The sequence below is a fragment of the Phyllobates terribilis genome, unplaced genomic scaffold (assembly GCF_046119375.1).
Source record: "Phyllobates terribilis strain yellow unplaced genomic scaffold, ASM4611937v1 Scaffold_7__3_contigs__length_470593459, whole genome shotgun sequence".
Lineage (NCBI taxonomy): Eukaryota > Metazoa > Chordata > Amphibia > Anura > Dendrobatidae > Phyllobates > Phyllobates terribilis.
The window spans coordinates 268,120,323-268,190,850 of record NW_027362767.1 but is presented as its reverse complement, the minus strand read 5'-3'; the positions used below and the strand labels follow the sequence as shown (position 1 = coordinate 268,190,850).

General features: G+C 49.7%; 2 protein-coding genes across 4 annotated transcripts; one reads left to right on the top strand and one right to left on the bottom strand.

Annotated features, from left to right (window-relative positions):
* The first annotated feature begins 14,024 nt into the window (after window positions 1-14,024).
* NUP214 (nucleoporin 214) lies at window positions 14,025-49,653 on the top strand. 3 transcript variants are annotated; one of them, XM_073640707.1, is made up of 37 exons: window positions 14,025-14,170; window positions 15,622-15,817; window positions 16,826-16,977; window positions 17,168-17,366; window positions 17,453-17,523; window positions 18,293-18,353; window positions 18,524-18,627; window positions 18,765-18,871; window positions 18,965-19,031; window positions 20,100-20,226; window positions 26,027-26,188; window positions 26,832-27,741; window positions 33,696-33,859; window positions 33,939-34,036; window positions 34,148-34,213; window positions 34,297-34,446; window positions 38,622-38,780; window positions 38,864-38,967; window positions 39,333-39,500; window positions 39,603-39,688; window positions 40,028-40,111; window positions 40,704-40,976; window positions 41,052-41,210; window positions 41,865-41,964; window positions 42,065-42,140; window positions 42,609-42,702; window positions 43,057-43,132; window positions 43,335-43,399; window positions 43,887-44,084; window positions 44,162-45,691; window positions 45,766-45,836; window positions 46,335-46,488; window positions 46,585-46,734; window positions 48,015-48,186; window positions 48,985-49,148; window positions 49,234-49,258; window positions 49,438-49,653. In XM_073640707.1, exons 1-37 carry the CDS (start codon window positions 14,129-14,131, stop codon window positions 49,472-49,474), a joined length of 6,621 nt encoding a protein of 2,206 aa, XP_073496808.1. In that variant the 5' UTR covers window positions 14,025-14,128; the 3' UTR covers window positions 49,475-49,653. The 3 variants fall into 3 exon arrangements, with proteins under 3 accessions (XP_073496808.1, XP_073496806.1, XP_073496809.1); XM_073640705.1 differs by having other exon boundaries at window positions 46,332-46,488; XM_073640708.1 differs by lacking the exon at window positions 46,585-46,734 and having other exon boundaries at window positions 46,332-46,488.
* Window positions 49,654-55,255: 5,602 nt separating this feature from the next.
* Window positions 55,256-68,472, bottom strand: FAM78A (family with sequence similarity 78 member A). The gene is made up of 3 exons (XM_073640704.1): window positions 66,578-68,472; window positions 64,414-64,896; window positions 55,256-60,025 (listed from the first exon to the last, which is right to left on the bottom strand). Exons 2-3 carry the CDS (start codon window positions 64,839-64,841, stop codon window positions 59,497-59,499), a joined length of 957 nt encoding a protein of 318 aa, XP_073496805.1. The 5' UTR covers window positions 64,842-64,896; window positions 66,578-68,472; the 3' UTR covers window positions 55,256-59,496.
* Window positions 68,473-70,528: the final 2,056 nt, after the last annotated feature.

Below are 70,528 nucleotides of genomic sequence, written 5' to 3'. Positions count from 1 at the left end.
TGTCTCTAGAGTGGAGGCTCCTGTGAGGACCGCTCCCCTCAGTACTGAGCTGTCTATAGAGTGGAGGCACATGTGAGGACCGCTCCCCTCAGTACTGAGCTGTCTATAGAGTGGAGGCACCTGTGAGGACCGCTCCCCTCAGTACTGAGCTGTCTATAGAGTGGAGGCACCTGTGAGGACCGCTCCCCTCAGTACTGAGCTGTCTATAGAGTGGAGGCACCTGTGAGGACCGCTCCCCTCAGTACTGAGCTGTCTATAGAGTGGAGGCACCTGTGAGGACCGCTCCCCTCAGTACTGAGCTGTCTATAGAGTGGAGGCACCTGTGAGGACCGCTCCCCTCAGTACTGAGCTGTCTATAGAGTGGAGGCTCCTGTGAGGACCGCTCCCCTCAGTACTGAGCTGTCTATAGAGTGGAGGCTCCAGTGAGGACCGCTCCCCTCAGTACTGAGCTGTCTATAGAGTGGAGGCTCCTGTGAGGACCGCTCCCCTCAGTACTGAGCTGTCTATAGAGTGGAGGCTCCTGTGAGGACCGCTCCCCTCAGTACTGAGCTGTCTATAGAGTGGAGGCTCCTGTGAGGACCTCGCTCCAGCAGCTCCACTCACCTCAGTACTGAGCTGTCTATAGAGTGGAGGTTCCTGTGAGGACTGCTCACCTCAGTACTGAGCTGTCTATAGAGTGGAGGCTCCTGTGAGGACCGCTCACCTCAGTACTGAGCTGTCTATAGAGTGGAGGCTCCTGTGAGGACCGCTCACCTCAGTACTGAGCTGTCTATAGAGTGGAGGCTCATGTGAGGACCTCGCTCCAGCAGCTCCGCTCACCTCAGTACTGAGCTGTCTATAGAGTGGAGGCTCCTGTGAGGACCACTCACCTCAGTACTGAGCTGTCTATAGAGTGGAGGCTCCTGTGAGGACCTCGCTCCAGCAGCTCCGCTCACCTCAGTACTGAGCTGTCTCTAGAGCGGAGGCTCCTGTGAGGACCACTCACCTCAGTACTGAGCTGTCTCTAGAGCGGAGGCTCCTGTGAGGACCGCTCCCCTCAGTACTGAGCTGTCTCTAGAGTGGAGGCTCCTGTGAGGACCTCGCTCCAGCAGCTCCGCTCCCCTCAGTACTGAGCTGTCTATAGAGTGGAGGCTCCTGTGAGGACCTCACACCTCAGTACTGAGCTGTCTACAGAGTGGAGGCTCCTGTGAGGACCGCTCCCCTCAGTACTGAGCTGTCTATAGAGTGGAGGCTTCTGTGAGGACCGCTCCCCTCAGTACTGAGCTGTCTATAGAGTGGAGGCTCCTGTGAGGACCGCTCCCCTCAGTACTGAGCTGTCTATAGAGTGGAGGCTCCTGTGAGGACCGCTCCCCTCAGTACTGAGCTGTCTATAGAGTGGAGGCTCCTGTGAGGACCGCTCCCCTCAGTACTGAGCTGTCTATAGAGTGGAGGCTCCTGTGAGGACCACTCCCCTCAGTACTGAGCTGTCTATAGAGTGGAGGCTCCTGTGAGGACCGCTCCCCTCAGTACTGAGCTGTCTCTAGAGTGGAGGCTCCTGTGAGGACCTCACACCTCAGTACTGAGCTGTCTACAGAGTGGAGGCTCCTGTGAGGACCGCTCCCCTCAGTACTGAGCTGTCTATAGAGTGGAGGCTTCTGTGAGGACCGCTCCCCTCAGTACTGAGCTGTCTATAGAGTGGAGGCTCCTGTGAGGACCGCTCCCCTCAGTACTGAGCTGTCTATAGAGTGGAGGCTCCTGTGAGGACCGCTCCCCTCAGTACTGAGCTGTCTATAGAGTGGAGGCTCCTGTGAGGACCGCTCCCCTCAGTACTGAGCTGTCTATAGAGTGGAGGCTCCTGTGAGGACCGCTCCCCTCAGTACTGAGCTGTCTATAGAGTGGAGGCTCCTGTGAGGACCGCTCCCCTCAGTACTGAGCTGTCTATAGAGTGGAGGCTCCTGTGAGGACCGCTCCCCTCAGTACTGAGCTGTCTATAGAGTGGAGGCTCCTGTGAGGACCGCTCCCCTCAGTACTGAGCTGTCTCTAGAGTGGAGGCTCCTGTGAGGACCACTCACCTCAGTACTGAGCTGTCTCTAGAGCGGAGGCTCCTGTGAGGACCGCTCCCCTCAGTACTGAGCTGTCTCTAGAGTGGAGGCTCCTGTGAGGACCTCGCTCCAGCAGCTCCGCTCCCCTCAGTACTGAGCTGTCTATAGAGTGGAGGCTCCTGTGAGGACCTCACACCTCAGTACTGAGCTGTCTACAGAGTGGAGGCTCCTGTGAGGACCACTCCCCTCAGTACTGAGCTGTCTATAGAGTGGAGGCTTCTGTGAGGACCGCTCACCTCAGTACTGAGCTGTCTATAGAGTGGAGGCTCCTGTGAGGACCGCTCCCCTCAGTACTGAGCTGTCTATAGAGTGGAGGCTCCTGTGAGGACCGCTCCCCTCAGTACTGAGCTGTCTATAGAGTGGAGGCTCCTGTGAGGACCGCTCCCCTCAGTACTGAGCTGTCTATAGAGTGGAGGCTCCTGTGAGGACCGCTCCCCTCAGTACTGAGCTGTCTCTAGAGTGGAGGCTCCTGTGAGGACCTCGCTCCAGCAGCTCCGCTCCCCTCAGTACTGAGCTGTCTATAGAGTGGAGGCTCCTGTGAGGACCTCACACCTCAGTACTGAGCTGTCTACAGAGTGGAGGCTCCTGTGAGGACCGCTCCCCTCAGTACTGAGCTGTCTATAGAGTGGAGGCTTCTGTGAGGACCGCTCCCCTCAGTACTGAGCTGTCTATAGAGTGGAGGCTCCTGTGAGGTCCGCTCCCCTCAGTACTGAGCTGTCTATAGAGTGGAGGCTCCTGTGAGGACCGCTCCCCTCAGTACTGAGCTGTCTATAGAGTGGAGGCTCCTGTGAGGACCGCTCCCCTCAGTACTGAGCTGTCTATAGAGTGGAGGCTCCTGTGAGGACCGCTCTCCTCAGTACTGAGCTGTCTATAGAGTGTAGGCTCCTGTGAGGACCGCTCCCCTCAGTACTGAGCTGTCTATAGAGTGGAGGCTCCTGTGAGGACCGCTCCCCTCAGTACTGAGCTGTCTATAGAGTGGAGGCTCCTGTGAGGACCGCTCACCTCAGTACTGAGCTGTCTGTAGAGCGGAGGCTCCTGTGAGGACCGCTCCCCTCAGTACTGAGCTGTCTCTAGAGTGGAGGCTCCTGTGAGGACCTCACACCTCAGTACTGAGCTGTCTACAGAGTGGAGGCTCCTGTGAGGACCGCTCCCCTCAGTACTGAGCTGTCTATAGAGTGGAGGCTTCTGTGAGGACCGCTCCCCTCAGTACTGAGCTGTCTATAGAGTGGAGGCTCCTGTGAGGACCGCTCCCCTCAGTACTGAGCTGTCTATAGAGTGGAGGCTCCTGTGAGGACCGCTCCCCTCAGTACTGAGCTGTCTATAGAGTGGAGGCTCCTGTGAGGACCGCTCCCCTCAGTACTGAGCTGTCTATAGAGTGGAGGCTCCTGTGAGGACCGCTCCCCTCAGTACTGAGCTGTCTATAGAGTGGAGGCTCCTGTGAGGACCGCTCCCCTCAGTACTGAGCTGTCTATAGAGTGGAGGCTCCTGTGAGGACCGCTCCCCTCAGTACTGAGCTGTCTATAGAGTGGAGGCTCCTGTGAGGACCGCTCCCCTCAGTACTGAGCTGTCTATAGAGTGGAGGCTCCTGTGAGGACCGCTCCCCTCAGTACTGAGCTGTCTATAGAGTGGAGGCTCCTGTGAGGACCGCTCCCCTCAGTACTGAGCTGTCTATAGAGTGGAGGCTCCTGTGAGGACCGCTCCCCTCAGTACTGAGCTGTCTATAGAGTGGAGGCTCCTGTGAGGACCGCTCCCCTCAGTACTGAGCTGTCTATAGAGTGGAGGCTCCTGTGAGGACCGCTCCCCTCAGTACTGAGCTGTCTATAGAGTGGAGGCTCCTGTGAGGACCGCACCCCTCAGTACTGAGCTGTCTATAGAGTGGAGGCTCCTGTGAGGACCGCTCCCCTCAGTACTGAGCTGTCTATAGAGTGGAGGCTCCTGTGAGGACCGCTCCCCTCAGTACTGAGCTGTCTCTAGAGTGGAGGCTCCTGTGAGGACCTCGCTCCAGCAGCTCCGCTCCCCTCAGTACTGTCTGTCTATAGAGTGGAGGCTCCTGTGAAGACCTCACACCTCAGTACTGAGCTGTCTACAGAGTGGAGGCTCCTGTGAGGACCGCTCCCCTCAGTACTGAGCTGTCTACAGAGTGGAGGCTTCTGTGAGGACCGCTCCCCTCAGTACTGAGCTGTCTATAGAGTGGAGGCTCCTGTGAGGACCGCTCCCCTCAGTACTGAGCTGTCTATAGAGTGGAGGCTCCTGTGAGGACCGCTCCCCTCAGTACTGAGCTGTCTATAGAGTGGAGGCTCCTGTGAGGACCGCTCCCCTCAGTACTGAGCTGTCTATAGAGTGGAGGCTCCTGTGAGGACCGCTCCCCTCAGTACTGAGCTGTCTATAGAGTGGAGGCTCCTGTGAGGACCGCTCCCCTCAGTACTGAGCTGTCTATAGAGTGGAGGCTCCTGTGAGGACCGCTCCCCTCAGTACTGAGCTGTCTATAGAGTGGAGGCTCCTGTGAGGACCGCTCCCCTCAGTACTGAGCTGTCTATAGAGTGGAGGCTCCTGTGAGGACCGCTCCCCTCAGTACTGAGCTGTCTATAGAGTGGAGGCTCCTGTGAGGACCGCTCCCCTCAGTACTGAGCTGTCTATAGAGTGGAGGCTCCTGTGAGGACCGCTCCCCTCAGTACTGAGCTGTCTATAGAGTGGAGGCTCCTGTGAGGACCGCTCCCCTCAGTACTGAGCTGTCTATAGAGTGGAGGCTCCTGTGAGGACCGCTCCCCTCAGTACTGAGCTGTCTATAGAGTGGAGGCTCCTGTGAGGACCGCTCCCCTCAGTACTGAGCTGTCTATAGAGTGGAGGCTCCTGTGAGGACCGCTCCCCTCAGTACTGAGCTGTCTCTAGAGTGGAGGCTCCTGTGAGGACCGCTCCCCTCAGTACTGAGCTGTCTATAGAGTGGAGGCACCTGTGAGGACCGCTCCCCTCAGTACTGAGCTGTCTATAGAGTGGAGGCACCTGTGAGGACCGCTCCCCTCAGTACTGAGCTGTCTATAGAGTGGAGGCACCTGTGAGGACCGCTCCCCTCAGTACTGAGCTGTCTATAGAGTGGAGGCACCTGTGAGGACCGCTCCCCTCAGTACTGAGCTGTCTATAGAGTGGAGGCACCTGTGAGGACCGCTCCCCTCAGTACTGAGCTGTCTATAGAGTGGAGGCACCTGTGAGGACCGCTCCCCTCAGTACTGAGCTGTCTATAGAGTGGAGGCTCCTGTGAGGACCGCTCCCCTCAGTACTGAGCTGTCTATAGAGTGGAGGCTCCAGTGAGGACCGCTCCCCTCAGTACTGAGCTGTCTATAGAGTGGAGGCTCCTGTGAGGACCGCTCCCCTCAGTACTGAGCTGTCTATAGAGTGGAGGCTCCTGTGAGGACCGCTCCCCTCAGTACTGAGCTGTCTATAGAGTGGAGGCTCCTGTGAGGACCTCGCTCCAGCAGCTCCGCTCACCTCAGTACTGAGCTGTCTATAGAGTGGAGGTTCCTGTGAGGACTGCTCACCTCAGTACTGAGCTGTCTATAGAGTGGAGGCTCCTGTGAGGACCGCTCACCTCAGTACTGAGCTGTCTATAGAGTGGAGGCTCCTGTGAGGACCGCTCACCTCAGTACTGAGCTGTCTATAGAGTGGAGGCTCATGTGAGGACCTCGCTCCAGCAGCTCCGCTCACCTCAGTACTGAGCTGTCTATAGAGTGGAGGCTCCTGTGAGGACCACTCACCTCAGTACTGAGCTGTCTATAGAGTGGAGGCTCCTGTGAGGACCTCGCTCCAGCAGCTCCGCTCACCTCAGTACTGAGCTGTCTCTAGAGCGGAGGCTCCTGTGAGGACCACTCACCTCAGTACTGAGCTGTCTCTAGAGCGGAGGCTCCTGTGAGGACCGCTCCCCTCAGTACTGAGCTGTCTCTAGAGTGGAGGCTCCTGTGAGGACCTCGCTCCAGCAGCTCCGCTCCCCTCAGTACTGAGCTGTCTATAGAGTGGAGGCTCCTGTGAGGACCTCACACCTCAGTACTGAGCTGTCTACAGAGTGGAGGCTCCTGTGAGGACCGCTACCCTCAGTACTGAGCTGTCTATAGAGTGGAGGCTTCTGTGAGGACCGCTCCCCTCAGTACTGAGCTGTCTATAGAGTGGAGGCTCCTGTGAGGACCGCTCCCCTCAGTACTGAGCTGTCTATAGAGTGGAGGCTCCTGTGAGGACCGCTCCCCTCAGTACTGAGCTGTCTATAGAGTGGAGGCTCCTGTGAGGACCGCTCCCCTCAGTACTGAGCTGTCTATAGAGTGGAGGCTCCTGTGAGGACCACTCCCCTCAGTACTGAGCTGTCTATAGAGTGGAGGCTCCTGTGAGGACCGCTCCCCTCAGTACTGAGCTGTCTCTAGAGTGGAGGCTCCTGTGAGGACCTCACACCTCAGTACTGAGCTGTCTACAGAGTGGAGGCTCCTGTGAGGACCGCTCCCCTCAGTACTGAGCTGTCTATAGAGTGGAGGCTTCTGTGAGGACCGCTCCCCTCAGTACTGAGCTGTCTATAGAGTGGAGGCTCCTGTGAGGACCGCTCCCCTCAGTACTGAGCTGTCTATAGAGTGGAGGCTCCTGTGAGGACCGCTCCCCTCAGTACTGAGCTGTCTATAGAGTGGAGGCTCCTGTGAGGACCGCTCCCCTCAGTACTGAGCTGTCTATAGAGTGGAGGCTCCTGTGAGGACCGCTCCCCTCAGTACTGAGCTGTCTATAGAGTGGAGGCTCCTGTGAGGACCGCTCCCCTCAGTACTGAGCTGTCTATAGAGTGGAGGCTCCTGTGAGGACCGCTCCCCTCAGTACTGAGCTGTCTATAGAGTGGAGGCTCCTGTGAGGACCGCTCCCCTCAGTACTGAGCTGTCTCTAGAGTGGAGGCTCCTGTGAGGACCTCGCTCCAGCAGCTCCGCTCCCCTCAGTACTGTCTGTCTATAGAGTGGAGGCTCCTGTGAAGACCTCACACCTCAGTACTGAGCTGTCTACAGAGTGGAGGCTCCTGTGAGGACCGCTCCCCTCAGTACTGAGCTGTCTACAGAGTGGAGGCTTCTGTGAGGACCGCTCCCCTCAGTACTGAGCTGTCTATAGAGTGGAGGCTCCTGTGAGGACCGCTCCCCTCAGTACTGAGCTGTCTATAGAGTGGAGGCTCCTGTGAGGACCGCTCCCCTCAGTACTGAGCTGTCTATAGAGTGGAGGCTCCTGTGAGGACCGCTCCCCTCAGTACTGAGCTGTCTATAGAGTGGAGGCTCCTGTGAGGACCGCTCCCCTCAGTACTGAGCTGTCTATAGAGTGGAGGCTCCTGTGAGGACCGCTCCCCTCAGTACTGAGCTGTCTATAGAGTGGAGGCTCCTGTGAGGACCGCTCCCCTCAGTACTGAGCTGTCTATAGAGTGGAGGCTCCTGTGAGGACCGCTCCCCTCAGTACTGAGCTGTCTATAGAGTGGAGGCTCCTGTGAGGACCGCTCCCCTCAGTACTGAGCTGTCTATAGAGTGGAGGCTCCTGTGAGGACCGCTCCCCTCAGTACTGAGCTGTCTATAGAGTGGAGGCTCCTGTGAGGACCGCTCCCCTCAGTACTGAGCTGTCTATAGAGTGGAGGCTCCTGTGAGGACCGCTCCCCTCAGTACTGAGCTGTCTATAGAGTGGAGGCTCCTGTGAGGACCGCTCCCCTCAGTACTGAGCTGTCTATAGAGTGGAGGCTCCTGTGAGGACCGCTCCCCTCAGTACTGAGCTGTCTCTAGAGTGGAGGCTCCTGTGAGGACAGCTCCCCTCAGTACTGAGCTGTCTATAGAGTGGAGGCACCTGTGAGGACCGCTCCCCTCAGTACTGAGCTGTCTATAGAGTGGAGGCACCTGTGAGGACCGCTCCCCTCAGTACTGAGCTGTCTATAGAGTGGAGGCACCTGTGAGGACCGCTCCCCTCAGTACTGAGCTGTCTATAGAGTGGAGGCACCTGTGAGGACCGCTCCCCTCAGTACTGAGCTGTCTATAGAGTGGAGGCACCTGTGAGGACCGCTCCCCTCAGTACTGAGCTGTCTATAGAGTGGAGGCACCTGTGAGGACCGCTCCCCTCAGTACTGAGCTGTCTATAGAGTGGAGGCTCCTGTGAGGACCGCTCCCCTCAGTACTGAGCTGTCTATAGAGTGGAGGCTCCAGTGAGGACCGCTCCCCTCAGTACTGAGCTGTCTATAGAGTGGAGGCTCCTGTGAGGACCGCTCCCCTCAGTACTGAGCTGTCTATAGAGTGGAGGCTCCTGTGAGGACCGCTCCCCTCAGTACTGAGCTGTCTATAGAGTGGAGGCTCCTGTGAGGACCTCGCTCCAGCAGCTCCGCTCACCTCAGTACTGAGCTGTCTATAGAGTGGAGGTTCCTGTGAGGACTGCTCACCTCAGTACTGAGCTGTCTATAGAGTGGAGGCTCCTGTGAGGACCGCTCACCTCAGTACTGAGCTGTCTATAGAGTGGAGGCTCCTGTGAGGACCGCTCACCTCAGTACTGAGCTGTCTATAGAGTGGAGGCTCATGTGAGGACCTCGCTCCAGCAGCTCCGCTCACCTCAGTACTGAGCTGTCTATAGAGTGGAGGCTCCTGTGAGGACCACTCACCTCAGTACTGAGCTGTCTATAGAGTGGAGGCTCCTGTGAGGACCTCGCTCCAGCAGCTCCGCTCACCTCAGTACTGAGCTGTCTCTAGAGCGGAGGCTCCTGTGAGGACCACTCACCTCAGTACTGAGCTGTCTCTAGAGCGGAGGCTCCTGTGAGGACCGCTCCCCTCAGTACTGAGCTGTCTCTAGAGTGGAGGCTCCTGTGAGGACCTCGCTCCAGCAGCTCCGCTCCCCTCAGTACTGAGCTGTCTATAGAGTGGAGGCTCCTGTGAGGACCTCACACCTCAGTACTGAGCTGTCTACAGAGTGGAGGCTCCTGTGAGGACCGCTACCCTCAGTACTGAGCTGTCTATAGAGTGGAGGCTTCTGTGAGGACCGCTCCCCTCAGTACTGAGCTGTCTATAGAGTGGAGGCTCCTGTGAGGACCGCTCCCCTCAGTACTGAGCTGTCTATAGAGTGGAGGCTCCTGTGAGGACCGCTCCCCTCAGTACTGAGCTGTCTATAGAGTGGAGGCTCCTGTGAGGACCGCTCCCCTCAGTACTGAGCTGTCTATAGAGTGGAGGCTCCTGTGAGGACCACTCCCCTCAGTACTGAGCTGTCTATAGAGTGGAGGCTCCTGTGAGGACCGCTCCCCTCAGTACTGAGCTGTCTCTAGAGTGGAGGCTCCTGTGAGGACCTCACACCTCAGTACTGAGCTGTCTACAGAGTGGAGGCTCCTGTGAGGACCGCTCCCCTCAGTACTGAGCTGTCTATAGAGTGGAGGCTTCTGTGAGGACCGCTCCCCTCAGTACTGAGCTGTCTATAGAGTGGAGGCTCCTGTGAGGACCGCTCCCCTCAGTACTGAGCTGTCTATAGAGTGGAGGCTCCTGTGAGGACCGCTCCCCTCAGTACTGAGCTGTCTATAGAGTGGAGGCTCCTGTGAGGACCGCTCCCCTCAGTACTGAGCTGTCTATAGAGTGGAGGCTCCTGTGAGGACCGCTCCCCTCAGTACTGAGCTGTCTATAGAGTGGAGGCTCCTGTGAGGACCGCTCCCCTCAGTACTGAGCTGTCTATAGAGTGGAGGCTCCTGTGAGGACCGCTCCCCTCAGTACTGAGCTGTCTATAGAGTGGAGGCTCCTGTGAGGACCGCTCCCCTCAGTACTGAGCTGTCTATAGAGTGGAGGCTCCTGTGAGGACCGCTCCCCTCAGTACTGAGCTGTCTATAGAGTGGAGGCTCCTGTGAGGACCGCTCCCCTCAGTACTGAGCTGTCTATAGAGTGGAGGCTCCTGTGAGGACCGCTCCCCTCAGTACTGAGCTGTCTATAGAGTGGAGGCTCCTGTGAGGACCGCTCCCCTCAGTACTGAGCTGTCTATAGAGTGGAGGCTCCTGTGAGGACCGCTCCCCTCAGTACTGAGCTGTCTATAGAGTGGAGGCTCCTGTGAGGACCACTCACCTCAGTACTGAGCTGTCTCTAGAGCGGAGGCTCCTGTGAGGACCGCTCCCCTCAGTACTGAGCTGTCTCTAGAGTGGAGGCTCCTGTGAGGACCTCGCTCCAGCAGCTCCGCTCCCCTCAGTACTGAGCTGTCTATAGAGTGGAGGCTCCTGTGAGGACCTCACACCTCAGTACTGAGCTGTCTACAGAGTGGAGGCTCCTGTGAGGACCACTCCCCTCAGTACTGAGCTGTCTATAGAGTGGAGGCTTCTGTGAGGACCGCTCACCTCAGTACTGAGCTGTCTATAGAGTGGAGGCTCCTGTGAGGACCGCTCCCCTCAGTACTGAGCTGTCTATAGAGTGGAGGCTCCTGTGAGGACCGCTCCCCTCAGTACTGAGCTGTCTATAGAGTGGAGGCTCCTGTGAGGACCGCTCCCCTCAGTACTGAGCTGTCTATAGAGTGGAGGCTCCTGTGAGGACCGCTCCCCTCAGTACTGAGCTGTCTATAGAGTGGAGGCTCCTGTGAGGACCGCTCCCCTCAGTACTGAGCTGTCTATAGAGTAGAGGCTCCTGTGAAGACCGCTCCCCTCAGTACTGAGCTGTCTATAGAGTGGAGGCTCCTGTGAGGACCGCTCCCCTCAGTACTGAGCTGTCTATAGAGTGGAGGCTCCTGTGAGGACCGCTCCCCTCAGTACTGAGCTGTCTCTAGAGTGGAGGCTCCTGTGAGGACCTCGCTCCAGCAGCTCCGCTCCCCTCAGTACTGAGCTGTCTATAGAGTGGAGGCTCCTGTGAGGACCTCACACCTCAGTACTGAGCTGTCTACAGAGTGGAGGCTCCTGTGAGGACCGCTCCCCTCAGTACTGAGCTGTCTATAGAGTGGAGGCTTCTGTGAGGACCGCTCCCCTCAGTACTGATCTGTCTATAGAGTGGAGGCTCCTGTGAGGACCGCTCCCCTCAGTACTGAGCTGTCTATAGAGTGGAGGCTTCTGTGAGGACCGCTCCCCTCAGTACTGAGCTGTCTATAGAGTGGAGGCTCCTGTGAGGACCGCTCCCCTCAGTACTGAGCTGTCTATAGAGTGGAGGCTCCTGTGAGGACCGCTCCCCTCAGTACTGAGCTGTCTATAGAGTGGAGGCTCCTGTGAGGACCGCTCCCCTCAGTACTGAGCTGTCTATAGAGTGGAGGCTCCTGTGAGGACCGCTCCCCTCAGTACTGAGCTGTCTATAGAGTGGAGGCTCCTGTGAGGACCGCTCCCCTCAGTACTGAGCTGTCTATAGAGTGGAGGCTCCTGTGAGGACCGCTCCCCTCAGTACTGAGCTGTCTATAGAGTGGAGGCTCCTGTGAGGACCGCTCCCCTCAGTACTGAGCTGTCTATAGAGTGGAGGCTCCTGTGAGGACCGCTCCCCTCAGTACTGAGCTGTCTATAGAGTGGAGGCTCCTGTGAGGACCGCTCCCCTCAGTACTGAGCTGTCTATAGAGTGGAGGCTCCTGTGAGGACCGCTCCCCTCAGTACTGAGCTGTCTATAGAGTGGAGGCTCCTGTGAGGACCGCTCCCCTCAGTACTGAGCTGTCTATAGAGTGGAGGCTTCTGTGAGGACCGCTCCCCTCAGTACTGAGCTGTCTATAGAGTGGAGGCTCCTGTGAGGACCGCTCCCCTCAGTACTGAGCTGTCTATAGAGTGGAGGCTCCTGTGAGGACCGCTCCCCTCAGTACTGAGCTGTCTATAGAGTGGAGGCTCCTGTGAGGACCGCTCCCCTCAGTACTGAGCTGTCTATAGAGTGGAGGCTCCTGTGAGGACAGCTCCCCTCAGTACTGAGCTGTCTATAGAGTGGAGGCTCCTGTGAGGACAGCTCCCCTCAGTACTGAGCTGTCTATAGAGTGGAGGCTCCTGTGAGGACCTCGCTCCAGCAGCTCCGCTCCCAACAGTACTGAGCTGTCTATAGAGTAGAGGCTCCTGTGAAGACCTCGCTCCAGCAGCTCCGCTCCCCTCAGTACTGAGCTGTCTATAGAGTGGAGGCTCCTGTGAGGACCTCACACCTCAGTACTGAGCTGTCTATAGAGTGGAGGCTCCTGTGAGGACCTCGCTCCAGCAGCTCCGCTCCCCTCAGTACTGAGCTGTCTATAGAGTGGAGGCTCCTGTGAGGACCTCGCTCCAGCAGCTCCGCTCCCCTCAGTACTGAGCTGTCTATAGAGTGGAGGCTCCTGTGAGGACCTCACACCTCAGTACTGAGCTGTCTATAGAGTGGAGGCTCCTGTGAGGACCTCGCACCTCAGTACTGAGCTGTCTATAGAGTGGAGGCTCCTGTGAGGACCTCGCACCTCAGTACTGAGCTGTCTATAGAGTGGAGGCTCCTGTGAGGACCTCGCTCCAGCAGCTCCGCTCACCTCGGTACTGAGCTGTCTATAGAGTGGAGGCTCCTGTGAGGACCTCGCTCCAGCAGCTCCGCTCACCTCGGTACTGAGCTGTCTATAGAGTGGAGGCTCCTGTGAGGACCTCGCTCCAGCAGCTCTGCTCCCCTCAGTACTGAGCTGTCTATAGAGTGGAGGCTCCTGTGAGGACCACTCACCTCAGTACTGAGCTGTCTATAGAGTGGAGGCTCCTGTGATGACCTCGCTCCAGCAGCTCCGCTCCCCTCAGTACTGAGCTGTCTATAGAGTGGAGGCTCCTGTGAGGTCCTCACACCTCAGTACTGAGCTGTCTATAGAGTGGAGGCTCCTGTGAGGACCTCGCTCCAGCAGCTCCGCTCCCCTCAGTACTGAGCTGTCTATAGAGTGGAGGCTCCTGTGAGGACCTCGCTCCAGCAGCTCCGCTCCCCTCAGTACTGAGCTGTCTATAGAGTGGAGGCTCCTGTGAGGACCTCACACCTCAGTACTGAGCTGTCTATAGAGTGGAGGCTCCTGTGAGGACCTCACACCTCAGTACTGAGCTGTCTATAGAGTGGAGGCTCCTGTGAGGACCTCACACCTCAGTACTGAGCTGTCTATAGAGTGGAGGCTCCTGTGAGGACCTCACACCTCAGTACTGAGCTGTCTATAGAGTGGAGGCTTCTGTGAGGACCTCACACCTCAGTACTGAGCTGTCTATAGAGTGGAGGCTCCTGTGAGGACCTCACACCTCAGTACTGAGCTGTCTTTAGAGTGGAGGCTCCTGTGAGGACCTCACACCTCAGTACTGAGCTGTCTATAGAGTGGAGGCTCCTGTGAGGACCTCACACCTCAGTACTGAGCTGTCTATAGAGTGGAGGCTCCTGTGAGGACCGCTCCCCTCAGTACTGAGCTGTCTACAGAGTGGAGGCTCCTGTGAGGACCGCTCCCCTCAGTACTGAGCTGTCTATAGAGTGGAGGCTCCTGTGAGGACCGCTCCCCTCAGTACTGAGCTGTCTTTAGAGTGGAGGCTCCTGTGAGGACCTCACACCTCAGTACTGAGCTGTCTATAGAGTGGAGGCTCCTGTGAGGACCGCTCCCCTCAGTACTGAGCTGTCTACAGAGTGGAGGCTCCTGTGAGGACCGCTCCCCTCAGTACTGAGCTGTCTACAGAGTGGAGGCTCCTGTGAGGACCGCTCCCCTCAGTACTGAGCTGTCTATAGAGTGGAGGCTCCTGTGAGGACCGCTCCCCTCAGTACTGAGCTGTCTTTAGAGTGGAGGCTCCTGTGAGGGCCGCTCCCCTCAGTACTGAGCTGTCTTTAGAGTGGAGGCTCCTGTGAGGGCCTCACACCTCAGTACTAAGCTGTCTCTAGAGTGGAGGCTCCTGTGAAGACCTCACACCTCAGTACTGAGCTGTCTAGAATGGAGGTTAAAATTAGGTCCTCAAAAAATCTACTCCAGTGTAGACGGAACTTGCTCACTGAGGCTGCAGCCGCCATCTTTCTGGCGCCCACAGTGACAGTGAAAAGAAAATCCGGGGACTTGTCGCAGCGGAGATGACGTATGCAGAGGCGGTCCTGTATGTTGCGCGCGTTCTCTTCCCCTTATGATTACCGGAAATTTCCGGTCCCGGAGATTCTCATCCAATGGAGGATGATACGGATGTTCCCACGGAGAGGGATACTAAGGTAACTGGTGCTCCAGACCGGCTGTAACTGACAGCTACGTGATTGCGTCTGTCACCCACGTGGAGGCTGTATTTACCGGCCGTTATACCGGTGCTGCTGATAACCATTGTCCGGGGGTTTTATCCAGACACCATTGTGTCCTCCCCGGTCACACGTATCCGGCCGCCCTCGCATCACCCCAGGACACCCCCGTACCCCTGTGTCCCGGCACTGCTGGCTTTCTGTGAATGGAATCGCCTGTTTACATCTGGAAAATGAAGTCATAGGTGTCACTGCTGATGGTTCGTTACCGTGTATCGGTGTAGGTCACTGAACCCTCCTGACCTGATGTGTCGTTATCATGCATCGGTGCAGATCACTGATCTCACTTGATGTGTCGTTACCGTGTATCGGTGCAGGTCACAGATCCCTCCTGACCTGATGTATCGGTGCAGGTCACAGATCCCTCCTGACCTGATGTGTCGTTACCGTGTATCGGTGCAGGTCACAGATCTCTCCTGACCTGATGTGTCGTTACCGTGTATCGGTGCAGGTCACAGATCCCTCCTGACCTGATGTGTCGTTACCGTGTATCGGTGCAGTCACAGATCCCTCCTGACCTGATGTGTCGTTACCGTGTATCGGTGCAGGTCACAGATCCCTCCTGACCTGATGTGTCGTTACCGTGTATCGGTGCAGGTCACAGATCCCTCCTGACCTGATGTGTCGTTACCGTGTATCCGTGCAGGTCACAGATCCCTCCTGACCTGATGTGTCGTTACCGTGTATCGGTGCAGGTCACTGATCCCTCCTGAGTCTGACCTGATGTTTCGTTATCATGCATCGGTGCAGATCACTGATCTCACTTGATGTGTCGTTACCGTGTATCGGTGCAGGTCACAGATCCCTCCTGACCTGATGTGTCGTTACCGTGTATCGGTGCAGGTCACAGATCCCTCCTGACCTGATGTGTCGTTACCGTGTATCGGTGCAGGTCACAGATCCCTCCTGACCTGATGTGTCGTTACCGTGTGTCCGTGCAGGTCACAGATCCCTCCTGACCTGATGTGTCGTTACCGTGTGTCCGTGCAGGTCACAGATCCCTCCTGACCTGATGTGTCGTTACCGTGTGTCCGTGCAGGTCACAGATCCCTCCTGACCTGATGTGTCGTTACCGTGTGTCCGTGCAGGTCACAGATCCCTCCTGACCTGATGTGTCGTTACCGTGTGTCCGTGCAGGTCACAGATCCCTCCTGACCTGATGTGTCGTTACTGTGTGTCCGTGCAGGTCACAGATCCCTCCTGACCTGATGTGTCGTTACCGTGTGTCCGTGCAGGTCACAGATCCCTCCTGACCTGATGTGTCGTTACCGTGTGTCCGTGCAGGTCACAGATCTCGTCTGACCCTAGGGGTTGTTACAATGTATCAATCTTAAGACTCGATAAAATATTTTTTTGTGCTTATTTTCCAGGATTTCCTGTTCCGTCAGCTGAAGAAGAATCGCCTCTTCCCGTCTCCGCAGGAGCTCCCCAAGGATCGTTCTAGTCTCCTTGCTGTGTCCAACAAATATGGCTTCCTCTTCGCGGGCGGTCCGGCCGGGCTGAAGATTTTCCGCATTGACGATATTCTCGTTCCTTTGAAACCAAAAGAGAATCAGAATCATATTGGTGGGTTCATTTGTGTGCTGCTGGATGACCGGCTTCTTAAAGGGATAGTTTGTTATGTAAAAAAAAAATATGATCAGATGGATGGTGAAGGTTGCACTTTAGCTACTGACATCGCTTTAGTGGCGGGTGACAGATGTTCCGGCTGGGATTGGAGCTTCTGCGGTATCTAAGACCCGTGGTCCAAGTACAGACATGATGTCCTGTCCTGAACACAGCAGTCCCATGTGCTTATGAGGTCGAGTTTGGAGCAGCCGGTCTGGACATCGCATCAGAAGTTGGCTTTAGACAGGGGCTTCATCTGTGGCCCGCCAGCCCCCATAAGCGTAGACCTAAATAGCCCCACTGTACAAGAACGATATCGGCCTTTTGCAATGCAATAGCTCATCATAATGCTCAATTTCTCCTGTTTTGGAGGTGGAAATGGGTCCCCTCATCTCTTGGGGCCCCCATGTTGCACCAATGATATATGTCCAACCCTGCCAATAAGTGCTGAGTCCCGCTGTGACCTCCCATAGAGATTCGATCAGCCCTGTGAGATCCTCTGGGACCTCCGCAAATCGCAGAGCAGGAACTCCCATAGGATTTCATTGAAAGAAGCATGTAGCCTCTAACAGGATGAGTACTGGTCCTAGTGGTGGGACCCCAACACTTACACATTAGAATACCCCATAATTTCCTAATCTAAGGGGGCGACTACCAGGACCACTTGCGTTCTCAGCATCGATCTCCCTCTGCAGAGCGTTGTTCCGGCAGCACAGCCCAGTCACTGGAGTGTTGGCCGGATGTGACGCCACCATGACTTCAGTGCTTTTGGGATCGTTGTGGACCGCACTTTACCTTGTGATCCGTTATCGCTTTATGGGAAGGTCAGAGGGGGTAGGAGTGTTTTCCAATGAGATCGGTCCCTATAGACTCTGGAATGTAGGATACAGAGTTATATTATTACAGTATCTGGTGGGGAGGGGTCGTTCTTTATAACTGAGTATAGTAAAGCTTTTCTTGTTGCAGAGTTGGTTCCTCCAGGGATCGAAGTAACGACAAAGCATCCTGTGCACCATGTGGCGCTGAGCTCAGACAACCTCACCCTGTCTGTCTGCACATCGTCCAGTGACCGCGGCTCCTCTGTCTCCTTCTATGATGTTCGGACCCTTGTGGGCGAGGTGAGGTTTCCACTCCATTACTTACTGCAGGGAGGTGGGGTTTCATCAGCTTCATCCATGACTCTCCAGCTGGTGCAAAATTACATCTTCCAATGTGTATATGTCGTCAGGGCATGCTGGGAGCTGTAGTTCTGCAGCCTCAGGTGTAGATGCAGATCATCTGGTTATGGAATTGTCTCCTCTTTTGTAGTCCAGGCAACCAAAGGAAGCCTTCACCTCCCAGCCGCTCTCTAGAGAACCTGGCAGTTTTGTCACAGATCTAAAGTGGAACCCTGTGATGCCCAACATGGTGGCGGTGTGCCTCAGTGATGGCAGCATCTCCGTCTTCCAGGTCACAGATACCGTCAATTTGTTTGCCAATTTGCCAGCCACATTGGGTGTGACGTGTGGTGAGTGATCATAAAGCTGCGCCACATCCGATCCACAAAGTGTAGCACTAGAAAGTGTATAAAGTCTGTAATATCTTCCCTTACAGTGTGCTGGAGCCCGAAAGGGAAGCAACTGGCTGTCGGCAAACTGAATGGCACCGTGGTGCAGTACGTTCCAGTAAGTCCTTTACTACAGCCTATATTATACTCCAGAGCTGCACTCACTATTCTGCTGGTGCAGTCACTGTGTACATACATTACTTATCCTGTACTGATCCTGAGTCACATCCTGTATTATACTCCAGAGCTGCACTCACTATTCTGCTGGTGCAGTCACTGTGTACATACATTACTTATCCTGTACTGATCCTGAGTCACATCCTGTATTATACTCCAGAGCTGCACTCACTATTCTGCTGGTGCAGTCACTGTGTACATACATTACATTATTTATCCTGTACTGATCCTGCGTTACATCCTGTATTATACTCCAGAGCTGCACTCACTATTCTGCTGGTGCAGTCACTGTGTACATACATTACATTACTGATCCTGAGTTACATCCTGTATTATACTCCAGAGCTGCACTCACTATTCTGCTGGTGCAGTCACGGTGTACATACATTACATTATTTATCCTGTACTGATCCTGAGTTACCTCCTGTATTATACTCTAGAGCTGCACTCACTATTCTGTGGGTGCAGTCAGTGTACATACATTACATTACTGATCCTGTACTGATCCTGAGTTACCTCCTGTATTATACTCCAGAGCTGCACTCACTATTCTGCTGGTGCAGTCACTGTGTACATACATTACATTACTTATCCTGTACTGATCCTGCGTTACATCCTGTATTATACTCCAGAGCTGCACTCACTATTCTGCTGGTGCAGTCACTGTGCACTTACTATACAAGTCTGGCTATGCTGTCTCCTTTCTGCAGAGTCTGGAGGAGCGTAAGGTGATCCCGTGCCCCTCGTTCTATGAATTGGACCCTGTGAAAGGTAAAGCTCGGATCATTTTGTTCTTCACGGGCAGGAAACCATTAAACTTTGGGGATGACATGTTGCAGCACGGCACGCCCACTTTGTGGCTCTTGCCGAACTACTACTCCCAGCATCAGAAATAATGCTGTACACAGCTGAGGGTTTGTGACACTTCTCTCCACTTTCAGTGCTGGACATCCTGTGGGTGAGCACGTACGTCTTCGCCGTGGTGTACGCAGCCGCTGACGGATCTCTGGAGACCTCCCCTCAGCTCGTCATGGTCCTGCTTCCTGTGAGTCTTCAGCTTAGACGGTGTCATGACCGCCCTCATTCCAGCAACGTGTGGGGAGAGGATCACCGGGCTCGAGCTGCCCTCTAGCGCCCCCTTTTGTTGCCATCTGTAAGTAACCCAATCATTCTATCTCACAGAAGAAGGAGGACAAGCGAGGCGAGCGCTTCCTGAACTTCACCGAGACCTGCTACAGCAGCTGCAGTGAGCGGCAGCACCACTTCTTCATGAATTACGTCGATGACTGGTAAGCTGCCAGCGCCTTACCCGGGAATGCCGCCGCTCAGCCCGGGCATAACGCGGGCGTGCAGAGCCTTCACATACTCTGCCCTTCTCCTAGGGATATCCTCCTCGGGGCATCGGCAGCTTCTATAGAAGTCAGCGTGATCGCCAGGCCTCCGGATCAGGTAATGACGATGCACTCAGAGGTGCCATCTTCTCACCCCTTCCCCACACAATAGCTCTAGAGGTAAAGGGTATGTATATTTTTGCAACCTATATTTTTGGTGTTCCAAAGCATCTTCTGTAACAGAAAAGAAAGCAAATAATCTTGATATCACTCCTTCACGCCCCCTGATGTCACTGAGGATGCTTGTGCATGAAGGGAGATTAGGAGCTTTGCATACTGCGCAGATGCTGGCTGTATGGTACAGTGACAGCAGTGGGCACAGCTTGCTCTGATCGCTGCTGTTTTACTATGTAAATTCCAGTGTCTATCACTGACCCCAACATGTAAATAGTGCGGATGTCTGTGCGCTCTGGATCACAGGGCGCCTATGGGTATCCTACTGACTGCCCCCATCGCTGCCATATTGGTCCTTCTACAAAGACAAATTACATTTTTATTATTTTAACTAAGTTCTTATTTCTTTATTTTTATTTTTTTACCACTGTAGTAAAAAAAAAAAAAACCTCCAAGTTTGATATTGCCTTAATGGAAATGACCTGGAGAATCGCACATCAAATGCTATAAAAATAAAACCTGAAAAGCAAAGGTGGAATTGCAAGAATTTTTTTTGCACACACTGGGAATTGTTTCCTATTTGTTTTCAGTACATTATATGGTAAAATAAATGGTGTCACTTAAAACCACAACACATCTTTGTACTGCGATGTCATCAGATAGTTATAACTGTTGGGGGGAAAGAGAAGGGAAAAAACAAAGTGCAAAAATGAGAAGAAAATAAAATTGGTCTGTCATGAAGGGGATAAATGTCTTAGTTTTGTGTCTCCAGCTCCCATGCAAGCTTATGTGCCTCCATGGTTACAGACGATTCCGACCCTGCAGTCAAATATTACTCCCCTCTTGTAGTTTGTTGGAGCAGTGATGACCTGTTTGCACCAGTACACATGCCCTGTGTGTGTGGGGACATACTGCGGCAGAGAGCGCCCCCCAGGGTCAGGCTTTGGCCTCTCTGGCACGTTATGCCCCGGCCTTGTTCTGACCCAATGTCTCCCTCCCTATTTTCCCGCAGAGCCTGTGGGAGTTGTGGCTACTGGAAGATTCCGGTCGAGTCGAGCTGCCCGTGACTGAGAACAGTGATGACACTCTACCGATGGGGGTTGTAGTCTCCTACACCAGCCAGCTGAGCGTGTTTGTCAGTAAGTACCACCCTGTGCAGTCGGATGAGCGCTGGTGTAGACACTGACTAATGGGAACATCTCTGATGTGTTGTTTGCATTCATAACCGGGAAAATGTGGTCACCCGTGTGGATCCCTCAGCAGCACAGAGTATTTCAGGAGAGGAGAGTCGCTGAGTCACCACCAGCACAAAGTATGTCAGACTAATTGTGCGGGAGGTCGTAGCCAGAAAGGAGATGCAGTAGGGTTCACCAGCAGTGCAGAGTATTTTAGGAGAGGTTGATGTGGCAGGAGGGCTACACACTGTGGGTACATGGTGGGGTGTGGGGAGGTTTTCTAGCAGCACAGAGCTTTTCAGGTAAGTTTGGCCTTGCATGCGGGTACACACTGAGGCGTGCATAGCAAATGAAGGGTTTCTAGCAGCACAGAGTGTTTCAGGAGAGGTTTGTTTTGCAGTTGACTGCAGGCTGAGGGTTACATAGCGAAAGGAGCAAGGTCTGCTGTGCAGCACATCATATTTGAGGAGAGGATTGTATTGATCTTGTAGAAGGTTAGGTAGTGAAAGGAGCAAAGTCCCCAGCAGCACAGAGCATTTCAGGAGAGCTTGTTCTTGTGTAAGTTAAAATAGTAGAATAAGTGAAGCTAAAGAAATAAAAAAAAAATAATTAAAAACTTTCACTTTTTATTAAATATGCAGTAAAATTAATAGGGAAAGCTCCAGGACATAGTAATAGGGCAGAATACGGGCCGGGGTATAAGGGCTCCCATGGAAACCTCTAGGGCAGAATATGGACCAGGGTATAAGGGCTCCCAGTGAAACCTCCAGGGTAGAGTAATAGGGCAGAATATGGGTCTGGATATAAGGGCTCTCAGGGAAACCTCCAGGGTAGAGTAATAGGGCAGAATACGGGTCAGGGTATAAGGGCTCCCAGTGAAACCTCCAGGGCATAGTAATAGGGCAGGATATGGGCCATGGTATAAGGGGTAATGAGGAATCCTCCAGGGTAGAGTAATAGGGCTGAATATGGACCAGGGTATAAGGGCTCATAGGGAAACCTCCAGGGTAGAGTAATAGGGCAGAATACGGGTCAGGGTATAAGGGCTCCCAAGGAAACCTCCAGGGTAGAGTAATAGGGCAGAATACGGGTCAGGGTATAAGGGCTCCCAGGGAACCCTCCAGGGTAGAGTAATAGGGCAGAATACGGGTCAGGGCTCCCAAGGAAACCTCCAGGGTAGAGTAATAGGATAGAATACGGGTCAGGGTATAAGGGCTCCCAGGGAAACCTCCAGGGTAGAATACAGGTCAGGGTATAAGGGCTCTCAGGGAAACCTCCAGGGTAGAGTAATAGGCCAGAATATGGGTCTGGCTATAAGGGCTCCCAGTGAAACCTCCAGGGCATAGTAATAGGGCAGGATACGGGCCATGGTATAAGGGCTCCAAGGGAATAGTAATAGGGCAGAATATGGACCAGGGTATAAGGACTCATAGGAAAACCTCCAGGGTAGAGTAATAGGGCAGAATACAGGCCAGGGTATAAGGGCTCTCAGGGAAACCTCCAGGGTAGAGTACGGGTATCACACCCTCTGGTAGACACCTGTATGTAACACGCTCCAGGGAAAAATTGCCTTTTGTGGCTGCGGGATATTAGCACCCCAATATGATGCCGCGCTGACCCTTGTTTGATCCCTACATCGCCCTGTTCATCACTGAGACAGTCCGCGTATACACAATGTTCATCTCTCTGCGTACTGCGCAGTACAGGCCAAATATGGCACTAAAGACCCTCATCTGCACAGTGCCAGGTGTCCCATCCTGATGACTTTCCTCTTGGATTAATTAGCGGACTCGATTGTGGGCCCGAGTCGGGAGCGGTGTAGATGGCGGTGTTCGCCGCATGTTCCTGACCGGCCCCCACTGCTGGAGCGCACGGTGAAAGGTAAGATGAGGTTGTGACGGGGGCATCCTTCCATAGAGACAGGGTAAGCAACAGGGCACTTTACACAGAAGACTGACCGCATTGCTTCTGGCAGGACAGATGTGAACAGAGACCTGCAGGACTGCGGGTTTGTGCAGCTCTTCCCCAGGAACATATCGGCCCTATCATTTGGCGCTTTCTGTGACTATCCATTTTCTGCATCGTTTGTTAATTACATGTGGAATTGGTGGAAAATGCGATGGGACTGCGTCTAGGCCAGTGTCTCCTCTGTTCTATGTTTTATCAGGGAACCTTGGGAGCCTTATTGGTTTTTCATGATGTCCCTATAATACCTCGATATCCGGCGTTCACTTTGGCCCAATCACAGACGTCTTTACGGATAGACTTGTGCTCCGCTCCTGCAGCGGCTCTGTTCCCGCCATGTCATCTCAGGGTGATATTTTCATATCATGTGAGCGCCGCTGCTTTTGCTCGGACACAGGGGGGAGGTTTGTGCGCTCCGGCCCATTAATGGCTGCTGACTGGCTGCAGCGTTCACATGACAGGACAAGACTCAGGAGTGGATCCAGTGTGGGAGGGGAGGACAAGGTATTTTTATTTTACTCCAGGTGGTAGGGACACTGCATTTAAGAAGGGGCTGTCCGAGTAGTGGACAGCCCCTCTATCATATTTTGGTCGACTATGTGGACTCACCTGTAGAGTATGGGTTATTGCGGGAAGAGGGGCGGTAAAGCAAATGTTGCAGCGATGCGATCGGCCTTCTCTGTGTGGCGTTCTGTTACCTATACTGTTTCTATATAAGTGCTACCCCGGGGCCGTGACATCACCGCTGCGCCTTGCCTTTCACCGTGCTCTGCAGCACTGGGTCTCAGCAACTGAGCAATATACCCCATGCCCATTTACACTGCTCCTGTTTTGGGCCCACAATCAAGTTCTTGATGAACCGACACAAGTCCCAGGGGAAAGGCCTCAGGATGGGGCACTGTGCAGATAATGGTCATCTTGCAGGGACTTTGGTGCCATATGTGACTTGCGCCATGCGGGACGCTGACTGATGAACATTGTGTATATGGGGATTGTCACAGGGCGATATAGGGGTCAGACAAGGGTCAGCGGGGCGTCAGCTTGATATCTTGTGGTCACCAAGGACAATATCGACGGTGTAATAGGGAAAGATTTATGTGTTATTACGTAATTCGGCCATTTCTCTATCTGACATATATTCTATATAGCTTTATACCTCAGGTATATTCTGCCATATACTTTGTATGTCCTGGAGGCTTTCTCTTCACTTGTAGAGAAGGATCTGGGTGTAATAATCTGCAGACCTCATGTTCTCTAGGTCAAGGGTCCCCAACCTGTGGCTTGTGGCTATCTGCCAGCTTAGTCGTTTGCTACACCTGGTGCCAATGCACCATTAAAGGGAACCTGTGACCAGGTTTGTCCCATGTGTGATAAGACCACCACCTTTCAGCTCTGATATACAGCATTCTAATATGCTGTCTATAAGCACCCAATCCGGCTTGCAAGACAAGAAAAAGAGCTTTTATTATACTCTCCTACGGGGTGGTCGGATTTGATGGGCGTCACTGTCTTGGTCCGGCTCCTCCCTTCTTGCGATGCCGTCCTCCTTCTGTGCTTCGTGTGGATGATGCGTCCTACGTCACCCATACAGTGTCCCCGGCATCGTGCTCTTGCGCAGGCGCACTTCTCTGTTTTGACCAGGGCAGAGTAAAGTAGTGCAGTGTCAGGGCTCTTTGACCTTTCCTGGCGCCGGCGCTCTGCACTACTTTGCTCTACCCTCGACAGGGCAGAGAAGTGCACCTGCGAAGAAGCGTGTTGCTGGGGACACTGTGTGGATGACGTAGGACGCTTCATCCACAGGAAGCACAGAAGGAGGACGGCCTCGCAAGAAGGGAGGCGCCAGGCCAAGACCAGCGACGCCCATCGGGCCCGCCTGCCCCATAGGTGAGTATAATAGAAGCTCTTTTTCTTGTCTTGCAGGCCTGACTTTGGGCGTATATACAGCATATTAGAATGCTGTATATTAGGGCTGAAAGGTGGTGTTCTTATCTTATATGGGACAAACCTGGTAACAGGTACCCTTTCAGGCTATGTTCACACTAGGCGTTTTTTCAGCTTTTTTTTTTTCTGTAGCAAAACCTGATCTCTTCGCAGGAAAGAAGCTGCGTCAAAAACGCAGGTTTTGGTGCGTTTTTCATAATCCCAAAGTTCAGCTTTGCTTCCACCACAGAAGCATGAACACAGGTCACCAATGCAAGACATATATGAAACCATATTAACCAGAATTACAAATGTAACAGTGGGGGGAGGTGAATTGTTCAGGAATAGTTTTTCTAAGACACTGGCAGTGCATTGAGTTTGTAGGACACTATTTATTTTCACACTATGGTCTGCCATTGAGTTGCTCAGGCATTGTTCAATTTCACACCTCCCTGGGCAACAGGGATTGTTCAATCTCGCACCTAGCTCAACCAATGTTTACACTGAACACATAATTAATTTAATTAAACTCTCCTAATCCAAACTGCCATCTCAGGTGACCAAGACAAGATGTTAAAATCACAAAAACAAATGTTTCACATACTGCTGTACCCCCCCCCCCCCCCACACACACACTAAAAACGCAGCAAAACCTGATAACTATGTTCCCACTAGGCTTTTTTTCATGACCCATTACTTTCAGTGGGTGAAAAAACACTGAAAGAAGTGACATGCCCTATTGTGCAAAAAAACATGCAAAGCACAAAATACTGATTACACAAAAAGCAATGTGTGTGCATGAGATTTCTGAAATCTCATAGACTTTGCTGGTACTGTAAAATGCAAAATGTGCATTGAAAAAACACAGTGTGAACATAGCCTAAGAAAGTAGATCTCTAGATGGTGACTTTTATGTGTAATCCTGCACAGAAGAGCAGATCTGAATGGGGGTAAGATAGGAAGCCTTGGAGCTTGGCATATTGCCTAAGTGTGATTTCAGTGTAAGAGCTTTGGCTGTCATTATACCGGTAATAGGGGGCTCTGAGTGTCACTACTGAGAGTGGGGCAGAGGCTGGATGTGGCTCGTGGCCCTTTCTCAGAGCTGAATGTGGCTCTCAAGGTCAGAAAGGTTGGGGACCACTGTACTAGAGGGAGAAAAACTAGGAAAGTCACTTGTAGAGAAGGATGTGGTTGTACTTGTAGATCAGACTAAATAACAGCATGAAATGCCAATCAGCTGCTTCTAAGGCCAGCAGGATATTGTTGTGTAGCATAAGAGGTGCAGACTCGTGGGACGGGGATGTGATACGACCACTTTACATAGCGTTAGTGCCACCTCATCTGGAGTATGCAGCTCAGTTCAAAGAAAGGAGATGCTGGACCTAGAATAGGTACGAATGAGAGCCACAACACTGATGGGGCATGGAGGAGCTAAGCTATGAGGAAAGACTAAAGGAATCACATTTATTTAGTCTTGTGAAGAGACCTCTAAGGGGAGACATGATTGACTTGTACAAGTACATAAATGGCCCATACAAAAAGTACTGTCAAAATCTGTTTCATATAACAAAAGACAAGGAGCACTCTCTCTGCCTGGAGAAAGAAAGGTTCAATCTCCAGAGGACACAAGGCTTAATTACCATGAGATCTATTAATCTGAGGAATAGCCAAACTCAGGAGCTGGTTCTCTACTGTAAGAGCGGTGATTGGTCATGTAATCTACCTCAGGAGCCGTCACAACGGGAACTGTTGATGGTTTCCGAAAAGGCTGAGATGCTCCTCGTCTTTTTGGTTGTTTTTTTGATTACATGAAATATTAATGAATGAACCTGGGACTCATTGCCTCTGTGACTTCAGCTCTGCTCTTTCTTTTGTGCAGGTGAGGAGAAGACCCTTCCGCCCACTCCAGTCCTTCTGCTGCTTTCCACAGACGGAGTCCTTTCTAGTTTTCACATGATCAACCTGAACCAAGGTGTAAAATCTCTGACTGTGAAACCGGAGCCACTTCCTATGGAGGGAGAGCGAGCGATCAGATCTGCGGGTACGAAGGTCCCGCCTGGTGTACAATACTGTAGGGACGGAGCGATATCTAACCCGCACACTAATGTCTGTAAATGTCTCCACAATGGACGCCTTGTATGTGTAGATAGAGCAGCCGGAGGACACCAATGGGGTTTATAGCTCCTTAGTGGAAGTTCTGTCCAGATTGTCTCCTTTTCGGGCAAAGTCCTTATAATAATTGGCAGCCGCATGAAGTCTCTCCCCTATAAATCTGTGCAATAAGATTACATGATCCACACAAAGGTTACAGGGTGCAGAACATGTCCCCTTCTCAGTGTGTCCCTGAAGGAAATGTCTCCACTTACGGAGCATCCAGAACACTGAAGGGTGGAAATCGTAATAGGAAGTGAGTAGAGTAATGTCCTTGAGACCTAGAGGGATGGAGTTCTGCTCTAATTGCTAATTATTAGTTTTCTGATGGAGATCGCCATTTCTGTGCAGTAAGGACACCACGTGTGTTGTTCTGCGGGGGGTCCTTATATCGATCACACAATCTTGTTTGTGTGGGGTCATGCGGCTGCCGGATACGATGGAGGATTTGCTGCACATTTTCCACTGCCGTGATTTCCATTTGTTGATGTTTGGCCGCCCGGTGACAATCATTTCTGTGCTTGTGTTTGCAGCATCCGGCTCCAGCACCCCAGGACCCTCCGCAGCAGTTGCTAGCCCTCCTCTGTCTGGCGCACTTATTGGCAGTGCTACTAATACACCCCCCGCTGGTTTCCCTGGAAAATCGGCTGCTCCAGCACTCAGACACCCGACTATGCCTCAGACTGCAACCCCAACCTTTGTCCTGTCTAATCCTCAAACTGCTCCTCCTGTCTTCAGCCTCCCCGCCACTGCTGGCACTGCAAATCCCCAAACCTCCGCTCCTCCAGCCTTTGTCCCGTCTATCACTATTGGTGGTGCGAAACCCCAAACCGCTGCTCCTCCAGCTTTCATCCTGACTGCTACTACTGGCAGTACAAAACCCCAAACCTCTGCTCCTCCTGTCCTCGGCCTCCCTGCCACTACTGGTATTGCAAAACCCCAAACCCAAACTGCTGCTGCTTCATCTTTCAACCTGTTTGCCGCTAGCAGCGCTGCAAAACCTCCTCCGACCGCCTCCACCTTCAGCTTCTCAGCTAATCCTGCAAAACCTCAGCCTGGTGCCGCTTTCGGTTTACCGACAGCGAGTGCCCCTGCTGCCCCTCAGGCCGCCTCCTTCGGGTTCAGCATGTCTTCTACTAACTTTTCTTTCAATCCTCAAGACAATTCTTCATTTGCAGGCAAACCTCAGGCTTCTCCTGCTTTCAGTGCCCCTTCTACTAGCCTTCCTGCAGTCACAGCCAGCTCTTCTGCCTTCTTTGGAGCTCCAGCTACAAGCTTTGCCAAGCAGTTGGGAGCCCCAGTGGTTTCCTTCACCCCGGAGGCAACTGGGGGCACTTTTGATGCTGCAGCCCTGAAACTGGAAATCGCCAGTGGTTCTAACCAAGCTGCTGATGCCTGCATTCAGCCGGCACCGCCCTCCATCAGAGTGAACCTAAAAGACAAGTACGTTTAATATTCTGCCCAGTCATACAGTACAGACCAAAAGTTTGGACACACCTCATTTAAAGATTTTTCTGTATTTTCATGACTTTGAAAATTGTACATTCACACTGAAGGCATCAAAACTATGAATTAACACATGTGGAATTATATACTTAACAAAAAAGTGTGAAACAACTGAAAATATGTCTTATATTCTAGGTTCTTCAAAGTAGCCACCTTTTGCTTTGATGACTGCTTTGCACACTCTTGGCATTCTCTTGATGAGCTTCAAGAGGTAGTCACCGGAAATGGTCTTCCAACAATCTTGAAGGAGTTCCCAGAGCTGCTTAGCACTTGTTGGCCCTTTTGCCTTCACTCTGCGGTCCAGCTCACCCCAAACCATCTCGATTGGGTTCAGGTCTGGTGACTGTGGAGGCCAGGTCATCTGGCGTAGCACCCCATCACTCTCCTTCTTGGTCAAATAGCCCTTACACAGCCTGGAGGAGTGTTTGGGGTCATTGTCCTGTTGAAAAATTAATGACGGTCCAACTAAACGCAAACCGGATGGAATAGCATGCTCCTGCAAGATGCTGTGGTAGCCATGCTGGTTCAGTATGCCTTCAATTTTGAATAAATCCTCAACAGTGTCACCAGTAAAGCACCGCCACACCATCACACCTCCTCCTCCATGCTTCACGGTGGGAACCAGGCATGTAGAGTCCATCCGTTCACCTTTTCTGCGTCGCACAAAGACACGGTGGTTGGAACCAAAGATCTCAAATTTGGACTCATCAGACCAAAGCACAGATTTCCACTGGTCTAATGTCCATTCCTTGTGTTCTTTAGCCCAGGGTTCCCCAACTCCAGTCCTCAAGGCCCACCAACAGGTCATGTTTTCAGGATTTCCTTAGTATTGCACAGGTGATAATTCCATCATCAGCACAGGCAATAGTTACATCACCTGTGCAATACTAAGGAAATCCTGAAAACATGACCTGTTGGTGGGCCTTGAGGACTGGAGTTGGGGAACCCTGCTTTAGCCCAAACAAGTCTCTTCTGCTTGTTGCCTGTCCTTAGCAGTGGTTTCCTAGCAGCTATTTTACCATGAGGCTATGTGCCCACGATGCAGAAATGAAGCAGTAAACTTCTGCAGCGTTTCTGCATCTCCCTTGCCAGAAAAAACGCATGCGGATTGTGCATGCGTTTTTCCTGCAGAATACATGCGGATTCCCATGCGTTAACACCTGACAAGCACTTTCCAGGCGATTAGCATCAATTGGAAAGTGCTTGACAACTAGGTCACACTGTATAAATCCATGCAAACGGCATGGATTTATATAGTGTGACCGTAAAAATAAAAAAATAAAGCTATACTTACCTCCAATGCCCCGGCGCGTGTGCTGTAGCGCTCGTCCTGGCTTCTTCCTGGTTGCCGGGCTAACGCGAGACAGCCTACGGTCACATGACCACGACGTCATCTCAGGTCCTGGAAGATAAGCTCTGCAGGAGCCGCCGGATAGGAAAATATAAACTTTATTATTTTATTCTTTTTTTTCCAGGTACAATGGTACCCAGGTCTGGATGAGAGTCTTCTCTCCTCCAGAACTGGGTACCATACGCATATAAATTGAAACGCATATAATCCGCGTGTACAAATGTACAGACACGGATTATATGCATCTCAATGCAAGTCAATGGCGGAAATTCCGCTGCGCTTCCGCAAAATTAATGAACATGCTGCGGATTTATGAGCGCTGCAGAAACATTGCGGAAAAATCCACAGCATGTGCATTGACATTGCGGAATGCCATTGGGGGCCATGGGGTGCGGATTACCAAGCTTTTTTGAAACGCATGAAAAACTCATCGTGGGCACGCAGCCTGAAGGCCTGCTGCACAAAGTCTCCTCTTAACAGTTGTTGTAGAGATGTGTCTGCTGCTAGAACTCTGTGTGGCATTGACCTGGTCTCTAATCTGAGCTGCTGTTAACCTGTGATTTCTGAGGCTGGTGACTCGGATAAACTTATCCTCAGAAGCAGAGGTGACTCTTGGTCTTCCTTTCCTGGGGCGGTCCTCATGTGAGCCAGTTTCTTTGTAGCGCTTGATGGTTTTTGCAACTGCACTTGGGGACACTTTCAAAGTTTGCCCAATTTTTCGAACTGACTGACCTTGATTTCTTAAAGTAATGATGGCCACTCGTTTTTCTTTACTTAGCTGCTTTTTTCTTGCCATAATACAAATTCTAACAGTCTATTCAGTAGGACTATCAGCTGTGTATCCACCAGACTTCTGCACAACACAACTGATGGTCCCAACCCCATTTATAAGGCAAGAAATCCCACTTATTAAACCTGACAGGGCACACCTGTGAAGTGAAAACCATTTCCGGTGACTACCTCTTGAAGCTCATCAAGAGAATGCCAAGAGTGTGCAAAGCAATCATCAAAGCAAAAGGTGGCTACTTTGAAGAACCTAGAATATAAGACATATTTTCAGTTGTTTCACACTTTTTTGTTAAGTATATAATTCCACATGTGTTAATTCATAGTTTTGATGCCTTCAGTGTGAATGTACAATTTTCATAGTCATGAAAATACAGAAAAATCTTTAAATGAGAAGGTGTGTCCAAACTTTCGGTCTGTACTGTAGATCATTCTGCAAAATTGCAGATCTGGGCCCCCACTTGCATGTTCGTCAGATGTATGAGCCCTTGTAGCGTTCCAGATCCTGTGAAGACATATGTATTCACCCTCTCCTCTCATGTAACAATGTTTCAGATCCTGGTCCCTAGCTGTAATAATGTTGTCCATCTTGGTATAACGTCTCCTTCTTGGACCCTTCCTGGTATAATTTCCCCCATCTTGAGCCCCTTTCAGTAATATACAGTGGGTACGGAAGGTATGCAGACCCCCTGTGATTGTCATGTAAATATTGCTATGATCACCGCCTAGTGGTCGGCGCTCATAGCACATGAGCATTTCTGCTACATAGAGGCGAACTTCTCATCCCTCTATGTAGCAGAGGCTATCAGACTGCTGCTGCTTCTAGTCTCCTATAGAGACTATAGAAGCATGCAAAAAGTGTAAAAGAAAAATAAAAAAAAGTTTTTTTAAAAAAAAAAATATATAAAAGTTTAAATCGAGCCCCTTTTGCCCCATTCAAAATAAAATAATAAGATGCTACAGGTGGTGTTTTTTTGTTTTGTTTTTTTTAGCAAATTTTGGAATTTTTTTTTTCATCACTTATACATGTTTGGTGTCTATGAACTCCTAATGGAAGGTCAGTTTTAGCATTCAGTGAACGTGGTTAAAAAAAACAAACCTGTGGAATTGCATTTTTTTTTTTTGCAATTTCACCGCACTTGGAATTTTTTTCCCCATTTTTCAGTACACAATATGGTAAAACCAGTGATGGCGTTTAAAAGTACAACTCGTCCCGCAAAAAATAAGCCCTCGAATGGCCATATTGAACAAAAAATAAAGTTCTGGCTCTGGAAAGAAGGGGATCAAAAAACGGAAAATGCTCCAGTCATGAAGGGGTTAAAGTACACTCTGCACCCCATCTTGACTGAAAAAAAAAAAACAAATGTAGAAATTTTTGCAAATTTATTAAAAAAGAAAAACTGAAATCACATGGTCATAAGTATTCAGAAACTTTGCTCAGACACTCATATTTAACCCTCAACTGGTGAGGTGGGCTTTTTGTCATGCAACTGGTGATGTGGGGTTTCCTATACCCCAGTGTTTAGAAATCTCTTATTTTTACAGAAAATGCAAAGATCACGTTTGTTTTAATTGTTTTCTTATTGGCGATTGATTACACGAGTATAACAAATTTTTGACACCCACAAATGGATGGAAGCTAGTGAGACATGTATCCTCATACCAGCATTTTTCAATGAATGGCAGCCGAACAAAAATTCCCTGGGGTGTGGCAAACCCTACCTCACCAGTTGAGGGTTAAGTCGCATGCTGTCCATTTCCTTGTGATCCACCTTGAGATGTTTCTGCTCCTTCATTGGAGTCCAGCTGTGGTGTTTAATTAAACTGATAGGACTTGATTTGGAAAGGTACACACCTGTCTATATAAGACCTCACAGTGCATGTCAGACCAAATGAGAATCATGAGCTCAAAGGAACTGCCCAAGGAGCTCAGAGACAGAATTGTGGCAAGGCACAGATCTGGCCAAGATTACAAAAGAATTTCTGCATTACTCAAGGTTCCTAAGAGCACAGTGGCCTCCATAATCCTTAAATGGAAGAAGTTTGGGACCACCAGAAGTCTTCCTAGACCTCTCTGTCCAGCCAAACTGAGCAGTCGTGGGAGAAGAGCCTTGGTGAGAGAGGTAAAGAAGAACCCCAATATCACTGTGGCTGAGCTCCAGAGATGCAGTAGGGAGATGGGAGAAAGTTCCACAAAGTCAACTCACTGCAGCCCTCCACCAGTCGGGCCTTTATGGCAGAGTGGCCCGACGGAAGCCTCTCCTCTGTGCAAGACATGAAATCCTGCATAAAGTTTGCTCAAAAGCACATGAAGGACTCCCAGACTATGAGAAATAAGATTCTCTGGTCTGATGAGACGAAGATAGTACTTTTTCGTGCTAATTCTAAGCAGTATGTGTGGAGAAAACCAGGCACTGCTCATCACCTGCCCAATACAATCCCAACAGTGAAACGTGGTGGAAGCATCATGCTATGGGGGTGTTTTTCAGCTGCAGGGACCGGACAACTGGTTGCAATTGAAGGAAACTTGAATGCGGCCAAGTACAGAGATATCCTGGATGAAAAACTCTTCCAGAGTGCTCTGGACCTCAGACTTGGAGAAGGTTCACCTTCCAACAAGACAATGACCCTAAGCACACAGCTAAAATAACAAAGGAGTGACTTCAGAACAACTCTGTGACCATTCTTGACTGGCCCAGCCAGAGCCCTGACCTAAACCCAATTGAGCATCTCTGGAGAGACCTGCAGATGGCTGTCCACCAACGTTCACCATCCAACCTGATGGAACTGGAGAGGATCTGCAAGGAAGAATGGCCGAGGATCCCCAAATCCAGGTGTGAAAAACTTGTTGAATCATTCCCAAGAAGACTCATGGCTGTACTAGCTCAAAAGGGGGCTTCTACTCAATACTGAGCAAAGGGTCTGAATACTTATGACCATGTGATATTTCAGTTTTTCTTTTTTAATTTGCAAAAATTTCTACATTTCTGATTTTTTTTTCAGTCAAGATGGGGTGCAGTGTACATTAATGAGAAAAAAAGACATTTTTAGAAATTGCCAAATGGCTGCAATGAAACAAAGAGTGAAAAATTTAAAGGGGTCTGAATACTTTCCATACCCACTGTATGTCACCATCCTAGGCCCCTTCTAGTGATATATGTCCCCATCCTGGTATAATGCCCCCCATCCTGGACCCCTTCCAGTAATAATGTCCCTGTTCTGCGACTCTTCTCCAACTAATGTAAAAAAAAAATGTTAAAGATTCTATTCATCTTCCCTCGCTCCCACGACGTGCGGTGCCCTCTTCTATAGTCAGCATGGAAGCCAGACGCTGACTTCAGAGTGCAAGCAACGGGCAGCAAAGGACGTCACTGCCATGCACCGCGTGTGACTGGCACACCGATGTCAGCTGCCAGGCTCTGATTAGGCGGCAGCGTGTATTGCATTGCAGGGATTCGGCGGGTATCTGCGCCGCAATACTTTTCAGCTGAATGTGCACATCCATATGAGATAGCTGCTGACATCGGCAGACCCCGCACAGGCCCTATTGTTACGTCCCTGGCCTCCACTACCCCCTAGAGCACCGGGAGTGCGGGCAGGAACGCCTCCACTACCCCCCTAGAGCACCAGGGGTGCGGGCAGGAATGCCTCCTTTACCCTAGGGTATCAGTTTCTTTTTTTGTGTCATTCTTGTATAATCTTACTTGCTCGGAGTTTTCCTGTCTAACTGGCTGTTCTTTTCTCATGTGCTCAGGTTTGGTGCAGTGGATGTGCCTCAGCCAAAGCCAGTCTTTGCCCCAAACACGTCTTTGCCAGGCATTTCTTTTTCACCTCCAGCCAAGACTGCAGCTCCGGGCAGCATTGCCATGCCCACATCATCCCTGTCCTCGGGGGCTCCTAGCAGACCGTTTTCTGATGGTAAATCTAAAAGCTCTGTACTTGTGTCCGTCCGGCTGCACCTCAATGTAATATGTGACAAATTCTCTTGTCCTTGCAGTCTCGCTACCACCACAAAGCGCTCTCCCGCCCCAAGCAGCGGCCCAGAAGGCAGCCCGGGTCTTACCAGTGGTAGTGAAGCAGACGCCACCTCCTCAGGTAGATCTTACACATGCATGAATCCAGTACAAACTCTTCTCTAGTGTGATATGGCTGCTAACAGGGAGCAATCAGCGAGGCTTATTATGACCATATTTTTATTTCTTGCAGCCTGTAGGATCATTTCACAAAGTTACAGACAACAAGGACCCTATTTACAATGGCATAAAGGAGGAGGTCTGCTCCCGGGAGAATTGCTCATTAAGGGTTTTGTTTTTCATTGCTTTTTCAGTTTTACCTTCTTTGTATTTGGCCGGCAGATCGCTCATTTTCAGAAGGAGTTGGATGACCTGAAGGTGCGGACGTCTAAGGCTTGCTTCACCGTAGGAACGGAGGAGGAGATGAGGCATCTGAGGGCAGAGTCTGACCATCTCCATTCTTTCCTTCTGGAAATCCAGGATACTACGAAGGTAATGACGTGACACAAAGAGAAGCTGTAAAATTTGAAACTATTTATTTTATATCATACGTAATGTTAAAAGCCAGTGCTGGAGTCGATAACGTGCAAATAAAAGGGGCAGAATGGAGAAAAAGGATCCCTGCAGGTCCAGCGGCCACATCAATGTGGCTACCGGACCGGAGTGCTGCAAAATTCCTCCTACCTGCTGGCTCACCCACTGCCTCTTCTGATTAAAAGGCACAACGTCATGCCCCACAGATAGGTTTGTGTCTGGACTACTAATGCATATCCGGGCTGGTAGGAGGAGGTGTTTAGGGCTCTGATTTGGCAGTCATGGACTACTTATGTGGCCACTGGACCAGGGACCGACAAGTCTTTCTCCTCCATTCTAAGGCTGTGTGCCCACGATGCGTTTTTGGTGCGTATTTGCAGCGCTTAAATTCTCCAGAAACACATTGCATACCTTATCCCATGACTTCCTATGACATTCTGCAAGTTCTGTGCACATGGTCAGGATTTTTTTCTGCGCAGATTTTACTCGCAAAAAAAATACGGACATGACCAATTCTTGTGTGTTTTTGCATGCGTATTTGCCTATACAATGCATTGGAAAAATGCATCAAAAACACATGTAAAAACCGCATGCTTTTTTCTGCCAAGGAGATGCAGAAATGCTCAGGAAAATTTCTGCTTCATTTCTGCATTGTGGGCACTAAGCCTTATGCAAAGCCATTCACACTATGGGGGATGAGATAAACATTGGGTGAAGTAGACGACTTGGCAAAATGGTGACTGGGCTGTGGGAACATGTGCAGTCCTGGAAACGGCCCCTGTCTTAAGTCTTGTGTCCCGCTGTTTTTGTAAGTTTGTCCACTGACAAAGACATGAACAGTCTATAACTTTAAGGGTAGGTTAATTTTAACATTGAGAGAGAGTATTCAAAAAAAAAAAAAAAAAAAAATCAAGAAAATCACATTGTATAAATTAGATAAATTTATTTGCATTTTGCAGTGAGAAATAAGTATTTGATCCCCTACAAACCATTATGAGTTCTGGCTCCTACAGACCAGTCAGACGCTCCTAATCATCTCATTCCCTGCATTAAAGACAGCTGTCTTACATAGTCACCTGTATTAAAGACTCCTGTCCACAGACTCAATTAATCAGTCAGCCTCTAACCTCTACAACATGGGCAAGACCAAAGAGCTTTCTAAGGATGTCAGGGACAAGATCATAGACCTGCACAAAGCTGGAATGGGCTACAAAACCATAAGTAAAACGCTGGGTGAGAAGGAGACAACTGTTGGCGCAATAGTAAGAAAATGGAAGAAATACAAAATGATTGTCAATCGACATCGATCTGGGACACCATGCAAAATCTCACCTCGTGGGGTATCCTTGATCAAGAGGAAGGTGAGAGATCAGCCTAAAACGACACGGGGGGAACTTGTTAATGATCTCAAGGCAGCTGGGACCACAGTCACTAAGAAAACCATTGGTAACACATTACGCTTTAAAGGTTTGCAATCCTGCAGTGCCCGGAAGGTCCCACTGCTCAAGAAGGCACATGTGCAGGCCTGTCTGAAGTTTGCCAATGAACACCTGGATGATTCTGTGAGTTATTGGGAGAAGGTGCTGTGGTCAGAGGAGACAAAAATTGAGCTCTTTGGCATTCACTCAACTCGCCGTGTTTGGAGGAAGAAGGATGAGTACAACCCTAAGAACATCGTCCCAACTGTCAAGCATGGAGGTGGAAACATTATATTTTGGGGGTGTTTCTCTGTTACGGGCACAGGACTACTTCACATTAATGGGAGGATGGATGGAGCCATGTACCGTGCAGCATCTGAAACAATGGATACTGGAAGCCTGTGCTAGCATTTCTTCTGCGGTGTTGCTATCAGTGTGTCAAGAGTGGGAGAAGAGGGTTGCATTGACAATCCAACACAATGGGCAGCACTCTGAACACATTTTATAAGTGGTCATAAACTTGTAAAAAAAAATCATGAAAGAATAGAGTTACTTTAAAACCAAGCACACCATTGTTTTTCTTATGAAACATAAAGATGTAAAATTCAAATTTTTTTTTTTAAACTTGGCCACAACAGTATCTCGGACCTGCCTGGTGTGTTCCTTGGTCTTCATGATGCTCTCTGCACTTGAAACAGAACCCTGAGCCTATCACAGAGCAGGAGCATTTATACTGAGACTTGATTACACACAGGTGGATTCTAGTTATCATTACCAGTCATTTAGGACAACATTGGATCCTTCAGAGATCCTCACTGAACTTCTGCACTGAAAGTAAAGGGGCCGAATAATATTGCACACCCCACTTTTCAGTTTTTAATTTGTTAAAAAAGTTTAAAATATCCAATAAATTTCGTTCCACTTCACAATTGTGTCCCACTTGTTTATTCTTCCCCAAAAAAAGTGTGTGTGTGTGTGTGTGTGTGTATATACACTACCGTTCAAAAGTTTGGGGTCATTTAGAAATTTAATTATTTTTGAAAGAAAAGAACATTTTTTTCAATGAAGCTAACATTAAATGAATCAGAAATATACTCTATACATTGTTAATGTGGTAAATGACTATTCTAGCGGCAAACTTCTTGTTTTTATTGCAATATCTACATAGGTGTATAGAGGCCCATTTCCAACAACCACCACTCCAGAGTTTTAATGGTACATTGTGTTTGCTAACTGTGTAAGAAGGCTAATGGATGTTTAGAAAACCCTTGCACAAGTATAATAGCCCAGCTGAAAATGGTTTGGCTGATTTGAGAAGCTATAAAATTGACCTTTCTTTGAGCTAGTTGAGAATCTGGAGCATTACATTTGTTTGTTCTATGAAACTCTCAAAATGGCCAGAAAAAGAGAACTTTCATGTGAAACTCGACAGTCTATTCTTGTTCTTAGAAATGAAGGCTATTCCATGCAAGAAATTACCAAGAAACTGAAGATTTCCTACAACGGTGTGTACTACTCCCTTTAGAGGAGAGCACAAACAGGCTCTAACCAGAGTAGAAAGAGAAGTGGGAGGCCCCGCAGCACAACTGAGCAACAAGACAAGTACATTAGAGTCTCTAGTTTGAGAAATCGACGCCTCACAGCTCCTCAACTGGCTGCTTCATTAAATAGTAGAGGAAAAACGCCAGTGTCAACGTCTACAGTGAAGAGGCGACTCCGGGATGCTGGCCTTCAGGGCAAAGTGGCAAAGAAGAAGCCATATCTGAGACTGGCTAATAAAAGGAAAAGATTAATATGGGCAAAAGAACACAGACATTGGACAGAGGAAGATTGGAAAAAAGTTTTATGGACAGACGAATCAAAGTTTGAGGTGTTTGGATCACACAGAAGAACATTTGTGAGACGCAGAACAACTGAAAAGATGCTGGAAGAGTTCCTGACACCATCTGTCAAGCATGGTGGAGGTAATGTGATGGTCTGGGGTTGCTTTAGTGCTGGTAAAGTTGGAGATTTGTACAAGACAAATGGGATTTTAAATAAGGAAGGCTATCACTCCATTTTGCAACGCCATGCCATACCCTGTGGACAGCGCTTGATTGGAGCCAATTTCATCCTACAACAGGACAATAACCAAAAGCACACCTCCAAATTATACATGAACTATTTAGGGAAGAAGCAGGCAGCTGGTATTCTATCTGTAATGGAGTGGCCAGCGCAGTCACCAGGTCTCAACCCCATTGAGCTGTTGTGGGAGCAGCTTGACCGTATGGTACGCAAAAAGTGCCCATCAAGCCAATCCAACTTGTGGAGGGGCTTCAGGAAGCATGGGGGGAAATGTCTCAAGATTACCTCAGCAAATTAACAGCTAGAATGCCAAAGGTCTGCAATGCTGGAATTGCTGCAAATTAGCATTCTGAGATGAAAGCAAAGTTTGAAGGAGAAAATTATTCTTTCAAATAAAAATCATCATTATTTCTAACCTTGTCAATGTCTGTACTATATTTTCTAATCATTTTGCAACTCATTTGATAAATAAAAGTATGAGTTTTCATGGAAAACACAAAATTGTCTGGGTGACCCCAAACTTTTGAACTGTAGTGTGTGTGTGTGTGTGTGTGTATATATATCAGTGCATCGTGAAAGTATTTGGCCCCCTTGAACTTTTCTACCTTTTGCCATATATATAATATAATTAATTATATTTTTCCGGTTCAGTCACTTCATGCAGATATCGGCTGCCTAAAAACCACAGTCCTAGAAGGTCTGTCCAATTCTGAGAATGCAAGAGAACAAAAGGTGCGAATTAGTGACCCCATATACCGTCTCCTCTTGTACAAGAAGCCGCTGGACCCCATGAGTGAGGCACAGATACAGGTAAGCCCGGAGAGGGGGGGATGCGGGCGAGGAGCTGTCACCATGTGGAATTTCTGAATAAAGCTCTTGTCCTTCTCCTGCAGGAGATTCGCCGACTCCATCAGTATGTCAGGTCCGAAGTCCAAGGTGTGAGCGACAACCTGGATCTGGAGTGGGACCGCTTTGTAGAATCGAATAAGAAGCAAAAGTGAGTAGTCTCTGGAAGACTGCCAATATGTCTGCTGTGATGAGAGCAGGAGAGAGGGATGGGATTGTTAAATTGCTATTCAGTTTGTTGGGGGTCTGAAGCTGAGGCTGATTACATAACGCACCTGTGGGGGTCCTGACACGTCCTGCGTGAACTTTGTCCATTCTTATTAGGAAATGTGTAATGCTTGGTTCTCCCTGTGGTGGTCCTGGAGTCTTGAACTCTTGCCTCCGGGCACCTTAGAAATTGTTCCGTACCGTCCGAGCGGATTGTCTGATGGCCCTTCAAAAAAAAAAAGGGGGGGACAAGTGATGGATGGAAGGTCATGGCCTTGGTGAGCAGGTTCTGTGTCGCTCTTTTCCCAGGGGTTATCCTGTATCGGACCGTGAGACGCTGTTTAATACGCTGGCCAATAACCAAGAGATCATCAAACAGCAGAAGACGCGTCTCAACCAACTGTTGGAAACTCTGACCAAGCTGCGGCTTTACAACTGCACCTCTCAGTGGACCAACGAGGAGTTCAGCAGCCACAGGTGAGAGGGCCGAGAGCCGCGGGACTGCTCTGGGGTTACCACCTTCAGTGTCTGCCAGCCGCAAACTCAGAAAAATTGTCATGTTGCTGCTTTTCTTTCTAGCAATGATGTGGAGGTAGAAAGTCTCCGGGATACACTGTCAAAGACAACTATAGATGCCACAATCAAACAAGCCCCAAAGCTTCCACGTAAGTGCAAAATGGCCCCGAAGCTGCTCCTTCAGTGCTGTAATGGTTCCCTGAGGGCGGAGCACTATGGAGAGACCGAGTCTCGTCTGTCAGTGCCATGTACGCTGATATAAATGTCCACCAGTGATGTGGCGGCTCCCAGAGGAGAGGAACTGATGGGGCAAGTTGCCGAAGTAGGAGGATGTGTCGGTGTCTTATAGTTTTTGAAGTAACTGCACCGACCGCTCTCCAGTCATCACTTTTAATGGGAGTTGTGACTGTGGGATCGCTACCCCTACTTAAATTGGGGCTTTTCTGGCTTTGTTTTTTTATATATTTCCCTATTTTACTGTTTTGCAGCCAAGCTGTCACCTGTGAAGCAGAATCAGCTAAGAAATTTCCTCACCAAGCGAAAGACCCCTCCTGTAAGATCTCTGGCCCCAGGTACAGATGGAGTCTCTTATGGAGTCCCTTTTAAAATAAAGAAATGTCGCTACTCCATCTCTGTGCCTCCCCCTCCGGTGATCTCCGCCAGGACCAGAAGTGGTGATTGGTGATGCGCATACGTTTTCGGATAAGGGGTTATCCGAGCACGCTCGACTCCTAACCAAGTATCTTCGGCGTGCTCGGAAAACATGTTTGTGTTGCTGCGGCTGCATGATTCGTGGCCGTTAGATGGCCGCGAGACATGAAGGGATTGTCTGACGAACAGGCAATCCCTGCATGAGGTGCAGCTGTCTAACAGCCGTTAATCTTATAGCCGCAGCAACATGAACATATTTTCCAAGCACGCTGAAGATACTTGGTTAGGACTCAAGCGTGCTCGGATAACCCCTTATCCGAAAACTTTCGCGCATCACTAGTGATGATGTCTCGTCCTACCTCAGTCACAAGATCACTGATGAAGTAATGTCACCCACTGTAGTGGGCACTGGAGTGTAAATGCTTCTTTCTGTACTTTTTAACGACGTCTTTGCTGTAATCCTCCCCCCTTCATGATGCTCCCATTGAGTGATGTGGCTCGTCTGTATTTTAGCTGGCCTCTCCCGGTCATCGTTCCTGATTCCCAGTTACATAGAAGACCTGGACGACGTCAGCTCTTCGTCTTCCCTGTCGGAGGCTGCAGAGTGTCAGGGGCGACTGTCTGAAGTTCCCATTAGACAGGAGACTCCACCACTGGAGCCGTCCTCTGTCCGAGCCGTGCGCCATGCGCCTGTGACCCGCACCGCGTCCATGCAGCCAGGTTTTGGGACCCCAGCTCCTCCATTTGGGAAGGTTCAGCCGAGCCCTGGACCCATCACTAGCACCCGTGAGTCTCTACTGAATTCTGGCCTGTGAATGATGCAGTCTGGAAATTAATGCAATCTCTCAATCCTTTCTCCAGCGGCAGTGTCCATGCCGGCAATGAGGGTAATCCCGCCGGGGGCTGACAGCACCATGTTGGCCACAAAGACCGTCAAACATGGAGCCCCAACTGTGTCCGCAAAAGAAGCAGCCGCTGCTGCCGCGCTGAGGAGGCAGCAGATAACCAACCTGGCACCAGGTAACCTGAACCCTCTGTACGAGTGCTCACATGTAGCCTGGGGGCGGCCCGCTGCTTGTAGCCTGGGGGCGGCCCGCTGCTTGTAGCCTGGGGGCGGCCCGCTGCTTGTAGCCTGGGGGCGGCCCGCTGCTTGTAGCCTGGGGGCGGCCCGCTGCTTGTAGCCTGGGGGCGGCCCGCTGCATGTAGCCTGGGGGCGGCCCGCTGCATGTAGCCTGGGGGCGGCCCGCTGCATGTAGCCTGGGGGCGGCCCGCTGCATGTAGCCTGGGGGCGGCCCGCTGCATGTAGCCTGGGGGCGGCCCGCTGCATGTAGCCTGGGGGCGGCCCGCTGCATGTAGCCTGGGGGCGGCCCGCTGCATGTAGCCTGGGGGCGGCCCGCTGCATGTAGCCTGGGGGCGGCCCGCTGCATGTAGCCTGGGGGCGGCCCGCTGCATGTAGCCTGGGGGCGGCCCGCTGCATGTAGCCTGGGGGCGGCCCGCTGCATGTAGCCTGGGGGCGGCCCGCTGCATGTAGCCTGGGGGCGGCCCGCTGCATGTAGCCTGGGGGCGGCCCGCTGCTTGTAGCCTGGGGGCGGCCCGCTGCTTGTAGCCTGGGGGCGGCCCGCTGCATGTAGCCTGGGGGCGGCCCGCTGAATATATCGCTTTGCCTCCCCGCAGTCGCACTCACTGAATCCACCTTACAAACCGTACCCAAAGTTGTGAATGTGAAAGAGCTGAAGGGAAACGGACCCGGACCGAGCATTCAGTTAGTGATGATGTGAGTAACAGCGGCCATTATGGCCTCCCGATATTACTGGCCGCCACTGAAACGACTCCGCACATCTCTTGCTTCCTTATCTCTTGTTTAACCCTTTTAGGCCCACTACGCTGCAGACAGCGGCCCATTCGAATAACCAAGCAATGAACAAAGCGGCCGCAGCTCAGGCTAAACAGGTACCGAACCCTGAACGTCCCTCTGAAAATTGTGTCTCTTTGCAGCCACCACTGGGGGGGGGCATTGTAAAATATGATGCCCTTAACTCATGCCTGCCATGGCCAGTTATATTTTTGCAATTTCCTTTTTCCTCCCATTCATCTAAGATAAACGTATGAGGCTTCTTTTTTTGCCGGACAAGTTGTAGTTTTGAGTGACGTCATTCATTTTACTTTATAATGTAGTGAAATGGAGGGGGGAAAAAACAATTATGGTGGAGGGGAGTACGGGTTGTTTTTTTATATATATATATATATTATATACATACATACATACATACATACATACATACATACATACATACATACATACATACATACATACATACATACATACATACATTTTATTTATTGGCGCACCGACCATCAGTAGGATTTGGTGGATCCTATTATAGCCTCTGTTTTAACCCCTTCCTGTCTTCCTCCCAGGTTCCTCCCGCCGGAGGGTTGAAACCTACTTCAACCCCTGCCCCGTCCAGCACTCCTCAGCCCACGCCAGTGTTGGTGCCCAGCAAGGGGACAGGTAAAGGTCCTTCTAGTTTGATGCTTTGTTTCTACAGCGTACGCCTCCTGAGCAGAGCCATGTGTCTCCATGGTTACAGACTACATACAAGCCCTCTGTAGTCTGATCCTGTAGCCGCGGGTCTCTCTTTCCCTCGTGGAGTACGTCCTCTGCACAGAAGCTGTATACAAAAGACAGAATTTTTATTTTTTTTCTTAATCGATGCTGTTTTCGCGTCTTCATATGTTGTGAAGCCATTTTTGGGTGGTTGCATATTCTACACACCCCTTTATAGTAATGTCAGAGTGATGATGTGATGCTCTGCAGAATGTCCACCATGTGCAGTGAGCTGACTTGGACTCTTGTGTGTTGCAGGGCCCACCGTCTCTTCACCCTCCAGCCTGGCAGTCGGTCCCTCTGGCAGCAAAGCGTTCCCGTTTTCTTCTGTCGGGTTAGTGTATTTGGCTTTATACCCTCTAGTAGGGACACTTGAGCCCCCTTGTCAGTAAAGATCTGTGATGATTGTCTGTCGCTGCCGGTCAGGGACGGTCCGCTCTGCAGGCAGCGCAGGCCCTTGTATAGGGGAGCTTGGCTTTGGTGAGACTTGTGTTGCCCGATGAGTACTGTGTGTCTTGTGCTCTGTTTCCTTCTAGCGTCTTCACTCCGGGCCCTTCCCCAACGACGGCTGCCTCATCGTCTTTTGGAAGCCTCGGCCCAGGTAACCCTCCAGCTTTCTGCAGCTCAGTAATAGGCTGAGATTCAATTCCCCAACATTTTTCAGATCTCTTCTAGCTTTTGTTGAATTAGAAACCTTCATTGTTGTATCCATTCATCCTTCGTCCTGCTCACACAATTGAAGGTTTGTTACGTTGTCTCTGGGTGAAAAAGAAAAGTCCACAGCAGCCGTACAAGTGTTGGTCATTAGTGTGACGTCTCTTGCCGGCACAGATACAGTGTAACAAGCGTTTTATTGGCAAATCTTCCAGAAATGGTTTGTGGCCACTATTGCCCTTGGTTAGCACCTGAAGGGCCGGCCGCGGGCCACCTGAAGCCACGGGCCGTGTGGCTGCCCAGAGAAAGCCAGTAGATATCGGGGGTTACGGCAGTCGGACCCCGGCCATCTCTGTCTGGATCTAGCTGCATTTCCCTCCCTGGGTGCTGATGGATAATTACAGCTCAGACCTTTTTCTTTCCTTTGATTTCAGGGAAGGATTGTCAGCAGCCCCCGAGTTTTATGTCCGGTCCCGTGAACAAGGCCCCATTTTCCTCTGGATCTGAAATGTCTCCCCCTTGTATCTTTTTCATACCGCCGTCATCTTCATCATCCTCCGCTGACTCCGGCGGTACTGGTAAACCAGCCGCAGCTCAGACACACGCTGCCGCACCAACAGCTCCTCTCCTTTGTAAGTCTGTGTCCGGGGTATTACCAGGTCCTGTATGTTATCTCTGGGATAGTCATTCCTTGTCTTTATTATTTCAGCTAAGGATCCGGCCCAGCCTGCAAACTTCATGAGTGGGGGAGGAATGAAGCCGCAGTTTGGCTCTCCACCTGACGCTTCGGTTTCCTTCGTGTCTGTCATGCCGCCAGCTTCTGAAATGGCTGATTCCTCCACTAATGCAAAGCCGGCTGCACCCCAGGTACCAGCCAGCATGTCTGCCCCCCCAGTCATGGGTCCTGCTGGATTTTCAAGTGGAGAGACTCTAGGAAGCTTCTCTGGACTGAGAGTTGGCCAAGCCGAGGAGGCATCCAAGGCTGCCCCATCAGCAGCGCAAACTAAAGCACAAGATGTCGGCTCCTTACTCGGTTCTTCCAAGCCTGGAGATCCAGCCTCAGCCCCCACCACGTCTTCACCCCTAGTATTTAATTCCCCGGCATTAGCTGGGATGTTTAACCCAGCAGCCAAGTTGGGCTTCTCTTTCACGCCAGGATCAGCTCCTCCAGCTGGAGGGGCATCTTCAGCTGTTCAAGCTTCGGCAGGGTTTGGTTTCTTGCCTCCTGTAACTTCGGCAGCTACCCCCGCCGTAGCTCCTGGCTTATTTGGATCGGATGATAAACAGCAAACGGTGTCAGAAAAGTCCATTCCTGACTCTGCCGCGTCTACACAGTTACAAGCACTTTTGGTTCAGCCAGGTGAAGGGAGAAGAGAGCCGGTACCTGGCCCAGTAGTAGGCAGCACAGTGTCCGTACCCCCGGCTGCCATCTCTACAGACGCTTCACCTGCTGCAGAATCCAAGACATTGACTGCTCCTATATCCACTTTTACAGCCAACATAAACCTGGGGCAAAACGCCGCCACCACGTCCGCACCAGCATTGCTAAGCCCTGTAGCATCTCCTGCAATCACAAGTTTATCCTCTCAGACTCCAGGTTTGGTAGCGGCAGCTGCTACCGGACCCTCCGGCTCACAAGTCACCACCGGTGGAGGATCCACCACTCCGGGGTCTGCTTTTGTCCAGCCGCCGGCAGCGTTGTCTTCAGCAGCAGCTTCATCGGTGTTTGGTCAGACCCAGGCAGCGAGTTCAGGTTCGGTTATCTTTGGGCAACAGAGTAGCGGCTCCACCAGTACATCCGGATCTGCTGCTACTTTTGGTGCTTCAGGATTTCGGGCTACAGAAGGAGCTGGGGGCTTTGGACAGGGCCCGTTTGGTCAGACGGGATCTTTCTGGAAAGGATCTTCTGGCTCCGCTGACAACTTTTCCTTCAAACCACAGAGCTTTGTGGCACAGTCAATCTTTGGCCAGACTCCTGCCTCCACTGCTGCGGCTAATAACAGCGGCGGTGGGCTATTTGGGAGCACAGCAAACACTAGCAACGCAAGTACATTCTCCTTTATACCGCCATCCAGCAATAGCGGTGTCCCCACCACCGGAGGAGGCCTCTTTGCACAGAATGCCCCTCAGGCATTTGGACAAAATGCCTCCACTTTCGGTCCGGTTACACCGGCCTTCGGCAATGCAAGCTCCTCGGCTACAACCACCACATCATCTTCAGTGTTCGGCTTCGGTGCAGGTTGGCATTTATTACAATCGTCCTTCTTTCTGTGCATCTCGGTTAACACTGATTTGTGGATTTTTTTTCACCAGGATTTCCGCCAAGTTCTTCTGGACCTGTATTTGGCCAGCCCCAGAACACCGGCTCAAGTGTCTTCGGGCAGGTACAAATATTTTTTCTTTATGAAACCAGTGCAGCCAAATCCTAAATTCTCAGCGCCTGTCCTCCATCTTTGGGGGCTGCAAAATTGTAGTGTGACTTGGCGGCCAGTCAGATGTAAATCCCAAATCCCCCAGTTCAAGAGTGCTATCCTCTTAGACCCACACAGGGAACCTACCCTCTCTTTTATGACGTTTGTGCTGTGGGACCAGCGCCCTCCCAACGTGACACGATGCTCCTAGTACGGTAATTTCCATAGGACCCAATTTACCAGATGGAGGCCAAAAGAATGGCTAGTTTTGTGCTGTCTATGGTATGTGCTGCTATCTTCTGTACAGACAATTTGCCATGCTGTAGATATGTTCCCCGGCATCCATCAAGATCAGGAGAAATACTGCATGTACATATATGCCCGACAGTAGCCACGAAAGCCACATGCCCATATCCATAACATGGAGCTGAGAGTCTGGAAGGGTTACATGTCTCTTCTGTTTTCTAGCAGTCTGCGACCTCTGGGGGTCTGTTTGGTGCAAGCAACAGTGGTAGCGGCAGCGGAGGCTTCTTCAGTGGTCTTGGAGGCAAACCAAGCCAGGAAGCGGCTAACAAGAATCCTTTTGGTTCCTCGGCTGCAGCATTCGGTTCCTCAGGTCCACCAAGTGAGTATCGGCCCTAAAGTCCCACCTTTCATAAGTGTAACTGTGTGAACCCTGCTCTGAACTCTTCCTGTGTGTGTGGTTCCCTCCATCTCGCAGACACCAGCAGCCTGTTTGGTAACAGTGGGGCCAAGGCGTTTGGCTTTGGAGGCACGTCAACCTTCTTAGAGCAAAAGGCTTCAGGAACGTTCAGCGGCGGAGGAAGCGTGGCCAGCCAGGGATTCGGGTTTACCAGTCCTAGCAAAACGGGTAATGGCAGCTTCATGGTTGTTATATAGTGTACCGCCTAACAGTACACGTGACTCACACAAGCCCTTCACAGGGGGTGAAAATCCGCGCCACTGCCAAACATCACAGGCGCTTATCATCCACTGACTACATCCTTACATTTGGTGATTATTGGCAGAATTTGAGTCCCTCTGCTATGTGCTCGGAGCCTCCTGCCACCCCCCCTCACATTATGCTGTACAATGCACAATGAGGGATGGGTACTGCAGCTGCATCCCCCTCCTCGCTCACCCTTGTGCACAGTTTTAGGCTGGAGAGTCTGTAGGTGCTATACTAGGGGGAGGCAGATGCCTTGGAGGTGAATACTCCAGTCCATGCTGCTGGCTCCAGCACTCCGGATTTGTACGGCTGCTCCATGATGGGGGTCCGTGCCTCGGGGTGGCATTGTTGCGCTCTGCCACCGATTATGGGCAGTGGTGAACGTCTCGGCAACTATGAAATTGTGCTTTGCCACAGATCATGGACGTTGCCTTAAATCTCTATGGAGAGGATCCGCTGGGAGATGGACCATGTCAGCCCTGCCTGTTGCCTATAACGGGGCATCCATGAGGGGCTCTCTATGGGGGATTCTTCTCTTTTGTGGGAAGGGGTCCCACTTGTCATGTGACTGTTGCATTCTGTGTATTGCTTCCTCAGTCATATGCTCCATTCACCTTTTGTTGGGATTCCTGTGAATTACTAAAAGCTGTGCACTGTGTGTAATATTAATATGGCGGCTTCCTTTCTTTTTTGTGGGGGGTGTGACCATAATTCCTATGGACTGGATTGGGTGTTTTGAAGATGTATCTCTGTGATAAAAGCTGCATTGGTGGGAGTTTCGGTGACCCCTTCCCCCATCAATGGCCATCATGACTGTCACTGAATACAACCATCTCCATGAAATATTGTAAAGTTGTGGTGGTCCTGAGCAATATGATGTGCCGAGTCACCCCCCAATAAGAGAACAGAAGTCTCCATCCATCCCTCGTACATGGGGGCTGTCATCTACCCATCATCCCATACATATGGCTGCCCATTCCCTGTGGTGTATCGGCCCCCCCATCTGTGATATTCAGGGGCTGCTTGTGTCTCCGTTCGCTGGGGTCATGTATGATGTGTGTACCGCACCCTGTGCTGTGCTCGTGTACCTGCTGACCGTCTTTGCCTGCCATTACCTTGCATGTGATGTTATTCCCTTGTCTCTCCCTTCTCCCTCTTTTTTTTTTTTTTTTTTTTTTCTTTCTTGCCCCCGTTTTGCTCAGGTGGGTTCGGCGCTGCTCCGGTGTTCGGCAGCCCTCCAACCTTTGGGGGATCCCCTGGTTTTGGAGGGGCGCCAACATTCGGCACAGCCCCAGGCTTTACTAGCCCTCTGGGCTCGACTAGTGGCAAAGTGTTCGGTGAAGGTACAGCGGCCGCCAGCACCGGAGGATTCGGGTAAGAAAGGATTTTCTCTATTTCTCCATTCATTAATGCTGTAAATACGTCTGCCCCAAACTGTAGTCCTGTGCAAATGTGTACTGCCTCCTCTAAGAGCCCTGGCAGCCCTATGTAACACCGTATTATTGGGGGGGGTGTAGCATCAGTTCTACCTGCAGTCCTATGAAACACTACACAAAATGCATTATTATAGGGGTGTGGCGCCAGTTCTACCTGCAGTCCTGCTTAACACTACACATAACGCGTTATGCGGGTGTAGTGCTAGTTCCACCTGCAGTCCTATGTAACACTATACACAAAGCATTATTATGGAGGCTTAGCGCCAGTTCTATCTGCAGTCCTATATAACACTACGCAACGCATTATTATGCAGGTGTAGCACCAGTTTTACCTGGAGTCCTATGTAACACTACACAATGCATTATTATGGGGGTATAGCGCCAGTTCTACCTGCAGTCCTATGTCACACTATACATACCGCGTTGTTATGGGGGTGTAGCGCTAGTTCCACCTGCAATTCTATGTTACATCACACAGTGTATTGTGATACATAGTGTTGGTTTATCTGCAATCCTATGTAAGATTACAGGTCGCAAAACATAATTCTGGAAAAATGACTTTTTTGTTTTGTTTTTTAAGTCCCAAAATAGTCAAATCCTCTGAGGTTACTGCAATTATGTGTCACAAATGGCCCTTTCAGGGCTTCTCCGTACAGTATGGTGACTCCTCCGGTGACGACAGATGATTTGTTTCAGCAGCTGTAGTACTGACTTTCCCTCTCCTCGCCATCTACAGATTTGGTAGCAGCGTTGGTGCCACCACCACATTTGGCAGCTTGGCCAACCAGAGTGCCCCGTCCTTTGGTGCGCTGTCCCAGCAGAGCCCTGGCTTTGGTGCACAGAGTACCGGCTTTGCATTTGGTCCAGGCAACAGTGGAGCTGCTCCTGGAAGTGGCGGAGGTACGTCGTCCATCACACTGGCGCAGAAGTCTTTCCGTGCCATTTCTCACGGGCTGATGGTAACCGCTGTCTTTTTTCTTTGCAGGTTTCTCATTTGGTGCCACAAACCAGTAAGTATTCCCAGACTTATGAAGATGGAGCCCCTGCCCATAGAGTGAGGTGTGCAGCAGCTGTGCCAGACACCCCCCTATAGCAGTCTGCCTGTGCAGGGCTTACCGCTGGAGCCGTGGATCAACGTTTCTGGCCGGTCGTGTTTGCTCCTCTCACCCCCGTGTTCACTGTCTCGCAGGTCTTCGTCGGCATTCGGGGGAGGCTGGAGGAGCTGAGGGAGGTGGGCGCAGAAGAGGAGGCATATTTTACTTTCTGGTTTTGCTTCTGGGATCTTCTCCACCCACAGCGAGTGACGGGCACTGTCCTCTAATTTGCCTTGGTCATTTGATACTTAATGTTTTATGCGTCCCCCCCCATCCCACCCAGTCCTTCAATAAATAGTTTTGTTTTTGGAGTTGTCCTGGTTTATGTGTACCAAGGGCTTATGCCCATTAGGAGAGTGATAGGATGCCCATCAGGTTACTCTGGACGGTATACTCTATAGGCAAACCCCCACCCCATCCTCCTTCACCCCCGTGGTGGTTGCGGGCAGCTGAGGCATTTTACAATTGCAGTATTGCTGATTAATACTATGTATTAATACTTTATATACCGTTCATAGTAACATTTGATATTCTATATTTTCTTAATCCAACTTCCTTCCTGTTATTACAGGGGTCCTCTGGGTCACTTACACTTTCAAATTGGTGTAAAATGATAAAAGAAGACATGCTCTCCTTCCTGACCCCCGCCGCTTCTGTTCTCATGCTTTCTGGGCCCCCCAGCTCTGTGCTTGCAGAGGTGACCGGTCTGATGAAAGCAATGTTGGATTGCTGAGATAATATTGCTTCTTGTTTTGCCCTATTGTAAGTGGTTTAGAATCAAAAAAGTGTGAGGCTGAAGAACCCCTTTATAGCACCACTTCAGTGTGTTTTTTTTTTTTTTTTTTATTGCACCGCTGGAGTGGTGCTTTAACCGTAATTCCCTTCCCCCTGTCTGATACTCACCTGCCGCCGCCATAATTTTCCAGCGTCGCTCCCGTCGGTCTCCGGTGAAAAGTGACCTGTTGGCAGCTCCAGTGTTTCATGGAGTGGCGCGGAGGTCACTTTTCAATACAAGTCTGAGAGCCCCGTTCTGGCCCTCATATATTAGTATTGAGAGCTTGTGCCGTAACTTCTGATTTCTGGCCCGTCAGAAGCTGCGCTCACAAGATGGCGCAGGGGCACTGAAAAGACACCAGAGGGTGAGTATATGACCGAGGGCAGGGGGCTTAGATTTAGGCCACGGCCCCACTATCAGTATTTGGTGGGTATTTTTTCTCAGGAGTGGGAGACAAAACCAGGTGAGGAACAATCAAAGCAAAGGTATAATAGAAACAAGTCACCAATTCTGCATTTATCACCCACTCCTGGTTTTGGCTCCCACTCCTGAGAAAAAATACTGACCGAATACTGATAGTGGGGCCGTGGCCTTAATGTGCCACTCCAGTGCTGAAAAAAAATGCTGGAGTGGTGCTTTAAATTTAAACAGAGTGAAGGGTGTAGAGAAAATAGGATTACAGTAAGGCTATGTGCCCACGTTGCAGAAATGAAGCAGAAAATTTCTGCTTCATTTCCGCATGTCCTCTCCCGGAAAAACGCATGCAGAATTTGGCAAGCGTTTTTCGTACGTTTGGGACATGCGGAATTGCCTTGCGTTTTTTATTGCATTGACAAGGCAATTCTGCATGCGTGTCCGCAAAATTAATGGACATGCTGCGGATTTTTGAGCGCAGCATAAACGCTGCGGAAAAATCCGCAGCATGGGCATTGAAATTGCGGATTCTCATTGGGGACCATGGGGGACGGATTAACAAGTGTTTCACAAGCGTTTACCCTGCGGAAATTCCGTAGCATTTACGCTTGTAAAACGCTACGTGGGCACATACCCTAATAGGAATCAGAGATGATCAAAATCACTTGCAGGACCCTGCTCTAACGGACACATCAGTATTTTCTGTGTGCTGGGCTGGAACAACGCAAACCTCCTCCTGCCAGCCCACAAGGGCATTTGTAGACCCGGTCTGATGTCTGTGTCTCTCCAAGACTACAAATCAGAAGAGGTGCAGGACCTTCCAGCGGAAAAGAGGCGGATCGCAGGGCTCTACTCTGGCTGTAATGCTGCCCTGTGCGCAGGATCCCGACAAGAGAACAGCTGTTACAATACCACCCCCCTCTGGACAAGAATACTATTACTGATGCAATACTTCCCCCCTCTGGATAAGAATACTATTACTGATGGAATACTGCCCCCCTGTGGACAGAAATATAATTAGTTTCTCTGGCCTCTATACCGCAGCCTCCTTGTTCCACTATTCTACCATATTGGTAATGTCAGATCCCAGAATCCTATTATTTCTACCAGCCGGGCATCGTTACATGCAGCATCTGGCCGGGCTTTGTGCCGTATAGGATCCAGTATTCTGCTGATTGCATACATCACCTCCTTGGAAACATCAGGGCTGACATACAGTAAATCTGTAGGACAGCGTTCACCTCCTGCTCTGCAGCGAGATAAGGATCTGTCTATATACTCCCTACCCTCATGCTTTGTCTCACTGATTAGCCTGAGGCCAGGATCAGTGCAGTGAACCCTGACCGAATGCTGAGCTCTCTAGGCTTTACATTGCTGTAGGATTTTGCACAGGACAAGGCTATGCTGTGCAGTCTATTATCCCCTGCTATCAGCCATTTCAGACTAGAGAGGGAGTCTGAACGTGCAGGGGTTAGGACTGCACTCCCCAACTTTCTATAACGTGCCGAGGATGAAATGATGGAAATCTGAACAAGGGTGACCTATAAAATGAAATCTGACTAATTGCATGCAACTTTTTGTGAGGGGTTCTACGGGGAATCTGAATTTGCAATAATTCACAAGGGCACCTTCTCTGGCAGCAGAAAGGGTTAATACCCAGCTAAGCCTCTGCGGCCGGGGGGAATGTGTGTCATCCCAGCCCGGTGATGAGAAGTTACCAGCCGCCCGCTCAATATCTATTTATTAGCGGCGTCCTCGGATTACTTATCGGGTTTAATCAGCGCGGGCGCTTCTGCCGGACAAGGACAGATACAATGCCCTTGTAGCGGTGTCTGGGTCTGCGCCATTATTATCATGCAGAGGGAATGTTCTGTGTCTGGATTCACTGCTCTCTGCTGCTGCGTAATCCCCACGCCGTTATGAAACAAGGCAGATCTGGACGTGGTGCTGCGGGTATGTGAGGTGAGAGCAGCACTGGGCAGATTTCAAATGACTCTACTCCATTTCATAGCCGTAGCGTGCACTGCGCGTCTCGCCATGTTGCCGGTGAGCTGCGCGTCTCGCCATGTTGCCGGTGCTCTGCGCGTCTCGCCATGTTGCCGGTGCGCTGCGCGTCTCGCCATGTTGCCGGTGCGCTGCGCGTCTCGCCATGTTGCCCGTGCTCTGCGCGTCTCGCCATGTTGCCCGTGCTCTGCGCGTCTCGCCATGTTGCCGGTGAGCTGTGCGTCTCGCCATGTTGCCGGTGAGCTGCGCGTCTCGCCATGTTGCCCGTGCTCTGCGCGTCTCGCCATGTTGCCCGTGCTCTGCGCGTCTCGCCATGTTGCCGGTGAGCTGCGCGTCTCGCCATGTTGCCCGTGCTCTGCGCATCTCGCCATGTTGCCAGTTCGCTGCGCGTCTCGCAATGTTGTCCACGATCCTCCCGCTGTGAGATTCGCAATGTTGCCCGTGCGCAGTGAGACTTCACATATTGCCCGTGCACTGCGGCTTTTCCGGCCTGTGGCATGTTTTCTTGTTTCATCACACCCATGTCCTGCGCTGATAATGAGGTTGTGATACCAAGATGAAGCCGCAACATCTCTCAAGGCCGCTCTCACTTCCTTTTACGATCCAGCTGACGTGCATCATTCTGGTTTCAGTTTAGTTGTTGTGCAAATTCTCAGCCGCAGGTGCAGAACCACACGGAAAAGTGCAAAGGCTGAGAGAATCTCAGGGGAGAGACCAGACCGCAGCCAACGGCAGAAGCACTGCGTGAGCTCATCCTAGGAGGCACAAGGCCCCAGCACCTCACCGTAGTATAATGTCCAGGAAGGCTTGCTAATGCCATACTGTGCAGATAAATATTACTGCTGTGTGCGCTCAGGTGCCCCTTCCCCCAGCACTGAGAATATGGAGCTGCGCTATCATCTGTGACACCGGCCGCAGCCGAATATAAATAGTCTTTCTATATATATGGTGGGATAGTAACAGAAGTGGCTAGAGCTTGTCCCTGACAGCCGGGGGGCGCACTGCCAGAACTGGACCCCTGCTACGTCCATCAAGCTTCAGCTGACTATAGAAACAGGTTTAGATACAGAAGCTGAGTAGACAGTATCACAGGATAGGATTAGATACACAGCTCAGCAGACAGTATCACACAGGATAGGATTAGATACACAGCTCAGCAAACAGTATCACACAGGATAGGATTAGATACACAGCTCAGCAGACGGTATCACACAGGATAGGATTAGATACGCAGCTCAGCAGACGGTATCACACAGGATAGGATTAGATACGCAGCTCAGCAGACGGTATCACACAGGATAGGATTAGATACGCAGCTCAGCAGACGGTATCACACAGGATAGGATTAGATACGCAGCTCAGCAGACGGTATCACACAGGATAGGATTAGATACACAGCTCAGCAGACAGTATCACAGGATAGGATTAGATACGCAGCTCAGCAGACGGTATCACACAGGATAGGATTAGATACACAGCTCATCAGACGGTATCACACAGGATAGGATTAGATACACAGCTCAGCAGACAGTATCACACAGGATAGGATTAGATACACAGCTCATCAGACAGTATCACACAGATAGGATTAGATACACAGCTCAGCAGACGGAATCACACAGGATAGGATTAGATACACGGCTCAGCAGATGGTATCACAGGATAGGATTAGATACACGGCTCAGCACATGGTATCAAAGGACAGGCTTAGATATGCGGTTCAGGCGGTATCACAGGACAGGTTTAGATACACTGCTCAGCCCTTAGTATCACACAGGACAGGATTAGATACACTGCTCAGCCCTTAGTATCACACATTGATACTAGAAGTACAAGCACACGTATGATTGGCTGTTTCCGCCCCCTCTCCCCGGTTTCCCCGCTGTCGCCCCGTGTTTCCCTCCTCTGTGCAGATGTTATTTCAGGATTTCCTGCCCAATGATCTTAGAGGAGATGGAGGCGACTTCCTCTTCATTTATAACCACACAAGGACTAATGAGAAGGAAGTAGGTTCTGTAATGATGGGGGGAATAATGCTGTGGTCCTGAGTGTATCACATATTGTAGGCTTAGATACAGGACAGACTTAGATACAGCAGCTCAGCAGTGCTATGTCCCTGAAGATTTTGGCAATGGTTTGGTGAGGTGGAATGAGCTTCGTGTAGAAGATGGGGTATGAAGATGGAGACTTTACAGACAGGAACCTATCAGATCAGTCCTAACATTTCCAACAAGCACTGGAAAAATTATAGCTGGATTGGTTGCTATGAGTCAATCAAGATTCAATATGATTGAACAAAGCTTTGTCATTCATAGCAACCAGTCAGAACTTAGTTCACATTTTCACAGGGCAGATTAGTAATTGAAAGCTGAAGTCTGATTGGTTGCTATTGGAGAACCTGGTAACCATTAGTTTTAGTAACCTGAGAGATGGCACCCTGGGGTATAGACCAGAAGGTAAAGACTCTTTCCTTTTATTCAATGACTTAGCTAAATTCCATGTATTGCACCATTATTCAGCCCGAGCCTCCTGGTGTATGAACAGAACGCCAAAACTTCAGTGAAGACTGACACGCTGGAGAAGAATTAATAGGAGGGTGAGGGGGCGGATGGTACAATATGTCAGAGACTTATGTTTCCAGTAAATCTCTCATTTACTACTCAATCATGTCATTTGATATCATTTAATTAAATAAAAAATGGAAACCATAGAATGCAATCGTTTCATGGTACAGTGCAGATGTGAGACCCCCGCAAAAAAAAATAAATAAATCCAGTGTCAGAAAAATGTGTGCAGCCATGAATAGTGGAGCCCCTGTAAGTGAGGAATCCCCAACATGCATCTATTCGGCTGGAATTGCCCAAAGTCCGTCAGTCCAGAGCCACTCGGCAGCCCAGACCCAGGGTCTGAAGCCGCTCATTAATAGCTGCATTATTGGTGGTTCCTCCCAGTAGAGTACAAGTCACTAAACCTGCAGGGAGAATGCTGCTGTGATCACTGCAGATCCACAGCAAAATCCGAACTATCCCGGACCTCTGACCCTACCATTCCACCCCTAACCCTGTCACCATAACCCCAACATCTCACGCCAAACCCCCATAATATCCCAACCTTAACCCCTTCACCCTTAATGCTCCATACCCATTAAACTAATGTTGGCTGCACCCACAGACATGGACGGGTTCAGCTGATCCGCTAATGTACATGGAGGTCCCAGCTGACTGGTCAGGGGAGACGTTGATCACTTATGCCCAACAGAGTCGCCAACAGAGATGTCATTCAACGGCTTTCTCATAGAGAAGACAGGAATTTTTGGCCGAACGAGCGCTCCTGTCTGTGTATGGGAGGGATGGCCAAGATGGCTGCCGGCTGAAAGATCAACCAAAGCATCGTTCAGCTGACAACCATCTAATAATTGCTGGCCATACATAGTAACTTAACCCTAATATCCCAACCCTAAACTACCCCCATTGTAACCATTTTAAGGCTGGAGGCTATGATGTGCTAATGATACTTGGCTCCTGCTCGGCTGCGAGCGTGAGCCAAGTGTCCGTGCTCTGTGTTTCGGTCCTCTCGCATCAGAGAATCGCAACACAGGTGCGGAGGAGATGGGGAAAGTAATTTCGCCATCTCCTCCATTCGAGGTAATCGCACTGCACTGGGATGACATCCAAGTGCAGTCCGATGTTTCACACGCACCCATAGACTTGTATGGGTGAGTGCAATCCGATTCTCTGATCCACCTGCAGCATGCTGTGATTGTACTCCTATGCCGAATTGGCATGAGAAAATAATTGCAGATCTGAGCTTCCCCATAGTATAACACTGGGCCGAGTGCTAATCAATAAAACATCGGATATCATTCGGCCATGTTATACGCTCATGTGAACGAGCCCTAAGATTCCCGTGAAGTGGCGGGATGGCTTTCACATTATTTTGATCAAAATTATGTTAACTAAATACCTTTTATTATCTATTATTATTTTTGCACTGTGCGATTTATACATTTACTTTCAGTTATTTGGGTATTTTTCTTGTCTTTGGTTTTTCTCTGTTTAATGGCCTTGTGTTAACATGCATTTACATTTTGCATGCACATCAACTTACGTTTCAGTTCAGACCTTCAGGTTTTTTCTTTGCAGTCAGTATGCTTTAGTGCATATAAAAAGGTGTGGCCGCCCTTTGTCTGGGTTGAGACGCTTATTCTGCCTTGGTTCTATGCTTACACTAGGGATCCAGTCTCTCTGCCCTTGTCCATATGTATGTCACTTGACAAATGGTAAGGTTTTTAATATTAGAGTTAGGACTGTCCCATAAGGGTTGCCGTGAAGTGGCGGGATGGCTTTCACATTATTTTGATCAAAATTATGTTAACTAAATACCCTTTATTATCTATTGTTATTTTTGCACTGTGCGATTTATACATTTACTTTCAGTTATTTGGGTATTTTTCTTGTCTTTGGTTGCACCCATAGACTTGTATGGGTGAGTGCGATCCGATTCTCTGATGCATCCGCAGCATGCTGTGATTGTACTCCTATGCCGAATCGGCATGAGAAAATAATTGCAGATCTGAGCTTCCCCATAGTATAACACTGGGCCGAGTGCTAATCAATAAAACATCGGATATCATTCGGCCATGTTATACGCTCATGTGAACGAGCCCTAAGATTCCGGATCAGCACTAAAATTTCTATTTTTCTGCATAAATGATCAATGTGGCATCTGGATGAACCTAGAGTGGAGTTCTACAACATGTGGCTTGCCAGCTGTTGGGACACTACAACTCCCAGTATACTGCCAGGGCATGCTGGGAGTTGTATCCCAGCAGCTGGAGAGCCCCTGCCTCAGAGTCAAGTAGACAAGCCCAGCAAGGATGGAGAGAAGTGGTGGTGCTGCTGCAGCCGGACTCCATTCATTACATATCCGGCTGACTGTGATGTAAAGAGATACTACAGGTACAAAGGAAAACGACATTTTGCAACAAAAAAAAAAAACAGAATTGTTCCAATCTGTGAACCGTCCCATTTTTATAGGGATCGTCGGCAAGACGGAGGCTTATGTGTCCCACTTTCTGGGCTGTGGCGTTCCCGGCTGGATTGGGGATAACCTCTTCCTGCTTCTTTCCTGGAGTCTGACTGGGAGGGAGCAGGGCAAGCTACCCCCAGTCATAGAGTATAAAGTGTAAGGATGATGGAAGCCTCAGGACCATGGCCATCAAATATCTGGGCTATAAATCAATATGGCTGCCAACATAAGATCCCACAGGCGTTATCTCCCAACTTCTCCCAGTTATTTGATGTAGAGGGATTTGGGAAATATAGAAAACAACCAGATAAAAACTGCAGTGGTGGCCATATTGGATTGACTCCACTTTCCAGATACTGATATGACTGAGAATTAGAACTTTTACCATTTTTACAGAAAACATCTCTAAGATTATTTCTTAACGGGTGCCTGTTTTGTGGGGTGACACGTTACTAACATATTTCTAATAATTAGCAGGTTGGCTCCTGGTGACGGCTCCAGCATTTCTTGAGAAGTTTTATTTGTACCATTATTCAGATTTTTTAAGGAAAAAAAAAGCAGCTGCATTAAATGAGGGACATGGAAGCAATGCTCTGCAAGGCTCGCCACCCCCTACTATCTATGGACTATATTACCCCTGAGTATCAATAGAGTTACAGCAATTGTATGCCTCATACCACGGCCTCAATAAAGCTCACACAAGTCTTGGCCTCAATAAAGCCCACCTCAAATCTCAGTCTGATAAAGCCCACCTCATACCGCAGCCTCAATAAAGCTCATCCAAACCTTGACCTCAATGAAGCCTACCTCATACCATGGCCTTAATAAAGCCTATTTCGAACCTCAGCCTCAATAAAGCCAACCTCATACCGTTGCCTCAATAAAGCTCATCCAAACCTTGGTCTCAATAAAGCCCACCTCATACTATGGCCTCAATAAAGCCCACCTCAAACCTCGGCCTCAATATAGCTCACGAAACATTGGCCTCAATAGATCCCACCTCATACCACAGCTTCAATAAGGCTCACCTCAAACCTCGGCCTTAATAAAGCCCACCTCATACCATGGCCTCAATAAATCCCACCTCATACTACAACCTCAATAAAGCCCACCGTATACTACATGAAGCCTATTTTATACCTCGGACTCAATTAAGCCCGCCTGATATATTGGCCTCAACAAAGCCAACCTCATACGTCGGACTCAATAAAGCCCACCTTATAACTCAGCCTCAGTAAAGCCCACAGGATACTACATAAAGCCTGCCTTATCCTCAACAAAGCCCACCTGATATCTCGGCTTCAACAAAGCCTACTTCATATCTCAACCTAAATAAAGCCCACCTCATACCCCGGGTTCAATTAAACCCACCTCGCACTTTAGTTACACTACATTCTACTCCAATACCTGAGGTTCAGCTAAGTCCATCCCCAGTCCTCAGCTTCACTAAGGTCTACTCCACTTCCACCAAAGACAGCACACAAACATTAGTGCCTCTCATGGAATAGAGGGATCTTTTGTTGAGGATCATTTGGCAATTTTTTTTGACAATTATAAGAACATTTGTGGAGTCAATAAAACATCATAAATAACACACAATCCAGAAAAACAAGAATCTCCAGAGAATGTCTCCAACTTCATGCGTCATGGAAAATTAAGGACTGTACATCCAGCCTGACATGAAAAAGGAGCAGTGCAGCGGGCGGGCAAGACGATAAATGCTGGATGAGGGTCTACAGGAATTGCCTTAAAACCTTTTTCAATGTCTAACTCCATATGTGGTGTTGTCATTGTGTCCCATACTAAGGTAAGGTACCAGCATAAAAAATAACACAGTGATGCCCCAAGGTCTGAAGGAAACGACAGCAGGACCTCAGATGTTTTTGGTTGATTCGTACGTCTTTATTAGCAGCTATTTCCTGGTTTGCCAGGTTCACCGGCGTTTCGGGGGTATGACAATCACGGCCGGTTTGTTTTTGGGTCTCCACATCAGCACCTGTGCGTCATTGGCATTCGGCTTTACGAGCGCGCTCGGCGGTATGGGCTCGTTTTTGTCGAGGACTTGGGGCTGTTCCTGTGCAAAAGGTTCCTGTAGTTTGGCTCGTTGACCCAATAGTAAAGTCGGCTTGATCTCAATCTCCAGTTTCATCCTCCACTTGATGGTGTGCAGAATGACGAGGTCTCCGCTCACCATGTTGATGGCCACCAGCCAAGTGGTAAAACTTTGGTCCCTTTGGATGCCAGTCAACATAGGCACATTGGAATCGCTGACAGGCACTGCCCACGTCACACTTGGGTAGAAATTATCATTCATACTGACGGTAAACTTGGTGTCCCGCTTGGTTGGGCCGGTGACAGTGCAGGTCTCGGTAGTATTGCCGTACCAGGGATAGTTGACGCCGTCTGAGTCACTGATGGCGGGGATTTTACCATTCAGGAGGTCCGGAAGTTCCCAACTGGACCTGAAGATCAGAACATAAATCAGAGTCGAACGTGAGGAGACAGATTATATACAGGGTCTTTAATAAAGGGGTTGTCCCATCTGGGACATCTATGGTAACAATGTCAGGTAGATGGGGGTCACACCACTCGCCTTCTTATCAGTAAGACGTGGCTGCGCATGCTTGGCTCTCTCCATTCGCTTCTATGGGTATTCCAAAAATTGCCAAGCAATTATTGGTACCCCCAAACAAGTGAATATAGAGAGCGACATATGTGAAGGCATAGACACCTCTCCTTGCCTGGTGAGATGCTCATCTATGAGACATTTTTGTATAAAAGTCTGAGATGGGAATACTTAATAAATAAATTTCATATTTTCACTTAGGAGCATTCTTGTTTACATGCCTAGGTGGAAGTTTTGTTACAGTTGCATCCTATCTAGACAACCCTCTGTGAGCTAAACACATCAGCAGCACAAATCTCTCCCCCACCCCCTCCTGATCGTTTGATAGATTGTACCAGCCTGAAATCCAGACCATTCCGCTCTCAGAGGATAGTCTAGACTGGATGCAATTGTAACAAACCCTCACACATCTTAAAATAAAAACAGAAGTGGAACTCTAGTGGAGAAGAAGTAAACTTTCTACTTCTTAATTTTTTTTTTAAAAAAATACAAAAACAGTTCAATGGAAACCAGCTACTCAAGTGGCCAATAATCTGCCAAAAAAAAAACAGGAAATGGTCTCAGCGGTGCTGGTGAGTGCTGCTGATGATTGCTCTAACCATCTGTGCCACATAATCAGGTATCGGGATAATTAAACGCCAACCGTGTGAAATGTGCGCAGAGGCCAAATACTCCGCGGATCTCAATTAATAATCGCTGACCATAGAGGGGTCGTAATCCATTATCAGCTGCATCTCCCCGACAAGGGCTCAAAAGATAGGAATTATGTGTAAGACCAAGTTTAATAGCATGAAATAAAAAAATCTCCCAGCATCCCCTGGGGTGTCTCAACAAGCTTCCTGACTGTTTCCAGTGGTAGCAATAAACCGATGATACAGGAAGTATAGAATAAGACTAAGGCTATGTTCACACATGTTGGGTTTTTCAGTGTTTTTTTGCTGCAGATTTTTATGCACATTTTCAACTGCGTTTTGCAGTACCAGCAAAGTCTATGAGAAACCAGAATTCTCTGTTCACACATCTTTCTTTTTATTGCATAATTTGTGCCTTGGTTGTGTTTTTGGAAAATAGAGCATGTCACTTCTTTCAGCGTTTTTTCAGCAATCTTTCACCCATAGGAAGTAATGGGTGGTGAAAAACACGTTGAAAAAACGCATAAAAAAACGCACCAAAATTTGCATCAGCGTTTTTGATGGCAAAATAGAATGAGGTTCTTTTTTTTCACAGAACTTTATGTACATGTATAAATGGAAACAGAAGGAGAGTGAAAAAAAAACGCATCAAAACCTGCGTTTTTGACAAAACTGATTTCCTGCCAGAGATTAGGTTTTGCTGCAGATTTGTGACGCTGAAAAACCCAACATGTGTGAACATAGCCTAACATAGACAAGACTGAGAGATGGAGAGAGAAGACAGAGGTAAGGATCTGTAAGTGACCAGGAGACCAAACAGAGTTCTCCAATAGCCCCTAAACTGGCTGCAACAGTAGGAAGTGCAGCTCTGGGAAACAAACTGCAGCTCTGAGTAGAATACTGTGCAGATCTAATGACCAGGGCCATGCGCCAGTTATTATTTTCTCAGCGCGGTAGTGATCTTGTGCCGCCGAAGCGCTCACACGTGCGCGTTATCTCTTGTGAACTTCCTGCTGTATCAAAGGCGGATTCTGTGCAGCGGAGGACATTGTATTCTGATCTTTTCTTCTCGCCCCTGGCTGGTCTTCCTGTTTTCAGCGGTATAGAGGACACTTTTGCAGACAGGCGGGTCTTCCTCTTAGTGACTGGAGGGGATTACAACAGGACCTAAGCGGAGGGTTCGGCAGCTGCGGTGCGCACACAGGAGAGGGCTGATCAATGTATTGTAAGAAAAGGGCCAGTAAGGACAGCCATTGGGCATGCAGGCGGCAGGAGAATAAGATGAACCTTGTCATGAGGCTGCACCACTGAGACATCCTGATGACATGTCCAATATCTAAGCCAGCTAGGATGGAGACATTGATATGGATGGTGATTTGATTTCATGCATGGTCTCATGGAAACGTCTTCGTAGTGCAGCCTCAGACTTCTGGCCTGTAACTTCAAACCTATCTCAGTATAGAGGAAATATAGTTAAAATTTTATGACTTTTGAGAAGACTTAAAAAGCCTTGTATCAGCGGCACAAAGCATCACCTCCTTCATAACCCCTGACACAGACAAAACATAACTGATGTCAGATGTGCAGCTCACAAAGTGACTAAAAAAAATTGCATTATCTCCACGTCCTGGAAGTTCAAAAATAGCTATTGTGTGTACAATGGCAGGGAAGTGCGGGGGACCCCTGAAATCTGGAATTATCACTGCAGGAAAGGAAGCTGCTCGCATGGAATTTCCACCAGGAAACCGGGTCTGCAGCTATCTAGTGCTATGGACTGACTCAAAGGCAAACCATGACCCTACACCAGGCCAAAAGCAGCTGGAAGGACACAGGAGGCAATGCCGCAGCAACCACACAATTTTCCTCAGTGCTGCACTGCGATTGCTGCTGTGGAGTGTAGATAGGACAACAATGGGGTCACTAGGGTGACACCAGAACTGTCAGGGAACATGAGGTAACTGCTAGGGTAAACACATTGACGTGAAGACTTGGGATATGCATAGAGCCAATGAGTTACAGGGATTTACATGTAGTTCCAGAGGTAACAACTAAGGTACTAGATTGTATACTTAGATGGGTTGTTCAGTGATAATTTATTAATTTCCGAGGGTCGGAAGAATGGGGAACTTTTCTGGCAGGCCCATAGAAAATGTGCACTGACGCTCCATCCTAACAGGGAGTACCTGCTTTGACAATCAATGCAACGTACCAGCAATTGGACCCCCATCGATCAATAAGTTATGATAGGTGATAACTTATTTTCACTGGACAACCCCTTTAATTAATGAGATAATAATCAGTTTATTGGGGCAATATTAGAAATATTAAGGTGCAAACAGAATAACCAAATATTCAGAACATGGATTTTCTGGGGTGAGTGAGGTACCCATGGAGGTGCCTTTTTTATTCTTTCCTATCCTTTTGTAGCTCATCTCACAAGGACGCGCCCTGCTACCTTGCTCCAATACATAGTGAAGAGATCAGTCATTTTTAATATTCTCATAGCTAACACTGGACGCCATGAAATATTACACCAGGAGAAATTTAAGTATCATCAAAAACGCCGACTGTAGGAAGTTGGAGGATGAATATTTTACAATGCCTTGGAAGGTTGAGGAAAAAAAAAAAGAAAGTTCCCAGAAGCAGCTTATATCAATGGAGGAGATGAGAATATGATCCAGAGGATTCAGTTCCAGCACTCACATCCCACAACTCCACATTTTGTTTCATATATCGACCACTTATAACAGTTTTACTGTGATCCTTCAATGTGACTTATGTAATCGGGGCAGGTCCAGATGGTCGGGTCACTGGTTCCATCCTCCAGCAGCCACAGATGGTTATCGGACCCTTGCCGGTGGCATTGAAGGGGTCTTTCTGGTAACAGATCTGCTACTTTTTTAAAAGTTGTCACTCCGCTGCCCCTTTACTTTGGCAAAATTAAAGAATTAAAGGGTCATTTCACTCAAAAAATTTCACCTCTTTGCCACCAATTTACATCTTGTTTTGGGTGGTTTTCATTTTTGGTACTCAGTGGATAGTCTCTGCAGGGCATCTATCCACCACCTCCAGCCAAGACTGGAGTGTAAGCCCACGATTCAGAGTCAGGAAGCGGTTATAGGCAGCAGGGTTACTTCCTGGCCAGGAGATTGTTAATTCTACCCGTTTGGGAAATTCACAGCCTAATAAACTTAGGTCAAGTAACACAGCTTTCCCAGATCACAGAGTGACAATTTTGCATACGCATGCTGCTCCCGCACCACCTTTACTACCATTCAGGACTGCAGAACTCTGTGTGACAACCTGTGGGAGCTGGAATGGCAGCCACATTGGTAGTCAGCTAGCAGATATAAGTGATAACGCTACCTTCTAATGTATTACAGTAACATTTCATTGGAAATTTAGCAGAATCCCTTTGCGGATTAGCAGAAGTTTACCCCATAGTTAGAGGTATTGCATCTGATGGGGTGGATGCACTGTGAGGTAACTTTGTTGTGAGTGACATGACTCCAGCTAACTGAGTGATGCCGGATTATTGGAATTTTAGTGTAGGAAGCCTATAAATAACAGGGTGGCCCCGGCGCACACTTACATTCCCAGGTCTCCATAGTGGTTGTAGAACTCCATGTGGTTACAGGCCTGGATCCAGCCAACCCTCCACGAGTCTTTCCCAGAGATTGGAGGCACTAGTACTTGGGCGCTGGCTCGGAAATGCGGTGTCCTGTATCGGAGGACGACGCTGGAGGACTCGTCGATGCTGGTTGGAGTGGAGTCGATGGTGGCTTTGATGTCCAGCACGGCGATGGACTCTCTGAAGACTTTGGGTTTGCAGCTTAAACTATGGATGCACCCCATAGTATTTAACACCAGGGCAATCTCAAGCAGGCTCAAGCAGTCCTGAGGGCGCCGACGCATGAAGACCTGTGCGTTTCTCCTGCCGGGTCCCTGCAGGGCGCGGCCAGGTGATACCTCGTCCCGATGGCTGTAGCTCAGATGGTAGATTTCTTTTGCTATATCCATAGAGATGGACTGAGGAGCATCTCAGTGCTGCAGCCTATGGAGCAGTCCTGGGTACCTGCAGAGAAGAACATGGCATTAATATCCAACTCTATTCATTGACAGTTAACAGAGATGTTGAAATGCAAATTGGAGCAGGCTTCTTCTGCTTCCTAAACCTGTTAGCTGCTATTTCTGCGATGCACACAGAAGCAGGGCGGATATTCCTGGGTGGGAGAATCGCCGAGGATTTCTAGAGCCTGGGATGGTATCAAAGCGACATCAGCGTCAGGTGCTGACATACACCGTGATCAGACGGAATTAGAAATGAAAGAGCAGCCATCCCCTGGCTATAAACCGTCACATCACAGACAGCAAGCAGAGGAGAGAGACCTTCCTGTATCATCTTAAAGTGACAGCGACCTGATTCATCAAGTGGATTTCCAACCCTTTAATGATCTGTTAGATCACTTTCGTTGAAAGCAATGTCACGTTGACAACCAACAAGTTCTCACACAGCTACCAAGTAAGTTGTCAGCCATCTATCCCACAGTCCTGACAGTCTGCACCAGTGTTGAAGTCAGTAATCTATACTGTGGACTTTCAGGAGCTATCACTTAGGTTGTCACCCAGCTTTCCTGCACCCCTGATTATCTATCTAGTCATGCCACAATGTTGGAGCAGGTGAAGTATACTGCTACTATACTATACTGCTACTGTTCAGGAGACCTGAAAAGCTGGGTGACAACAAAAAAAAAAGTCAGCACCCAGTTTTCCCAGAATCGGATACAACAGACAGTCGCTTAGGAAATATTACCTGGTTATCTATCGAGGTTATGCAGCAATGCTGGAGTCAGTGATGTGTACTGTGGACATTCTGGAGCCTAGGAAAGCTGGGTGACAACCAACATGTCTGCCATTACAACTCCCACATCTGTTGTAACCCAGCTTTCCTATATCCCTGATTGTCTATCGAGGTTATGCAGCAATGCTGGAGTGGATGATGTGTACTGTGGACATTCTGGAGCCTAGGAAAGCTGGGTGACAACCAACCTGTCTGCCATTACAGCTCCCACATTGGTTGTACTAAGCTTTCCAATACCCCTGATTATCTATCTAGTTATGCAGCAATGCTGAAGTGGGTGTAGCTCCCACATCTGTTGTAACCCAGCTTTCCTATAACCCTGATTATCTATTGAGGTTATGCAGCAATACTGGAGTGCGTGATGTATACTGCTGCTGTTTGTGAGATGAGGAAATCTGGGTGACGATTATGGAAAAAGACAGCACCCAGCTTTCAAAGATACAACATTAATTTCTTAGCGAGACATTGGTCCCATATTCCATATAGTGCATGGTATTAACCTCTCAGTTGCTGCACTTGCAGTCCCGCATTAACCCCCTTCCATGGTCCTGCCATCTCTCAGCACCACTAAATGATCTGACAGCCGTTTGCATTAGTATGTGAACCCTTCATTTGCTGCTGAGCTCATTGGGAATCAGCGTTACTGTGCAATCGTTTGCTGTAGCATAATGCACCAAGATAGAGGGAGCACACAGTAACTGTTCCACTTCATCAGCCAGGATCTGCAATACTGAAGGGGGGCAGTCACAAGGGGTTAATCTATAGGGGGTATCGCCTTGCTATGCAGAAGGATCTTGGCCCATAGATGTAATGTACAGCTGATGGATTGTAAGCAGAGACTGGAGACTTCACCGCTGACCCTGGAGCCATAAATAAAAGATGGAATATTAAATACCTGTGCGATGGCAGGACAGAACGCCTCTGTCTCCCTGGGGCTGCAGCTTTGGGGTGGCTAGGGGGTTACCTGCTGGCACTTTTTCTGGAGCCTGGCATGCTCCCAGCTGCAGTCAGCAGGCTCCTGTGGTCACCGCAGGGTACAGCAGGGATTCCCGGCTTTGCCAGGCAGGGGTCATCAGGGATCCCCCAGCCATGCCTGCGCCTGCCCAGCGGTCAGGATGAGTCTGGCGCTGATGTGTCCTTGTCACCGCGTCTCATTGTCACCACCGCTCTGAACTCCCCACCCTTCAACAAGCACAGGAAACTTTACAAGAAGCTCCCCACTCCTAGGGAGCTCCCTTGCCCTCCTCCCTGGGGAGGGACTCTGCAGTGGAGATGATAAGTCACCCCTCAGTGTCTGCAAAGTCCAGGGTGTCCCTAACTGTCAGCCTGTGAGTGTAACACTCCTCCTGCGGTGCAGCCTAGAACTCACTGCCTGCACAGCACAGGGAGCAGGGAGCCTCTGCCCAGGAAAGTCCACATCAGGAGTCAGCCCACTACTATGTACTGATGGGTGTCCTCCACCAGCAGTCTCCTCTCTAGACTGGGACAAGGGTGCAAAAGCCTGCAGCAGTCACCTTCCAGGGTCCATATTTAGCTGTCCTCTGCCTGCTGGGGAGAAACTGCAGTGCAGGTCACCTATCAGCCTGCACAGCAGAGAGTGCAGGAGTATTCATCATCCTCAGTCTCAAGTACAAGAGGCTGGAGTAGTCATCATCCATGGATTCATGTGCAAGAGGCTGGAGTAGTCATCATCCAGGGTTTCAGACATAAGGGTCTGTAGTAGTCATCATAGTCTCAGGTGCAAGAGGCTGCAGTAGTCATCATTTAGGGTCTATGCAAGAGACTAGAGTAGTCATCATCCAAGGTTTCATATGCAAGAAACTGAAGCAGTAATAATCCAGGAATAGTCATCATAAAGGATATCACTTGCAGGATGCTGGAGTAGTCATCATCCAGGGTCTCATGTGCAGGAGGCTGGAGTAGTCACCATTCAGGGTTTCTGATACAAGAGGCTACAAGAGATATGCAAGAGGCTAGAGGAGTAGTCATTCAGAGTCTCAACTGCAAGAGGTTGGAGTAGTCAACATCCAAGATTTCATATGCAATAAACTGAAGCAGTCATCATCCAGGAGTAGTCATCACTTGCAGGATGCTGGAGTAGTTATCATCCAGGGTCTCACTTGCAGGATGCTAGAGTAGTCATCATCCAGGATCTCACTTGCAGGATGCTGGAGCAGTCATCATCCAGGATCTCACTTGCAGGATGCTGGAGCAGTCATCATCCAGGATCTCACTTGCAGGATGCTGGAGTAGTCATCATCCAGGATCTCACTTGCAGGATGCTGGAGTAGTCATCATCCAGGATCTCACTTGCAGGATGCTGGAGTAGTCATCATCCAGGATCTCACTTGCAGGATGCTGGAGTAGTCATCATACAGGGTCTCACCTGCAGGAGGGCAGCAGCTGCCATCACCCAGATGCTGAAGTAGTACTAGTCAAAAGTAAGACTCCAGGAGCCCTCTGTGCTCCCCTCCTGATCTTCTCCTGGAGGGACTCTGCAGTGCAGGTTACTACTCCACCCATCAGAATTAGGCAACCATAGCTGGGGTGGCACAATCACAGCTTCTCCTCCAGAAACACTCTGCTCATACATAACTCTCATCATGTAAGTCCCCTCCTCCTGCTGGGAGATGCTCTGCAGTGCAGCTTATTACCCATCTGTCTGTGTTCTACAGACAGGAACAGGCTCAGTGCAGGTGAAAGTTTGTAGTCGTCCTCCTGGTGACAACCCCCATCGTCCACACTGCTGCATGTCATTGCTGCTCCCTTTGTTTTGCTGCTGCGCTAATTCCCTGTACAAGCTGCTGGATGATGCATGACATGAGCGGGTGGGGGGGGTTCTGGGTAATGTAGTTTTCTGTCTGTCTCACGCTCTTGTCATCTGCCTCCAGTGCTTCTCAGGGCTCTGTAGTAAAACGTGGCCACATTCTGCAACGTTCATCCAGGTAATAGATTGTCTTCCAGCTTTTCCAGACCCCTGAATAGCAAATCTTTTAATACTATAGTGATACAAGCCCCTTACCAAGGTCTAAAGCCCAGATAAGCCTGGGATACAACTAGGAGCTATAATGGATTCTATATGAGTTGTAACCAGGTTTCTCCACAATGCAGTGGTCCTCACCTGAATGTAGACCCCAGGGCCGGACTGGCCATCTGGCAATTCTGGCAAATGCTAGAAGGGCCTGTCTGGTCATGGGCCGCCTTGTCTGCTAAGTTGTTAACAGAATTGGTGTCCTCAATGTTACACGCACACCGCTAGGTTCAGATGGGGGCGAGACGGGTTTCATGAATTCTTTGGAATCCTGGGGGAACGGTTACTCAGGGCGACCATAGACCATGCAGCTTCTCTCAGGCACACGATAGATTCAATTGCTGACCAGACACATCTGACAAGAGTCTTTTTCAACAGTTTAACAGTGGAATTTAATCTGAAGCATGGCCAGTGCAATTCAGGGATATTACAGCAACAATCTTCATTACAGTACAGTCTGAGTTTCTTGAGCAACCAGCTCCAGTAACAATAAAGTAGTTTCTTCACAAGGCACAGTATTACAGTCTCTTCAGTAGCATAATTCAGCATAGATCTCTTAGCAGCACACTTCTATGCATACACAACCACAGGCTTTTCCTTCACAAGGACACAATAGTACACAGCATTCTTTATCCTGCGTGGCAATGGAGGGGGGGGGGGGTTGATGAGGGAGATGATCCCTGTGATGCAATTCCTTCTAGTCCTTATCTTCCTGCCCGATAATACTCTGCACTGTTAGTGCAGGGAGTTGCCTTCTGTCAGATCCAAATAACAAGTTCCCCACATTCCCCCTGGGGCTCTGCTAAAACACTCCCTGTCTCCTGTGACTGTGTTAACCCCTCTAGTTGCTGGATGCTTCTGAAGCACAACACTTCTTCTGCATGTCACATCAAGACACCCATACTGTTAACAGTTATGATGGAGCACAAAGTCTCTGGCTACCCCAGCTGGCTGTGGGCGTCCCTCCTGTCTGCACTTGTCGGAGGCCAGCACCATGCACGGGACATCGGCGGTGCAATGATGTCACTGCATCACACCGCCAGCATCCACTGCGAGAATGGACAGAAGAGGAGACAGATGCTGAGGAGGATGAGGTGAGTATAGAGATTTTTTTTGTGGGGTACAATCACACTATATAGAGCGCTGTGAGTTGGACCATCATAGTATATAAGGGGCTGAGGGGTGGACCACCATACTATATAGTGTAATGTTGGGGGTCCATCATACTATATAGGATCTGTGAGGTGTACCATCATAATATATAAGGAGCTGTGGGATGGACAATCATACTATATAGGAGGTGTTGGGGGGACAATCATACTGTATAGGGGGCTGTGATGTGGACCAACATACTATATAGGGGGATGGGGGGACAGTCATACAGTATTGGGACTGTGGGGGACCTTCATAGTGTATGGAGGATCTATCATACTGTGTGGGGTGGCTGTGGTGGATATTATACTGTGTGTAGGTCTATGGGGTACATTATACTATGTTGGGGGCTGTGATGACCATACTGTATGGGATGGTTATGGGGGATATCATACTGTATGGGGGCTGTGGGGACTATGTAGGGGTCTGTTAATAATAATAATAATCTTTTTATTTATATGGCGCCAACATATTCCGCTTTACAATTCAGACAATTTACAGACATTATCGGCACTGTCCCCAATGGGGATAGTATCGATAATCTAGTTTCTCTATCACTATGTCTTTGGAGTGTGGGCGGAAACCCATGCAAACACGGGTAGAATATACAAGCTCCTTGCAGATGTTGTCCTTGGTGGGATTTGAACCCAGGACCCCAGCGCT

Coding starts and splice junctions, on each gene's coding strand:
- NUP214 (XM_073640705.1), top strand. CDS start 14,129: ATGGAGGATGATACGGATGTTCCCACGGAGAGGGATACTAAG. Junction 34,214..34,296: donor ACAATGGCATAAAGGAGGAG/GTCTGCTCCCGG, acceptor TTTGGCCGGCAG/ATCGCTCATTTTCAGAAGGA. Junction 49,149..49,233: donor TGCTCCTGGAAGTGGCGGAG/GTACGTCGTCCA, acceptor TTTTCTTTGCAG/GTTTCTCATTTGGTGCCACA.
- FAM78A (XM_073640704.1), bottom strand. CDS start 64,841: ATGGATATAGCAAAAGAAATCTACCATCTGAGCTACAGCCATCGGGAC. Junction 60,026..64,413: donor CACTATGGAGACCTGGGAAT/GTAAGTGTGCGC, acceptor TCTGATCTTCAG/GTCCAGTTGGGAACTTCCGG.